Source organism: Spinacia oleracea, chromosome 2, assembly GCF_020520425.1.
Source record: "Spinacia oleracea cultivar Varoflay chromosome 2, BTI_SOV_V1, whole genome shotgun sequence".
Lineage (NCBI taxonomy): Eukaryota > Viridiplantae > Streptophyta > Magnoliopsida > Caryophyllales > Amaranthaceae > Spinacia > Spinacia oleracea.
The window spans coordinates 7,271,600-7,343,688 of NC_079488.1; the positions used below are offsets into that span (position 1 = coordinate 7,271,600).

At 37.1% G+C, this 72,089-nt stretch overlaps 2 protein-coding genes and 1 non-coding gene across 3 annotated transcripts; 1 reads left to right on the forward strand and 2 right to left on the reverse strand.

Annotated features, from left to right (window-relative positions):
• The first annotated feature begins 18,967 nt into the window (after positions 1 to 18,967).
• Positions 18,968 to 19,807, forward strand: LOC130467201 (uncharacterized). The gene has a single exon (XM_056835632.1). The coding sequence runs from the start codon at positions 18,968 to 18,970 to the stop codon at positions 19,805 to 19,807; it is 840 nt and encodes a 279-aa protein (XP_056691610.1).
• Positions 19,808 to 27,838: 8,031 nt separating this feature from the next.
• On the reverse strand, positions 27,839 to 33,434 carry LOC110797730 (IQ domain-containing protein IQM1). The gene is made up of 9 exons (XM_022002845.2): positions 33,209 to 33,434; positions 31,535 to 32,190; positions 31,150 to 31,264; positions 30,747 to 30,812; positions 30,035 to 30,123; positions 29,766 to 29,853; positions 29,057 to 29,287; positions 28,774 to 28,875; positions 27,839 to 28,483 (listed from the first exon to the last, which is right to left on the reverse strand). Exons 2-9 carry the CDS (start codon positions 32,140 to 32,142, stop codon positions 28,106 to 28,108), a joined length of 1,677 nt encoding a protein of 558 aa, XP_021858537.1. The 5' UTR covers positions 32,143 to 32,190; positions 33,209 to 33,434; the 3' UTR covers positions 27,839 to 28,105.
• A 2,491-nt stretch (positions 33,435 to 35,925) lies between these two features.
• Positions 35,926 to 36,032, reverse strand: LOC130468206 (small nucleolar RNA R71). Its single transcript, XR_008928626.1, has one exon. It is a non-coding gene; the product is annotated as a small nucleolar RNA R71 (small nucleolar RNA).
• Between the last annotated feature and the right edge of the window lie 36,057 nt (positions 36,033 to 72,089).

Genomic DNA, 72,089 nt, shown 5'->3' on the forward strand with positions numbered 1-72,089 from the left:
AACAAGTAAGACTAGCTTGTCTTAAGTTGATCTAGAAATCAACCAACTTTCAAAAGTCCATCAAAATAGAGCTTTTTAATGTTAACTTGTTGATATGGTCTAAGCAACAATGCCAAAGATTAGTGGAACTCAAATCAAGAAGTTGATTTGAACCTAGTAAACTTCTTTAAAGTGTTGTTTGTTTTAATCAAGCATATTGACTCAATCTGTAATTGACCATTTCATTCAAATAAACAAACAAACATTGTTTTTGTTTTTCTTGAATGTGAGTTTTTCTGTGTTTTGAAAAACAGAAATTTAGGTATGCTGATTATGGAACAAAATAGCCATTAAGTTCCAGCCTTTGAAAGGACTTAAAACAAACTAGATGACCCTACAACTAATGTAGCATTGCCATGCTTCATTTCCCACTTGTAGGTCATTAGTGTATCCTAGCTTCCATTGTTTGAGTTATTACCGAAGTAAGAACCTCAAGCGGTATATGATACCAAGGAAGTTTGATTGCTAGGTCACTTCTCTTTAAACATAAACTTATAGGTAGAAACGGAATCGTAAATTCCTTTCATTTGTTCCTCGTTTTCCTATTTCTTGTACCCTTTCTTATAGTCTTAAGAATTGAATTCTTTAGTGTTGACTTTTATACTTTGTTAGACATGTCCAATGTCACCAACAAGGTTCTTTTCCATTTTAATTTATGTTGAATATTTTGGTTCAACCAGATGATCTTACCAGAAGCTTCTAAAGTTCTCTAAGTATCGATCTATTCGAATGTCTAGTGACTAGACTCATTCGAGAATTAAATGGACAAAGATATTAGGTTGTTAACCATTGGTAAGGCTGAGCGGTTAAACTCAATGCTTTATGATCTCAAAACTACATTGTATTTTGAATTCACAAGCACCAATTGGTTTGCCATTCGATTTTGATATTCGAAAACAACCATAAAAGTCGCTATAAGAAACGTACATTTTAAATTGCTCATTTTCTCTCATTTCCGTGAATCGTTTTGGATTCACTACCAATCGAGGAAATTTACTGTTACCTTTCTAAAAGGATTTATTGCAGTGCAAGATATTTAATTATAAACAATAATTAAAACATACATTGAAGCATGCAAAGTCTAAACATTTATCATGAATAATAACTTGAAATTAAAGCAACCATGCAATTCAAACAAGTTATTAGCATTTTATTCGAATTATGTGTTCCGGCAGGTGTGAATAAAATGATTCCAAGACCCTAAAATCATTGAAGAACTAAGCACAGTTTGTCGACTTAATCCTAAAACATTTTAGGTAAGCAAAAGCCTTTTGCTAATAGTCTAGAAACTACTCTTGGTTGATAGGTACGTCTAAGAACTTATTAGGTAAACCTATCGATTTTGCCACGACATAAAAGGACTCCTTACTTATATCGTTGAGTTTCACCAAAACTAACGTGTACTCACAATTATTTGTGTACCTTGCCCCTTTAGGACCAATAAGTAACACCTCGCTGAGCGAAAACTATTACTAGATTGATGTAAAGGATATCCAAGCAAGTGTATATTTTGGCATGGCACCTTTTAACTCAATTTTTAAGTTTGGAACTTAAGGCTCTTACTATGTTGGTTAGATTTTAAGTGAACTAAAATCCTTAATCATGCAACATAATCAAGCTTTTGATCTCATGCATTTTAAGACATATTTAAAACAATATATAACTTAAAACATGCATAAGATATTTGTGATCTAGTATGGCCCGACTTCATCTTGAAGCTTTGACTTCAAAGTCCGTCTTGAAAATCTCCGTGGGAGGCACCATTTTCTTCAAATAGGATAAGCTATAACTAATTACAACTATTTGATGGTTCGCAGACCATATTTGAATTGAAAAATAACTTTGGTACTTTAGACCAATTACATTCAAATTAATGGTACGCAGACCATATTTTCTATCCTATTTGGGCCATACTAGTCACTTCATAACCTGCAAAACAGTACATATACAATATATACCATTCACCCATTCATTATCATGAATGGCCCACATAGCTGGTTAGTAAAACACATTATGCATCACGTAAACATTTGCAGCAATTAATCAAGGGCACCAATAATCTACCAATTATTCAGTCCTTATTAATTCTAATCAAGTTGTTTTAACCTTAAGGATTTGTAGACCTAATCAAGAGTTTATGACTAAAAAGCGCTCCCACTTAAACCAATAAATTCATATGCTTTACCAATTTTAAACATAAAAATGTATTTCTAGTCTAACCAGAAACATACAAATTTAATTAAAATTTAAAGCTCATATCAATTTATAATTGAATCCAAAAATTTAATTCAATTTCAGTCGTATTTAAATTAATTCATGATTTTAATTTTAGTAAAATAATTAGAATAAATAACATTTATTATAATTATAATATTCAAAATTAAAATCCAAGAAAATAATTCAAATTATTAATTTTAAAATTAATTAAAATTACGTGAAAATTTCAAATTAAACATTCAAAACGATCTAATCGTAACGCAAACACCCTACGCGTTGCACGCCCATGGGCCGTACGCACACAGCCATTGCTGGCCATGTGCGCGCAGCCCATGCGCTCGTCGCATAGCTGCTGCTTCCCTATCGCAAGCCTCCGCACGCACTGATGCTCGCAGCGCGCGCCAGCGCTCATCGCACGCGAGCTATCGCTCGCAGTGCGTGCGCGCGACATCGCTCGCTGGGCGCGCGACATCGCTCGCTGGGCGCGCGAGCCATCGCTCGCTGCGCGCGCGACATCGCTCGCTGCGCGCGCGAGCCATCGCTCGCTGGGCGCGCGACATCGCTCGCTGGGCGCGCGAGCCATCGCTCGCTGCGCGCGCGACATCGCTCGCTGGGCGCGCGACATCGCTCGCTGCGCGCGCGAGCCATCGCTCGCTGGGGCGCGACATCGCTCGCTGGGCGGGCGACATCGCGCGCTGTGCGCGTGAGTAATGCTGGGCGCAGCGCTCGTGGCACGCGAGCTTGCGCTCGCTGCGCGCGAGGCTGCGCGCCCTTGTGCGAGGCAGCGCGCGCTGTGGCGCAGCTCGCTTGCTGCCCACACGCGACTGCCTTGGCTCGCCCTTCGCCCATGCCCATTCGTTCATTGCTCGTGGCACACGACACAAGGCAGGGCTGCTGCCTTGTGCTCGTGCACTACGCCCTTGCTCATTGCATTCGTGCCGCACGGGCGACGAGCTCCCTTGCTCGTCGTCGCATGCCCGCATTATACAACACCCCTTAAGGGTAACACGAAGCGTCCATTGCTTCGTGCGTGCAAGTTTTATGAACGAATCGCATAAAAATTTAAAATATATATTTAAAATTAATGACAAATTAATAAATAATATTAATTTCATAATTTTAGGGCGAAAAATCAAAAATTTATTATCCAATTGATTTCCGATTGTTATGGATTCAAGTCTAGGTCATAAAAATTTAAAATTTATCGTAAATTTACAATTTTTATGGTGGTTTTTAATCATAGGTTTCTAATTAAATTACAATTAATTATGAAAATCAAATTAATTCTAAATTATTCTAATTTTCAACAAATTAATCATAATTACAAATTAGATTGCATAATTAACAAGACTAGGCATTCAAACTTGTTAAACATATGCAGTAGGTCAATCAAAAATTCAAGATTTATCAACAAGAATCGCAAATATTTAATTTAACATCTTAAATTTACGAAATTTTGCATTCGAAAAACTAAAACCTTCGAAAAGTCATAGTTAGGCTTCGAATTTGAGAATTCTGGGTTTGGCAGAAAAATAGTAGTATTTTTGTCAAAATTTTAGAATGCCTTTTACATGCGGAATTGACACAAAAATCACTCAATTCGGATGAGTAACGAAGAAACTGCCGAAAAACTGCGTACGTATAATTAAATAAACGCAATTTGCAATTAATTAACAATTACGAAAATTAATCACCCCTTTTAATTCTTGCAAATTTGTAATATTTAACCATGTTCATGCAATTTAGATTATGAAAATAATAAGGGGCTCGTGATACCACTGTTAGGTTATGATTCATATGACAGTTCATAAATCATGCGGAAAAACCATAAAGCCAGGAAACATATTATTTACACATAATCATTTAGCATAGTTTAGATGCATACTCTTTGTTGCGTGCCTTCCCTAGCTGCGCCCGAACCGAACAAGAACAAGTCTTTAGGACTCCAAGTGTCGTCCCTCCGTAGATAGTCCACAGCACGTCCGGATCCGCCTTAAGATTGACCAACTAGAATCGCCCTTAAGGTTCTAATATTTTCGGTTAGGTAGGCAAGAATATTGGCTGATTTTTCTGCTTAAAAATCTTAGTTTTGAATACTTAAAACTTGTTGTATAAATAATGACCCCTAGGCCTTTATTTATAGAGTTATGGAAAAGGAATCGTAATCCTAGTAGGATACGAATTAATTGAAATTAGAATCCTACATGAATTCTATTTAATTTAATTTATCCAATTAGGAATAGAAATTTAATCATACACTGACTCTTGTAGATTTAGGAATCACGCATGAGCACAAACTCACACACACACGGCAGCCACAAGGGCTGCCCATGCGCGTGCGAGCAGCAGCCCACGCAGCGCGGCCCACGCATCCGTGGCCTTGGCGCGCGCTGGGCCTGCCTTGCGGTAGGCCTGGGCGCTGCCTTGGCTGCGCGCGTGCTTGCTGGGCGATGGCCCGGCTTCGTGCTGGGCCTTCGTCCGGCAGGCCTCGTCCGATGCTAATTCGTACGATACGCTTCCGATTAAATTTCCAGTTCCGGAATTTATTTCCGATACGAACAATATTTAATATTTCCGATTCCGGAATTAATTTCCGTTTCGAACAAATATTTAATATTTCCGTTTCCGGAACTATTTTCCGATTCCGGTAATATTTCCGATTCTGACAATATTTCCGTTTCCGGCAATATTTCCGATTCTGGTAATATTTCCATTTCCAATAATATTTTCCGATACGTACCATGTTTCCGTTTCCGGCAACATCTACGACTTGGATAATATTCATATTTCCGATACGATCCATATTTCCGTTTCCGGCAATATCATCGTTTCCGGAGTATTCATTTCTTGCCTGTGACGATCTTAGCTCCCACTGAAACCAAGATCCGTCGGTTCCGAATATTCATAGATGGAGTATTTAATGCCATTAAATACTTGATCCGTTTACGTACTATTTGTGTGACCCTACGGGTTCAGTCAAGAGTAAGCTGTGGATTAATATCATTAATTCCACTTGAACTGAAGCGGCCTCTAGCTAGGCATTCAGCTCACTTGATCTTACTGAATTATTAACTTGTTAATTAATACTGAACCGCATTTATTAGACTCAACATAGAATGCATACTTGGACCAAGGGCATTATTTCCTTCAGTGTTTTATGACTCATATACATGCACATTGAGAAGGACGAAGGCATTTTTTCATTTAGGTAGCCTTCAGATGAAATTAGATACATTTGTTCCCTCTTTTTCTACCCATGTTGTGCTTGTGCCCTTTATTCGGTGACTAACCATATTACAAGCCCGTGAAAGCCCCATTGGTTACTAGTCCTAAGCCTAGCTTGGGAGAGCTAATAGTAGCGAGGTGAGGGAGTTGTAGTGTGGTACATTTTGAGCAATTGAGTATTGAAAAAAAAGGAGTTCTTCTTATCATGATTGTTGTTGAAAAAGAAAAAAAAAATGAGTTGAAAAATGAAAAAGATGAGAAGAATAAAAAAATGTGGAGGTTTCTAAAGAGATTGAAAAAAAAAATCTATTACTCTCAGAAAAACTTCAAAGTATTGTTCACTCAAGATTTGTAGGTTCATATCCTTATGAGTGGTTGGTTATAATTGTGGAAAAAGGCAAGAAAGTATGGTGTGGTTTATTTGTTGTTTTATCATGTATTGAGTGGGAGAGTTGTGGTCATTATTTTGGTTGATCATGGTTTATTTAGGATTTATGCTCCCCAAAGCCAAGGCTTTAAGCTCACATTTTGCCCAAATTTACCGCATCTTTACCTAAGCCTATCATTACAAGCTTTGAAGACCTTCCGACCTTTCTGCATAGAGTCGTATTAATATGAAAATAGTTGTTTATCAATGCAAGTTATGACATGACGCATTTCGATTCGACTACTAGGTTGAGCGTATGCTTTTCTAGACACACGTGTTGTGAGTTTTGGGAGGGCATTGTTTACTTATATGTTGGGAGGAGAGCGAACGAGTACATCTTTTACCCGCCACATAAATGAGTGACGAGTGAGTGAGCACTAGTCTTGAATTCCATTGTGCACTTGTGATTCGCTTTGCGTGACGATTGTTAGGGAGGATTTGTGGTTGGGTGGATTTGATTGGTTGACATTGATGCATGCTCGTTGAATTTTGCCTTGAATTATGTCTTTCGTTTTGAATTATGTTAGGGGTGAAGTTGATCTTGTATTCATCGATGATTTCCTTGCTTAGGGACAAGCAAGGATCTAGCTTGGGGGAGTTTGATATGTGTGTTTGATATAGAGTTTTACCCACGTCCCTTAGTACTTCTATGCATCAAATGAGCTCTTAGGAGCCGTTTTTAGTACTAATCTGTGTTATTGAGTGTGCCTTGAGTTTCAGGATTAATTGGTGAGAAATTGGTCTTTTTAGACCCGTTTCATGGTTATTTAGGCCACTACACGAGCCCGAGGAAGTTCGGGACAACTAGCGTCGACTTTCGGGAGCCTTAGATGCTTACTGTTGAGCCACAGGAGTTAGACTCGGTGATATGGGCGAAGGATGATGACTTTTGCAAATCGCCCTTTGAGCTGAGGGCAAAGTGAGAAAACCGGGCAAAATAAAAGAGTTTTGAAGTCATCAACGCGCGCCCGATCGGGTGGGCTTCGCCCGGTTCGGATCGGGCAGCCATACTTGGCGTTATATGAGCTTTTCGCAAACCGCCCGATCGGGCCGACTATCGAGCAGTTCGCCCGATCGGGCGACGCCAACCTCCAGCGTATTTCGCGAGTTTTGTTTCCGGTTTTTGGCTCGTATTTTGGGCAAACTATAAATACTAGCCCTTTTATTTTTAGTAGACATCTTTTATTCTAGTATTAGCACTTAGTTTTATTTTAGTTTTCTCTCTAAATTGTTCCAATCACTTACTTTTAATTTCAATCAAAGCTTCAACTTTTAGTTCATCCTTTTGTTCTTCATTTAGGTATTGATTTCTATTTTACGTTATTAATTACTTTTGATCATGTTTTCTATTATATTGATTGCTTTGTTATTTGTTATCATGAGTGAGTAGTTCAATTGCTAGGGTTTAGGGGATCCATGAATGCATGATTGGGATTAATTGTGGACTTGATTAGTTGATTAATTAATTGTAATTTCTATAGCTTATTATTATTGCTCGTCAATTCTGTTCGGCCGGACTATTTTGATTTGAGTTTGATTAACCTTAGATTATGCGCCGAGAGGTATAAATCTGATGTTTTTGGTCTGTGGCTATTAGATAGGAATTATTTCTAGTACATAGCGAGAGCCTGCTAGGTTTATTATCCTAAGGAATTCATAAGATTCGAGAGATGCATGTTTTCCTAGTTATGATTATTAATTGATTGTTATTGTCCGTTGTCCAATCCCGGTCTGCATTTGTGGTGAACCGCTGCCCTAGATTCCCTTAGCATTGATATTTTCCATTTTAATTATCGCTTTAGTTTAATCTACAAACCAACCTAAACCTTTTGTTACCAATAGTCTAGATTAGTTAATTAATAGTAGAAAGAACGCCTGTTTCTATGTGGATACGATCCCTACTTCCCTTACTATTTTGTTAGAGGACTTAGGTTTATTTTTGATAAGGTGATACGACTTAAGCCTGTCACAGTCCAGACGGGACAAGAAAAATGTTGTTGGGGAGAAAAGAAAAGAATTTAATACCCGGGAAAACCAAGGGAATTTCAAGAGGAATATGAATGAGAATAGGAATATAATGGGAATGGAAATGGAAATTTTCAAGGAAGAAACAATCAGGGGCACAACAATAGAAGCCAATCCGAAAGAGTGTATCACTGTAAGATGTGCAGTAACAACCATCCTGGTAGAAGCTGTAAGGGAGTATTAGTGACCTGCAACTATTGTTAGAAAAGGGGGCATAGGGAGTATGAGTGCTTCACTAAGCAGAAAAAGGAACAAAATAACAATGGGAGTGGTAACCAAGGGAAGTCAGGGTATAACCAATCCGGAAATCAGAGTTCGAAGCCCGTAGGGTCGCAGAATAACCAGGGAAGTCTGCCAATGAGAACAACAACAAGAATAACGCTCCGGGCAAACTGTTCGTGATGAGTAGAAATGAAACTGAACACTCTGCAGACGTAGTTCATGGTACTTTTTATATTAACTTTGTGCTAGTTAAAACATTATTTAATTTGGGAGCAACTTATTCTTTCGTTTTGTCATCTATTACTAAGAGTCTGAAGTTAGTAGATTTTGAATGATTGATTTACCTGTTATTATGCCTACTGGTGTAACCATAAGGTGTATAAGACTATTTAATAACTTGCCTTTGAAGATAAAATATTGTGTTTTCCTTCGGATTTGATAGAGTTTAATCTGGGAAACCTAAATGTAATTCTGGGAATGGATTGGCTAAGTTTGTACAAGTCTAAGGTAGATTGTGAAATTTAGAAAGTAAGTTTAAGGAACCCTATTGGAAAGTTGACCTCATGTAGAAGTTTTGAGAAATCCAAGAACCTTTAGTTATTTCTGTAATGCAAATGAGGAAATTGATGAATAGAGAGTGTAAACTATTTTGCTGTAGTGTGTTAGAGGTGAGTAAAGAAGTTGGAGTGAAAATCGAGGATGTTCCCGTTGTGATTGGATTCATTGATGTGTCTCGAGTGGAATTGCGAGTATGTCACCTGCTAGAGCCCTTGAGTTCATTATAGAGTTAAATCCGGGAACGACACCTATATCCAAGGCACCTTATAGCATGGAATCTCCTGAAATGAGCGAATTAAGACACAATTGCAAGAGTTGTTTCGTTAAGGGGTATATTAGGCCTAATGCATCACCGTGGGGAGCTCCTGTGTTGTTTGTTAAGGAGAAAGATAAGAGTATGGAATTATGCATCGATTTTAGGGAACTAAACACCATTAAGAACAAGTACCCTTTGCCTAGGATAGATGACATATTGGACCAATTGAATCGGGCGAGTGTGTTCTCGAAGACTGATTTGTGTTTGAAGTACCACCAATTGAGAATAGTTGATAAGGGCCTAAGACCTCATTAGGACTCGTTATTGTCATTATGGGTTTAGAATAATGTCTTTTGGGTTATCCAATGCACCTGCCATAATTATGGATTTGATGAATAAGATTTTCCACGAATTCCGAAATAAGTTCTTTATTATGTCATTGATGATATCCTGATTTATTCAAGGAATGAGAAAGAGCATGACAAACACTGGAGGATTATTTGTAGACGCTTAGAAAGAATCTAGTTTTATTAGATGAAGTATACAAATCATGAAGTCATGAGTGTATAAGTGACACCGATGAAAAAGTGAAGGACTAAATTGATTGAAAACTACGTTAGGTAAAGGAATAAATTTAAGAGAAGATTCGAGTGGTCCAAGATCGTTAGAAATCATTTGGTGTCTTGAAAAGATGGGAGGAGTCATATGAATTGGTGAAAGAGCTAAGCCCAAAAGTTATGCACCCATGAAAGGCGTGATGAGGTTCGGTAAAAAGTTAAAGTGAGCAGAAAGTAAGATTCAAGCTGTGAGTGAGTGACCTACTCCAAAGAACGCGTCCGATATCTGAAGTCATCTAGGCCTAGATGACCATTATAGGAGTTTGTGAAAGACTTTTGGAAGAAAACAAAACCAATGACCAACTTGTTGAAAAGGGAATCGAAATTTAAGTGGAGTGAGAAATGTGAGGAAGCTTTCCAGATTTTAAAGGAGCATTTGACCTCTGCACTCGTTGTCGCGTCAGTTGAAACCTTACGAGGCTAATTAACCTACTCATGACCTAAAGATAGCTGCTATTGTGTTATGTGCGAATATTTGGAGACATTACCTTTATAGGGCAACATGTAAGATCCTTACCGAGAACAAAAGTCTGAAATTGTGGCAATAAGGTCCAGTTGAATCTTGGGGACAACATTGAAAAAGAGTACTGCTTTCCACCCTGCAATTGATGGTCAGCCTGAGAGGACTAACCAAACTATGGAATATATGTTGAGAGCCTGTGCTATCGACTTTAAGGGTAGTCGAGAACCACATAGATTTGATTGAATTTTCTTACAACAATAGTTACCATACGAGCATTAAGATGGCACCTTTTGAGGCATTGTATGGAAATAAGTCTAGAAATCCCACTTACTGGAATGACTTCCGTGAAAATGTTGTATTGGGAACAGGATTCGTTGAATTAGAAATATCTAGAATTATTCCCTTAGATGAGTTACAAGGGCGTAACTCGTTTTCTTTAAGGGGAGTAGAATGCGATAGAAATTCGCGCTTTTACCTATTTTTATGGCAATTTTATGCATTTTATGCTCATTTTTAGTAACTTATACATGTTGATGCAAGTAAATAGATTCTCCGCAAAAGAAAAATGTGTTCATGAGTAACACAAGCAACTTTGAGTTGGCAAAAGAGTGCACATGAGTGGCACAAGTACTTCTCCAGTAAGAATAAGTTGAAAACTTTTGAAAAATGGGTGAATTTTCGTGTCAAGTTTCGGGACGAAACTTCTTTTAAGAGGGGTAGATTGTAATCCCCGTAAATTTATAAATTTATTAATATATTTTAACGTATTTTTATTTATTTTTTTAAATAGAATTTACGAATTTTAATAATAAATATATAAATAACGTATATTTATTTTATTTTATTACATTCTAAATATTTTAGCGATTTATGAAATCAAAAATAGTTTTAGAATTTTATGTTGAAAAGAATTTGAATTACGAAAACACGTGAATTTAGAAAACAATCCTTTTGGATTCAAACACTAAAGTTCATTCCGAATTCTAGCCCAACTTGATATGCCCAAAATAAATTAAATAATCCCATTATTCCCCACCCTTGTTTTGTTTCACGTGAAACTCAACTCCTTCTCCTGGCTTCAATTTCACGTGAAACAAAACACCAAAACCCTCAAACCTTGCTTCCCCTTCACGTGAAATTTGAAACACTGTTCAGCCGCCACCACCTGTACCCTCGCCGGCGACCACCGTTGTCCTCACCGCAGCTTCCAACGCCGGTAACTCCTCCATCTCTTGCTTCATTGTTCTTGCTTCTCCTTCGTTTCTTACTCTTCTCCTCTTGGTTGTTTCTGTTTCCGATGCCGCGAGACCACCGTGCTCGCCACCAGCACAGCCGCCGCGAATTCTTCTCCGTCGCCTAACCGTCGGCCTGCTCGGTAACTTCTCCTCCCTCCTTTTCCCTTTTCTTTTCGTTCTCCTTTCTCGGTGGATATTTCTTGCTCCTCCTCAATTACTTTCCTGTTGTTGCACAGCTACCGCACGACCCAGCCACGTCGCAACAACCACCGGAACCACCGCTCGCTGCCGCGCCTCCCTTGCCGTCGGCCAACATCTCCTTAAACCTTTATTTGGTTAATTTCTTAAACCCTAAGTTATTTAAATGTTTTAAATTATGTTTAAATTATGTAATTTATGTTTTATTTAATTAAATGTTTCGTTTTTATTATTCAATTATGAATTTCATATTTATATATTTTACTTAATTGAATTATTAAATTTCAAATTACATAATTTGATTGAAACGAGAATTTGAATTATTTAAAGCATGAATTGTAATTTTAATAGTTTTAGAATCATAGTAGGTTGATTATAAATTATGAAAGTTGTTATTTTTATGATTTCAAACATGTTAATTATGTGTTGGAGTAGTTTGAAATTAGTTTATGTTGTTGGAAATTGCAAAGAGCATATTGTATTGGAGTTTAAGATAAATTGTGATTATTAGTGAAGAAATCACTATGCTAGGAGGTTTAGTAGTTGAGTTTCGATGTTGAGGAATGTTCTAAATACGTTTAGGATGTATTTAGAATGCTTTGTTATTATTGCGAATGATTAGAAATTGATTGGGAATCCTTGTTGATTATTTTAGGCGGAAAATTCTCTTTAGGCGATTTTTGAAAGTGTTAAAGTGGCCTATCAGTTTGTTTACACAAGGTACGTACATACCTGTGTGTTTGTGGATGTGTGTTATTGTTGAAATCATGTTGGAACGTATTTATGAACTTGTTTATGTTGGAATTTCATGTTCTATGTCGTTGGATGAATGCGTTGAGAATATATTTTTATTATAAGAATTATAACATGTTAGCATGGATGATTGGTGCAAACATGTCAGTTGGGAACTTTATATTATTTTATATATATTGGTTTAGATCGATTGATCGTTTTCGTTGTTCCCTTTTAGCTTTTCACTACTTTATGAGGGCCGAGGACCTTGTTTAGTAAGTTGAAACCTTATACCCATATAGAGGGGTTGATCATTACTAAAGGAAAGGTTCAATTAATTAGAATGAGTCTTGATTGATACCTTTGTGATCACTTACTTAATTCCAAGATAAAAACAGTTGTGATTAATTGTTGATTGTATGACTTATGTGATTGTTGAGTCATAACAGAGTATTAATATGTAAATCATGTAAAGTAAAGCTGAGTAGCAATAGCTTTAGACTGTTCATGTCTGAAGTGACGGACAATCACGAGTTGGGGTCATGGGTTGCCTATGACTTTTCCTGGGGTCGGATTTATCACCGGTTCTATTTTATTCAAAAGTTCCTCGATATCGTAGGTCATTGGGGTTACGGAGTCGCGCCCGTACCTCGTCTTCCTTAATGAAGACTTCTAGTAGCAACTCGGTCCATTGACTATTTCAATTAAGATAATGTTAATGATGCAAGGGTCTAGTTCAATCAAATATAGTCTTCAAGTCAATTTTTTTTATCCTTGCTTATGTTTTATTAGTATCATGTTAGGGTTGTTAGTTTAATAGAATCATGTGAGGATTATTATTGTTTTAGTATGTAGTACTCAGCTTTGCTGATTACGTGCTTTGTTTGTGTGTGTTCATCATGACTATGCCTTATTGATCCTGTGATGACCCATTTTGGTGAGCAGTCTCTAAGGATCAATAAGCGTTGTCCATCTACAGTTTTGAAGATGATGCATCATTGGGATCGAGATTAGAGAGCTTGTATTTATTTTGTTTTGCTAAGTGAATTGGGTTTGTTAATTTGGACTTTAAACTTGTCGTCCTATTTACATTTCCTATTTTCGTTGATTGGTTTTGGGGATTAAATCTGTAATTTTTCACACGGGCGATAATGCCTTGATAATTCTCTACGTTTTATATTTAAAGGTTATTGTAGAAAAGAGAGAATTGTCGGGGTGTTACAAGAAGTCTGAACGTATGAGTTTACATTCCAGGCATCCACAAAAGTAACGAAACAAGAACTGAGATTTGATATGTACTACGTGTTGTGGAACTCGTGTTTCTGGAACTCAGTCTAGAAACTTGGTTGCATCCTAGATATAAATTAGTACTCATTCATCCAGTTGTCATGGCTTAGAATATAAACGTTCATTTAGGTTAGTTTACTTAAGAACTTTAATTTGATTAAAACTCTTATTTAAGTCCCGACTAAATAGGTAATTGACTAAGTATAGGGTTCTTTATATTTATAAGATAAAATAATATTTATATTTTGGAATAAATTAATTAAATTAATTAGTTAATTAGAGTCATATTAAATCGGAAATCCTAAGTATTCATAGATTACTATACATAATGCTAAGTTAATCAATTAGTTAGCTAGGTTCCTAATAACTTGGAAATTCTATGTACCCATGGTCAATATCATGTTATATTAAATTGACATTTAGACTTTAGTGGGTTAGTTTTAGGGACATGGAGATCATGTCAAGATAATAGGATGCATAACAAGTCGTGGTTAAAATCATGAGTAATGACCAAGACATTCTTGAAGGCTATAAAAGCAAAGAGTTTCTTTCATTTAAAAATGTCGTCTGACATAGTGGAAATAAATATATACGCCAAATACTTTGACTTCCTCATTATTAAGTTAATTAGTATAGGACCCGTGCGATGCACGATTTACATATTTTAACTTTAAGTGTAAAGTAGATTAATTTACAAAAGAAACATAGAAAATACGTATATTTTGTTTATTCCTTTTTCACGTATTACCCATAATTTCATGTTAGGTATAAAAATTAGTTATCATCCTATACTATCAGAGATGTCAATTCTCAACATGAATTGTTGAACCCGTTGTGTTGGCCAGATCATTTGGAACCCGAAACGATAATAACCCGCGAGCTGGAACCCAAAACCCGATCCGAATATATCCAACCCGAATCGATCGAAAAATATTAGCCCGATTAAGATCCAAAATCCGATAACAAACCGTTCTGCAACAATCCGATCCGTTTCAACCCGAATCGAATGGATCCTAAACCCGTTAATGACCCAATCCGTTTCAATCCAAATTGTTTGAACCCGAGGAAATCCCGTTTACAACCCGAACTGTTTTAACCCATAATCCGCTTAATCCGAACCGTTTACAACCTGTAACCCGTTTAATTTGAACCGTTTACAACCCATAACCCGTTTAACCCCGCCGCAGATTTTAAATTCTTAACACTTTTAAGAGTTAGTTATTGCCTTTGTCCCCTAATTAAGGCATCGATATTAGAATTTATAAAAGTATTAAAATTTGTGATTTTATAATTTGGAAACCGAATTCACCTGACCCGAAGTATAACCCTCTACCCATTTCATCTCGTTACTGATTTATCCACATTGTACTCCCTCCGTCCCGGAATACTTGACCTGTTTTCCTTATCGGGTCGTCCCTTAATACTTGACCTGTTTCTAAAAATGGAAATATTCTAACAATATTATATTATTTCTCACTCCACCCCTATTAACCCACCTACCCCCTACTCCATACAAAAAATAATTAAAAATTCAACCCCTACTCTCCCCCAACCCCACCCATTTACACATTTCCCACTAACTACATTAAAATAATACCCCACTATCAACTACTACCTATTAAATTAAATAAGTCAATTCAAGTCCCTTAAACTCTGTGCCGGTCAAACCGGGTCGAGTATTCCGGGACGGAGGGAGTATGAAACTGAACCGATAAAAATCTGTACCGATATAAACTTGAACCCGATGTAACCCAACTATTTGTTCAACCCAATCCATTTCAGATCCGATGTTAAGTTCAATTACTATCTCATTTTTTGTTGTGTTACCCATACCCATTTTGTTACTCGCCCCATCTCAAGTTTATTCTCTTGACATTAGGTCTGATCAAATCAATAAATTTCAATTGGGCCTTATTAGATTTAATAATGTCAAAGTCCAGTAAGTTTAGATAAGTTCAGATAAATTCAAAAAAATTATTTCAAATAAGGTGAAGAGATATACTTTATTTCAAATAAGGTGAAGAGATAATCACCTCCATTTTTTTTCCACTAACTTATTATATATGTGGTCAAAATATTAAATATATGATTGATTGTACTTTGTGGAGTATATATGAAAGAAAGAAATTATGTTGGCTATAACTCAAAACCAAAACCAAACCCACCACATTCATTACCAGGGAGAATAAAATTTTATCTCTATAATTGTCCATCACCAATCGAATCACTACTTATATACTCCTGTCTAAATAGGTGAATACAGACGAATGTTCATTAAACCCGATTCACCGATTTTATTATTTTAATTGTGCTTTATAATATTTTATGGATATATTGAAGATAAGAATATCATGGAATTAAGAATACTCTATACTCGTAAAGTCATAAGATTTAGATATTAGTTAATTTATTTGGTGATAGTTTTTATATTTTATTGACATGTTTTCATTTAATTAATAAATAGCGGAACAACTACATATTTCTTAAAACATTAATAATTAAAATTAATTACTCATAAAAAATATGACTAACACCTAATTGTTGTAGTTTTCAAATCGTTTATATATTTTTCCATAAAATAAATTTAGCGTCGCACTTAAAGTAAAATTTTATAAACTATGCATCACACTTAAAGTTAAAGTTAACATTAAGCAATTGAGCTGCGACAAAACTTTGTGAATAGTTTTCACCGGCTTTCTGGACACTAATTAATATAAATATTGTATACTTTTCCACTAACTTATTATATATGTAGTCAAAATAATAAATATATAATTGATTGTACTTTGTGGAGTAAAAAATCAATCAAGAAATTATGTTGGCTATAACTCAAAACCAAAACCAAACCCACCATATCACCATGGAGAATACTATTTTATCTCTTTAAATGTCCATCACCAATCGAATCACTACTTATATACTCTTGTCTAAATAGCGTGAAGACAGACGAATGTTCATTAAACCCGATTCACCTATTTTATTATTTTAATTGTGATTTATAATATTTTATAGATATATTGAAGATAAGAATATCGTGGAATTGAGAATACTCTATTCTCGTAAACTCATAAGATTTTAGATATTAGTTAATTTATTTGGTGATAGTTTTCATATTTTATTGACGTGTTTCCATTTAATTAATAAATAGCGGAGCAACTACATATTTCTTAAAACGTTAATAATTAAAATTAAAATAACTCATAAAAAAATATGACTAACACCTAATTGTTTTAGTTTTCAAATCGTTTATATATTTTTCTATAAAATAAATTTAACGTCGCACTTAAAGTAAAATTTTGTAAACTGTGCGTCACACTTAAAGTTAAAGTTAACATTAAGCATTTGAACTGCAACAAAACATTGTGAATAGTTTCCACCAGTATTCTGGACACTAAATAATAGAAATATTGTATACTTTTCCTTGACTAAAAGGTTTGAAATGTTAAGAATAAAGATTATACATAAGCTTGTATTTGCCTCCCCTGATAACTACCGAGTAATAAACTAAAATATTAATTTAAAATACAAATTAAAAAAAATCATAAACTAATCTGAAAATATCATGGAAATTTTTTCACAGTGACCTAATATATTGGAAATGTTACATATGAAGTAGTGGATTTTTTTTATTTTGAGTTTCTATTTCATGGTATTACATACTTAATCAAGATGTTATTGACATATTATTGTCTTTAGTGTATGTTTTAAGTGATGTATGAGAGTGATAGTTTCTCCTATATATGCCAATTAAGTATAATAAGTTGAACAATAAATTATTTTTAGTAATGCATATTTGCAGAAACATTTAATGTTTAGTACGTAATGCATATTAGCAGAATATTTGACATACCATAACTAAGGTTTCTGTTTTAATTATTTATTATATTATGTGGGTACAAGATATTTATTTTTATTCATCTAGCTTCATTGTCTTAATATGGTTACTATAGCCAATACAATGTTTCAGCTCTATAAACCTACCAGACGTATGTCCAAATCAATTTTAATATCATCGTATATGTCATTTTTGTTACTCCTTCTGTATTTATTTACGGGATACACTTGCCTTTTCCTGACGTATTTATTTAAGAGATACACTTACCATTTTTAGTAACGTAGCAACCCCACCATCTAATTAAATAATCTATATAATATATCATATGTCCCACCACCCTATTAAACAAATAATTTCACACCCCCACCCCCTCTAATATGACATGGTGTTTTACTTATTAAAATATCTACCCCAACCCCACTTGTTTATTACTTTATTTTATTCAATTCTTCTTCTTAATACTCGTGTCCGGCCAAGTGTATCTCTTAAATAAATACGGAGGGAGTATTATCTAGTCTAATGAGTACGTGGTTTTCGAATATGTGTTTAATGCTACTCTATGGGAATATGTAGTGCGCTACAAACACTAAATAATTCAATATAATATAAGTAATTATTAAGGACTCATTTTCTATTGGCATACATATAGTACGACAATATCAAAAGTGAATAGGTAATCTCTTTTTCACGGCATTTTTTTATACTTAAATCAACAGTGATACCAAATTCATATACTATAAATTATTTTTCTGGAATTAAAAGACTTTTTTTTTACAGACTTCGAATTATCCGAAGACCAAATATTCATATACGGAGTACCATAAATTAGGCTATTATTTGGTAAAGATCCTAATGTAGATTTATAAAAATATTTTACTTTTGATTCCACTATCCAGCAAGATATTACTTTTGATGCTACTATAGATTATTACACGACAATATATTAATTTTGTTAAATGTTCCATAAATAATTGTAGAACTATCTTGCACCAGACTATTATACGACAAGATAATTAATTTTGCACCAGACTATTATTAATTTTAGTGTAGAATTTAGGTTTTGATAAAATAATAAAAATTATTTCATAGGGGCACTTGTCAGCCTCAGGCTGAGTGATATGTGTTTTAGTAGAGTATATAGATTAATATAGATATAGGGGTGATGTCACATATCATGATATATGCCATTTGCTTGAGTGTTTGAATATGTGTTTGATGCTACTCCATAACTAATAGACTGTCTTATATACTTATGGGAGTACGTAATACGCTGCAAACCCTAGTAAAGGTAAAATATTTTCCTATTCTTATTTTAGGAAACGTAATACGCTGCAAAGGTAATGCACGCAAAATGTTTAGGAATTGTAGATTATGTATATGGAATAGGAAACACAAAATCTTTTGCTAGTACACGGATTATACGAAAGAAAAGTATTAACAAAATATTTTCCTAGTACACGGTATATAATATATGGCATAGGAAAGACAAACATAATTATGCCCTGTATGGTCTCAGTAATTACCTTGGTTGTTTTTCCCCGCCCTTTTTTAAATCACCACCACTATAAATATGAACCTCAATTGCACTGTGACACTCTCACTATAATCACAACTACCTGTTAATTTCATTCATGTCTGATAATCTTTCAACCTCCAACTATGCCTCACTTTTCAAGACAAACAATCCTACAGTTTCCTCTCAACCTCAATCTGCCTGTCTTCTTGGTAGTTCAGTTAACACCATCCCCAACACCTTCTCCCACTCGGACTCAGAGTCTGTGGGAAGTCACAATTATATTGATGCTCCCAATTCCCCACCTTCGCACACTTCACACACTGTCCCTGCAGAGATTCACAGTGAATCTCTCGCTGTAATCTCCCTCAATGCTCCTCGTCTTGCTGATGATGAGGTCTCTCTTATGGAAAAGTCTTGTTTATTTGGGAAAGCTTGGGGGGAGTTCATTCCTCAAGCTGCTATTCTAGCTAGACTTAACAAAGACTGGAATAACACTAAGGGTGAGATTAAATTCAGGTATTTGGGCAATGGGTGGTTCTTAATTCAATTTGATAACCCTCTCACTAAGCTTGATGTTTGGAATGGTCGACCTTGGTTTGTCCAAGGTCTGAACTTTGTGTTGATGCCTTGGTATCCAGGGTTTAGAGCTCAGTTTTGTCGCATTACTAGTGTGGATCAATGGATTAAGATTCCATTTTTACCTACTGAATATTGGGCTTGGAGACATCTTAACCAAATTGTGTCTTGTATTGGTCACCCCATCAGACTTGACCGCTTTACCCAACAAAATGTTGAAAAGGGCAATTTGCTCGTGTTTGTGTTAATCTCAATATCACCAAACCTGTTCCACGATCAATCACTCTTAACTTTGGCTCTCATTGTCAAGAGTATTTCTTATCTTACGAGGGAGTGTGGGAAGTGTGTCCGCTTTGCGGAGATCCTAAACACACTATGAACTCATGCCCAAACAAGCCCCCTCCTTGCCTTGAATTAGTTGTTGCTAAGCTGGATTCTGCTTCTCTCTCTGCTCCAACCCACACTGATAAGGCAACCTCATCTGATTGGTGTAATGTCCTTCCTAAGAGGAGAGCCAAACCTCGTATTTTTGTTAAGGGCAACCGCTCTAGGTTTCACCCTTATGTCCCCCCAGTTACTGTCAAACCTACTGATACGAATTTGGTTGTTGCTGGTGAGCCCATTCCTGTTGCCAATCCCTTCACAAAGTTGGCTGATTTTCAAGTCTCCACAGGGGAGACTGTGACTCTCAAACCACCTACTATGTCTACTGAATTCTGTGGTGTCATCAATGACATTGATGCTACCAATGTTGCTTCTGCTTCTTTGCCTAATCCGGGCAATGATGACATCCTTCCTGATCTCACCTCTGAGGATATTATGCTTGCCCCCGAAAGGCATGATGTTCCTCTTAATATGGTTGATGATGATGAGATGGATAATTGGGAGGATCATGATGATTTTCTCAATCCTGGAACGCCCCCAAGGCTGCCTGATCTTCAAAAGAGGAGAAAGAGAGACTCATCTAGCCTCTCTCCACCCTCTTCTCCTATCAATTAAGTTATGATAGGCCTGCATTGGCTTTTTTGGTCTACTTTCGCTTCCTGGTTCTGCCCAGACTTTTGCAGCTGCTCGCTCCTCAATCCTATTGTTACTATGCAGCCTTTGAATTTCAAATGGTGTAGTTTGTGGGTTACTCTTTTTAATTGGCTATGTATCGTGTTTTCTCTAAATTCTAGACTTCGTTTCCCTTATTGTCTGTATGTTCTAGATTTAGGTTTCTTTATGGCACGTTCCTCAATCATGTACTGGTTTTCTGGGCTCCAATGCAGGCTTCTTAATGGAATTTTAGTTTGGGTTGTTTTTGTTCGAATTGCCCCTCTGTTTCTTCAATCTTCTGCAGTTTTGCTCCTGGATGATTGTTTTTCTGCTCACTTGACTTGTGTTGCTACCTTTATTCAGGTTGCCACTGGGTTTTTTATGTTTGTGGTTGCCTTTCCCTTCGTCCCCTTGGTTACCTGTATGAGGTGGACTCGTCTTGTAGGTTCAGTTCTCCAGACTTGGCTCCCTTCCATGTTGAGGTACCCATGCCTTGGGATGCTGCTTGGAAGGTTGATGCCTAATTCTGTGAGGCAAACCTCTTTTGAGTCCAAGTTCGATGATGCAACTAAGAATGCTCTTCATTCTTGGCCTGAGAACTATTTTAGTCACCCCCTAACCAGTTTTATTGCAAGCTCTTCCTTGTTATGCCTGGTCATTTGGGTTCTCTATACCTTGTATTACTCTAATTTGTGTTACGGTGTTCTGTTAGCTGCAGAAGGTTCAACTTTTCTCTGGTTCTTGATGATACTACAGGGTGGCTGCTTCTGGATTGCTCTTTTTCAGGAGCTCTTCCAAGACTGGACCTTTGCGAATTTCTTTTTTTGTCCGCGCTCAAAGTTTGATTTTTCATTCCGCTTGTATAAGGACTCTTTTTGCTTTGAACTTTTTTGGGTTTTTATTTTGTCAACTCAGACTTTAAACTCTGCTACGGACTTGCCTAAGGACTTCACTCCTTATCGGAACCGGATTTTAAAATCCGCCTTGTTTTTGTTTAATATTGTGAACCAGAGCCAAAGCTCTGCTATTGAATTGCCTAAGGATTCTACTCCTTATCGGAACCGGATTTCTAAATCTGCCTTGTATCTTTTCTTTCTTTATTCCTTTGTGCTTCAGGAACAACACTTCACACCTATTAGTACACATTATGTCAAAAACTGTATGTCAACGAACAATTTTTTCATTTCCAAATTATTATGAAAATTTGTGCATGGAATATTCGAGGTGGTAAACGTGATCACGCCATAGCAGAACTAATGAACCTAAAATATCAAGAAAAACCGGACTTATGTTTTGTGATTGAAACACTAACAAATAATATCAACAGCCAGACTATAACTAAAGCGACTCGATTCCAGAAACATCTCATTATTGATCCTGTCAATCATTGTGGGGGTATTTGGGCGCTGTGGAATGAAGATAACATCAAGGTTTTGAATACAACTTTAACACACAGATGTGCACATTTAACAATTCTATATAAACCAACTCACACCACTCTCCTTGTATCAGGTATCTATTGCCCAGCAAAAGAGGAGGAAAAATCGCTCTTCTGGGATGATCTTTCCTCCTTCTATGCAAACACCACTCTCCCATGGCTCCTAATTGGGGACTTTAATGAACTCCTCTCCCCAATTGATAAACTGGGAGGGAACCCCATTCACTCCCATCAATGTAAACGCCTCCCGGCCTTTCTGTCTAACCACCAAGCTGTCGATGTTCCTTGTTTACAAACGGCGTACTCCTGGAAATCTAATCAAGACTCCTCCCTCCTTGAACGTATTGATCGCGCCATTGTTGATTCACATTTTTACAACCTTTTTCCTAAGAGCATCGTTAAGTATGGTATTTTTTCGGTATCTGATCATGCTCCTGTCATATTTGACTCAAACTCTGAATACATCAATTCTAATCACCTTTTCCGCTTTAACAACATGTGGACGCTTGATCAAGACTCTCATGACATTGTTAAAAAAGAATGGAGATTCCGACAGGAAGGCTCTCGTTTTTACAGGATCCGATCTAAACTTTATAATATTAAGCTTCGCCTTCGGGAATGGGCAAAAACAAAATATGGGAATCATATTACTAAGTTACAAAAAAATAGCGACAAAATCACGGATTTGCAAACAAAATTAATAATACAACCTTTCAATAATATCCTTCAGGATCACCTCCTTCGAATGATTAAACAACGAGAAAAATTACTTGCTTTCGGTCAATCCACCTGGAAAAGTTTTAGTAAAAAACAATGGCTTACCCAAGGTGATCGAAACACCCGTTTCTTTCACCAAAAAATCAAATCCCAGTCGGCCAGGAACACGATCTAGCGTCTACAAAACGATTTAGGACAATGGAAATCCGATCCCACCACGGTCCAAGATTTTCTACTTAAATCCTTCAAACATCGGTTCGTATCCACTTCAGATCCTAATAGACAACTTGATCTCTCCTTTCTACCACATTGGATTTCTCAGGAACAACAAAACGATCTCATCCAACCCTACTCTGATGATGAAATTAAAGAAGCCTTCTTCTCAATGGATCCGCTCAAATCTCCGGGATCGGATGGGTTTGGTCCGCAGTTTTTTAAAGCTTACTGGCCAATAATTGCTCCAGAAGTTACTACTGCAATCAAGGGCTTTTTCTACCATGCCAAACTCCCCAAAGCCCTGAATCACACCATAATTGCTCTTATTCCCAAAAACGATAACCCATAAAATCCCAATCATTTTCGACCCATCAGCCTATGTAATACCATCTATAAAGCAATATCGAAATTATTAGTCAACCGACTAAGACCTATTCTCCAACATCACATAAGCCCCTATCAGAATGCCTTTACGGCCGAACGCTCTATCCACGATAATTTACTGATAGCACAAGAAATTTTAAATACCTTCCAAAAATCCACTTCAAAGGTTGGATGGTGTGCGCTTAAACTCGATATGGAAAAAGCTTATGATAGAATCGAATGGGAATTCCTTTGGGCCACCCTTTACTCCCTTGGATTCCCGGACAAGTGGATTACCTGGATTAAAGCTTGTGTTACAACAGTCTCTTACTCTCTTAAAATCAACGGCTCTACAACGCATCACTTCTTACCTTCGAGAGGTATCCGCCAAGGAGACCCTCTCTCCCCGTATCTCTTTCTTATCTGTATGGAAGTTTTCATTTTTATGCTTTCCCAAAGTAGCACACTTCCGAACTCAGGAATTGGAATCCGTATTGCCCCTCTCACTCCGAAAATTCCCTGCCTCCTGTTTGCTGACGACAGTCTTCTGTTTGTTAAAGCTACTTCAACAGCTACAAATCAATTAAAATCTGTGATAACTTCCTTCTGCAACTTATCAGGTCAACTAGTCAATTTTCATAAATCGGCGATCATCTTCTCAAAAAAAATAGAACATTCCCGTAGAGATTTACTTGCTGGGAATTTCTCTTTGACTAAATCTTCCTCACTCGGAAGATATCTAGGTGCCCACTTCTCTTCATTTAAACCTTCCAAATCAGACTATAATGCGATAATCCAGAAAAATATCTCTCGGATCAACCATTGGCATGCTAATTTCCTTTCTAAAGCAGGTAGGTCTATCCTCATTCAAAGTAATCTCGAAGCACTACCGGCTTACGTCTGCTCCTCCTTATTACCTCAAAAAACATGCTCGAATCTAGACTCTATCCATCGTAACTTCTTCTGGAAACAATCCGCTTCCTCTAACCATACCCCGCTTATCTCATGGAACAAAATTTGTCAACCTAAAAGTCTAGGGGGTCTAGGTCTCAGGAAAACAAGACCTCTTAACCAAGCCTTCCTTGCGAAGCTTGGCTGGAAAATCTTAATGAACGAAGAAAACCTCTGGGTCTCATTAATTAGGAAAAAATATCTCTCCAACTCAACCTTTTTTGAATATATTCCTAAACCAAAAGACTCCTCTATCTGGCGTCATATCCTTTGCCAAGAGAGATTCTGCGCAAAGGTATTCGTTGGAAACTCGGGAACGGCAAATCTATTAATTTCTGGCTTGACAACTGGGTTATCCAGGATAATCTCCTTAGTCACTTAAAATTGAATATCAATACAGTTAATTCGAATCTACGTGTTGCTGATTTCATCCTCCCTAACCACGAATGGGATAGTGATAAATTAAAATCTATAGTTCCTCCCGCCTTAGCTATGAAAATTAAAGGATTACCTATTCCAACTAGAGACCTTGAGGATTCTCCAATTTGGGGAGCTACTTCGACGGGAGAGTTTTCCGTCAAATTCGCGACTTGGATAGCTCATGGGTTACCTTTTTCTCCTCATACTTGGAACTATAACTGGATCTGGAGCTTAGACATCCCACCTAAAATTGCTATTTTTCTATGGCAAATTTGCCATAATAGCATTCCTGTACGAAGTACACTCCAGAAACGTAATATCCTGCCTTTTGATGTTTGTCCACTTTGTGACACTTATGTTGAAACTATGAATCATCTTTTCATTCAATGCCCTTCCTCTAAACTCTTGTGGGATCTCCAATTAACTAAACACTGGCTGAATTATTTTATCACCTCCCACGACCTTCTTGAAAATCTAACCCTTCTCAGGAAGTACCCCTCTGCTTTATGTAAGTTCACCTTCCTAATTTGGTCCCTTTGGAAGGAAAGAAACGATTGTACCTTCAACAATGCGTCCTTCAACCCATTCCGGGTTTTCTACAAGGCAAACTCTGCTTACCATGAATGGCAATCTCGTCTCCAACTTGACTATCACCAGCTTACGGGCACCCCTATCACTACCCTCAATTCCACCCCTCCACCTCTCCCTTCCCCTCCAATCATGGTTCGCTGGTACCCCCCTCCACTCGGCACCTTCAAACTCAACTTCGACGGCTCCAGTAAATCTTCTTCAGGAGCAGCAGGAATCATCATCCGTAATAATGAAGGAATTTCAATTTCAGCATGTACTTTTAATCTTGGTCAAACTCAAGCTTTCATGGCTGAAGCCATCGCTCTCCACAAAGGTCTACAAGAAGCTAGGCGTCTTCAGATTGATAATCTCCTTATCGAAGGTGATAATCTTCTTATCATTAATGCAGTTAAAGGGGTGTGGTCTACTCCTTGGAAGATCAGTAACATTATTTCTGATATCAAACATCTCCTCACCCTCTTTACCACGTGGGATATCAAGCACATTTTCAGAGAAGCAAATTCGGCTGCAGATTGGATAGCGAATGTCGGTCACCTAATTGTTGGAAATATGTATATAGATCCTACTAATAGCCAGAGATTAGCTACTATCTTGTGTAATGATTACTCAGGAGTGACTCTCGTGCGGAGAGGCTCCTAAGTATTTTCTCCTTACCTTTCAAAAAAAAAAAAAAAAAAAATTATGCCCTGTATTTTTCTATCTATATAAACTAAAAGAAAGAAAAGTATATATTAGGAATTGTATATCTTCTAAGAATACTTGTGCTTGCTAAACTCAAAGAATAATCTACTAATATATATTAATAGGTTTATTTTGAACGAAGTGAATATTAGGGGAAGTTATTCTTATTCTATATTTTGAACCACCAGACTGATCTAATAATGTAAATAATAATATAATTTAGTTTCTTAAAAAATTATTAATTTTTTTACACAGGACACGTGTCAGCTCCAGACTGAACGCCCTATGTTTTAGTAGAGTATATATAGATAGATTCCACATACTTGTTCCTTTAGAGTTCCAGGTTCATGTTTCTTAGTGTTTATTTATTCAAGTGTCTGATTTATTTGAGAGAGAGAGAGAGACTTTGAGTGAAATCTTGTTTGGGGTAAGGGTTTGAGTGAACTCTTATGTATATGCTTTGAGTTAAGCCTCGTTATAGAGAGAGAAAACTTCCGGGTAGAAGTAGTAAACCTAGTTGTTTGAGACTTTGAGTGAACAACTATTGGGAACTTGAGTTCGTAGAGGAACTCAAATAAGGCCCGACCGCCCGAGTTTCTAAGGTTTGTAACTGAGTTATTATTGCCCTATTATAGAAAAGAGTTTTAGAGCAAATCCCGAGTGGGTGAAGGTTTTGCTTCTAGTTGGTCCCTGAGAAGTTTAAATCTCTCTTGTACATTATGTTCCTAAAACTTTTAGTTTTTTTAATTCCGCAATTATTTTGGTTATAAGTTTCTAATGAAATTCACCCCCTCTTATAGTATTCCATCCGAATAACACATTGCACCCACAAAACTCTAACCTTAAGCTCTAAGTGTCCATTTTGTTGGTCATCTTGCATTTATTTTCATTAATTTCTCGCTTAAAACGTGAAGATCTCATAATAACAAATTGTCAAGCAATGGTCAAATATTCAATATAGGTTGCAAGACTTGCAACCCGCAAGTCTTTTGTTCAACGTCTTCGTCCATTGCATTGACAACCAAAGGAAATTGTCAAGGGAAATTTCCAAGAACGTACTTCTCGAAGATAAATATGTTCATTTCATTTATCTTTTGGTTTTGTACATCTTACTCTGTTCGACTTATTTTGACTTATTTCAGATAAAATAAATTCAAATAAAGTCAGTTAAAGTTTAGGTAAGTTTAATAGTTTAGAAAAAAAATAAGTTTCTTTTTCATACATTTTCAGACACAAATAAATTTGTTTTAGACAAAATATATAAGTTTTTTTTTCAGACAAAATATTTAAGTAAGTCCAAATAAATTCAAATAAGTTCAGATAATATAGTGTACCTTTTTAGAAGTATGATACGGACTTGTAAGATCTCTCTCTCTCCTTTTTTCCCCCTTCTGTCTCATCTTCTCAGGTTTCAGTTTTCTTGGCCATTTAGGCCAGAAATAGTCTAATTTCTTCGAAAATTAGATTATTTCCGACCCTTATTCTTGTTTCTTTTTTTATTGTTTTCTCTTCATGTTTTGCATTTTTTTTTGTTTCTTTTCCGTTGGTTTTGTTCCCAATTTATTCTTGGGTTGTTTCCAATTTATTTGGGTTTTCCCTAGATTTTTCTAGGTTCTTGATTCCCATCCATGGATGAGAATTTTATTTTTATGGTTTCAATAAATGGGAAGGAGATTTGGAGCCATACAGGTTTGGGGCTTATCATCAACTCGTCGATCGGAACAATTCGTGCGCAGATTGCGAAGGGTTTACTTGGAACGATGCGAAAATATCGAAAATCACTGCTCGCGTCAAGTTAGAAGCAGTGGAGCTAGTACGAGCTGTGCTTTAGGATGCAGAATAGTAATTGTTTTGATTGTAATAATCATGTATTTTCTTTGAATCTGTGATATGCAGATCTATTTTATCATTGTAGATGCAGTACGACTGATTATTAATGATATTATTCTTCCCCTGTCAAAAAAAAAGGTTTAGACAAAATAAATCTGAGTAAAATAAGTCGAATAAAAAGCAGCCTTAATAATCGAGAGAAATATCACAATTACATTTTCACCTTATCATTACATTGGATCAAAAAATCTAACAGAAAAAAAAATTACTAAATGAAGGAATGAAGAAATAAGTTAGTTCTAGAAGAAAACACATTAACTAGGCACGAGAAGTGCCATTTTGGGAGTTATCTTTAGATAATCAAAACTCTCTTAATCGGCTAGCTTGTCCCATAATTATTGTGATGCACAAGGATTTACATTGTCCCATAAGTTAGGCTGCAGCCATCTGTGTTCTTGGACTTGGTAAGCCCATATACGCGAGCCTTGGAGAGACACGAACCTTTGGGCTAGGCCGTGGAGAAGGAATTGGGCCGAACGATCCAGGTGTAACACGTGGTGAGAGGTTAACTTGTTCAAGGGCCCGAGACTGTAAGTCCATTGGGTAGTCCCTAACACACCCGATCCTAGGCCCGTTACCAGTGACCCATTTGCAGGACAGACGTCTGGCAAAGGAGAATGGCTCTGATTCTTCTGTTTTAGTCTTGACTTCTTCAGCTGGAATTGATTCGTCTGTGATATCTGTTGTCTTCTCAGGAGAGCTTTCATCTTCAGGAACTTTAAACGAACCTTCCTCGTTATATGCACATTTCTGCAGGAATTACAGTTGATACAACAAATTGTTAACAATAAATGAATTTTTTACATTTCAATTTGATGCTTTTGTTGTTGCATAAAGTTATTGATTCAAACCGGGCATATTCTGATATTCGTCAATCCTAGTCATGTTATTTTATGTTGTCGTTAGCTACATGAACTTATCAAAACTTATTTTAGTTATTAATTGTACTTGGTTAACTCTTTTTTCTGAACTAATCTTATTTGAACTTACTTTTATTAAAATAAGTGAAAATAAGCTAGGTGAACCGAACATATCAGTACCTTGACGTTGGTGAGATCAACATGGTTATCCTCGAGAAAGCTTATGAACTCCTTGAAGTTCTCTTCTGTTGGAAGATAGTGACCGCTGTATGGCCATATAGCCTGAAAACATAAATAAAAATCTTAGTCATTCTCTTCCCTTTATTACCGTTACTTATTAAATCAGACTAGACTAGAAAAGACAAAAAACACCCTCACATAAAACATCTAGACTAGACTACACCAGACCAGATCAGAAACTAGAAAAATAAGACCAAATCAGGTGAAGAGAACAAGAATGTACCTCCAGTACTCCTTTATCTGCAATTAATCGTCCAGCAGCAGTTGTAGCAGCACCAGCCAGAAAACTAGAGTGTTGAAATTGACCTTTCTTTTTTTGCCCTATATACAAGGATCTTGATGTGCTGAGGACAAATATCCATTTGCACTCCCCAACAGTATTAACTAACTCTCCATTTTGTTTGTAGGTTAGCTTCCCATCTTCCACAATTACTTCATATGTTTCTCTTTCAATCTGAAATTCACGAAACACCATTGTTAAACATCCATACATGCCTAAACCAATACGAATGAGATAGTCAAATAGACTAGTGCACGAAAAATAAGGGGTGCAAATGAGTTCGGACTCTCAATAAATTACTCGAGTTTGGGTAAATCTCGTTTATGTTCGTTCGTTTTATAAAGAGTCAAGCTTGAATAACTTTTGAAGCTCGTTTAACAAAAGAGCTTGAACATGAACATATATATGCTCGTTCAGTTCATGAACGACTCGTTCATTTACGTTTGTGAACAAGCTCGTTTATTTATGTTATTGAACAAACTCGTCTATTTATGTTCATAATTTATGTATAATTATATATTATTGAACAAAATCGTCTATTGAAGCTCGTTTAAGAAAAAAAATCGTTTATAAACTCGGCTCAGCTCGACTCGTTTGCATCCCTAACGAAAAGAGAAGGAAAAAGAATGAACATATGTATGAGATTAATTACCGGTCCAAGATATTTGATGCATTGCTGTTGCAATTTAGTCCTCGGGCATTTCTCAAGATTTATCTCTTTTCCGTCTCCAATATCCAACCTTCATTATCAAAATTGAGGGAAAAGATTAACAAACAAAACGATTTGAAGATCATCAAAAATCTTGTTAAAAAAAGGACAAATTATACGATGTTAAAAGAGTAAAGTCATGTTCTTTTGAGCTGAATTGAGTTGAATTGAACTGAATCGAACTAAATTGTACTGAACTGAGCCGAACATACCAGTAAAAGAATGGTTGGCTGCTTTCGGATTGAAACCAAATATCGTAATAAATATGCAAGTTGTGTCCGTATCTATGGCGTGGGTCAATCTGTACAAAAGAAAGGACAACAATAATTGGTGAGATCATAATTAACTTTTCAACACTCTAAAAGCCAATAATTCATCACATTAACTACTTTATATATTGTAGCAAGTTGAGCCATCTTGATCAAACAATTATGAGGTACTATAGTATAGTGTTCGGTTGCAAAGGGATGCGTTTTATTGAACTGATTTTCACTTTTTTTTCATAAACTTAACTTATCTGAACTTATCGTAACTTATTTTAGTTATAAATTATATCTGATAATCCTTATTTTTCCTGAATTGTATTTTATCTGAACTTACTAGCTAAGTGATGGAATTATTGGATCGTGATTGAGCCATCTTGATCAAACAATTGTGAGGCACTAAGTATAGTGTTTGGTGGTTAATGGAGGTGTTCTATTCATCTGAATTTCACTTATTTTTCTTTAATTTCACTTATTTTAGTGATAAATTATAACTTGTAACCCTTATTTTTCCTAAACTTTATCTTATCTGAACTTACTAAGTCATAGAAATTATTGGATCATGATTGAGATACCTTTACTGTAGTTGACCATTACAAATTATGGCATAATAATTAACATAATCATGGAGCATTAATGTAAGAAGAGTTTGAGGACTTACTGCTTCGAGCCAATGTCGTAAGGCTAATTTCTGAGCTTTTTCATTTTGTGACAAGCCCTTTCCTACCTATAAATGCAATACGAAAGAAGAAAATCAGTATTACATAAAAACTGATCGATCAAAATGAGAAACAAATTTGTTACATTTAAATCGCGGGAATTGTGAAATTTCTAAACAATCTCCTTTACTCCTTAATTAAATGGCGAAAATATGTCAATCAAGTGGCATTATCGTAAATATAATAAAGATACAATTAAAAAATTACATATACAGACTAATCGATATTTTTAAAAAGTTAAAATAAAAAATAAAAATTTATTATAAAAGACACTGTATATTTAATATTCAAACCGTATATTTTTGTCAACTTATTTACGAAAATACCCCTTAATATAGAAATTACCTTAGCAACTCTTGTTTTCGCCCTCGCCCACTTTGCAACAGCGGTTTCTTGTTTATCATTATTGAAGAAAGAAACAGAGCTTCTCTTAAGTGAAGCAAAGTCTAATGCTTTCCACCTACACAAAATCATTCAAAATACACAACAAATTAATCAAAATACATCCACATAATATGAACATGTTATAAAGTTTATCATATATATAAAAATAGTTGTGGGAAAATTTTGCCAAAAAGAAAAGGATTCACAATGGGGAGAACAAAAAAAAAGGTCGATTCGTAAAATAGGAAAATTTTCAGGAACGGAAGGAGTATGATAATATATACGGGAAGAATTTTCAGGAAAAAGTAAGTATAATAATATAAACTTGAATGTGTTGGACACTAACCATAGTTCTTCAACAACAACAGCACAATCAGCAAGGTTTCGTCGAGTCCTGTAACTCTTGTACACTTTCTGAACCTTAACAGCAGCAGCATCAAGCTCGGAAACCGGCCGTGGCGAAAACAACACCGCAGGCTCAGGCAGTGTGATTGCCGGCAACGGCTTGTGAACAAGTCCATTTGAACCCGTTACAACAACAACACTACTAGTACGAGTAGGATCATACTCTTGAACTAGTGTGTTAAACGAAGGTGATTTCTCAAGCACAATTTTTTCAGGCTTGTTCGGATGTTCTTTCTTAGCACCCATTTCTGTACTCTGGCAATGGTTTGTTTCAGAAATTCGATTTGTTTTAGAAGTACTGTTTTCAGGCTTCTTGTGATGATGATCTTTCTTAGCACCTGTCTCCCCACTCTGACAATGGTTTGTTTCGGAAATTCGATTTGGTGACGACTGATCAGTAGTACTCTTCTGAAAGGATTCAGTTCGCCTGAAACTCACCGGAAAACGCTTTACCGGTGAGGAAAGGAGGCCGTCGGAGACGAGAGTGAACAACTTTTGACTCAAGATTTCATGCCAAGCTGAAATCAATATGGAAACTGATAATCCCATTGATTTATACGATGTCTATATATAGGAATTTCTATGAGAACAAATTATCTGACCAAGAAAAAAATAAAATAAAATGAGATTAGTTAGATGATTTGCAAAATAGAATTAAGATAACATAGAAAATTAGAGAGAATATTTGATTGGTCTCAGCTGGTTTGCCATTAAATAAGTCACGCATTTTAGCTTTTTTGACTAAATTTAAAGATCTTCATTTTTTTTTGGTACAAAACGCTAATTATTCCCTTGTTCTTACAAAACAGTTTCCCTAACGTGAACCATGAGGCTAAACCAAAAAAAACCAAACACACCTTTAGAATTCGTCAGCGGTTAGATACATTGTACATTTCACATATGTACCGATGAACGTGCTCTGTCCCTAGATAGTCTTTAGGTTCTAATCAGACCAGACCATACTAGAATTTTTTTTTATAAAAAGCAGTTAGACTAATCTTATGTCTGCACTATTTAGGGTCTAATCAGATCAGATCAAATCAGAAAAAACATTATAGAAAACAATTAGATCAGATCAAATCAGGGAACAAGGTCTTAATAGTTCCACTTTTATTTTATTTGTTTGTATATATTTATCATCATACAACCACTTTTCTAAAAGAAAATCCGTACGAAAGCAAATAGGAAGAATATTCAACGAACAAGGGAATACTCAATTTCTCATACCTAATTATCTATCACTAACTATATATGAAATGAAGTGATCTAAATGTTCTCCAAAAGGACAATATTAGCAATTTTGACAACAAACAACCAACCAACCACCCATATGAATCTTATCAAAATGAGCAACTTTTGAACATGTCAAGACACATAAACCCTTTTCCTTGACCAAATTTAAAAGTATTAATAAAAAAAGGGAGAAAATCCGTAATTTTCTATGTACAATCAAACACTTAGCAAGTTATTCCTTGTTTAAGGTATAACTAGGTTATTCCAGTATTTCTTTAAAGAAATTGCAGCAAGGTTGTATCACGCATGCTGCAGCAGGGTATAACCGATTGTACAGTGAAACTGCAAACTCAAAGAAATAACTTAAATAGTTAAGTAGTACCTTTGAATCTTTTGAAGTGCTTTCTCTAACTCCCTTTCTCTCTCTTGTTGTTTCTCTTGTTGAACTCAAACTTGGTTTAGAACTATAACTAACTTATGATGACTTATATATACCCACTTAATTTAGAAAATAATAGTGAAGTCCAAAAGATATGGTTGGAAAAAAATGGTAAATAATTGAAATAAGGTCCACTAATTAGACCTTACAACTACGTGGAACAAGGCAGCAAGCAAACTAGCCAACAAAATACTAACTTTAAGGAAATCGCGTGGTAAGTAAGTTTGAAGAGAACGAAGACTAGACTTGAAATTTTGACAAAAAGTTGGAAAAACAAAAAATTATTAAAAAATTAAAAATGGGAAGTTTTGACTATTACTTATATGAAGTGAAATGATAAAATTACAAAAAGGTTTTTCAAACCCACGAGCTTGAAAGAAGGATGGAAGAAGAGTGATTGATTTTGTTTATGGAGTTGAATTTATATAACTTAAAGAATGGGATTTTATTTTATACGTAAGGAAACGGTAGACCTGATCAACTATAGCTCGATTTACTGGTCTGGTAATATGCATGTTTTATATAGTATTTTTACCCCCGTCCCTTAGTACTTTTATGTGTCAAACGTGCTCTTAGGAGCCGTTTCTAGTACTAATGTGTGTTATTGAGTGTGCCTTGAGTTTCAGGTTTGATTATGAGAAATTGGTCTTTTTAGACCCGTTTTATGTTGATCTAGGCCACTATATGAGCCCGAGGAAGTTCGGGACCTTCATCGTCGACTTTCGGGAGCCTTGGATGCTTATGGTTGAGCCCCGGGAGTTAGACTCAGTGATATGGGCGAGCTATACTGAAGATTGCAAATCGCCCTGGAAGCTGAGGGCGAAATGCAACCGTCGGGCGGAATTGAAGCAGTTTGGATTCATCAACGCGCGCCCGATCGGGCGCAGCTCGCCCGATCCGGATCGGGCGGTCATCCAGAATTCGCAAATCGCCCGATCGGGCGGTCATCCAGAATTCGAAGCCTATATGGAGAGTTCGCAAATCGCCCGATCGGGCGGATTTTGGCCCGATTGGGCCGACTATTGAGTGGATCGCCCGATCGGGCGAAGCGTCGCCCGATCGGGCGACGCCAACCTCCAGCAGTTTTTCGCGCATTTACTTTCCGTTTTTTAGGCTTTATTTTGGTAAACTATATAAACAAGCTTTAATTATTTTTAGAGGACACCTTATATTTTAGTTTTGAACCTGAGTTTATTTCCTTAGCTTATTATTCTCTCAAATTTGTTCCAATACTTAGTTTTATTTTCAATCAAAAATTCAAGCTTTCATTATTCATTGTTCTTCAATTAGGTATTTCTTCTTGTTCTAATTTAGTTTATTGCTTTAATCAAGTTTTCTATTATATTAATTGCTTTTTTATTTATTATCATGAGTGAGTAGTTTAATTTCTAGGGTTTAGGGGATCCATGAATGCATGATTGGGATTATATGTGGACATGATATTTGATTGATTGATTGATTAATTTCTATAGCTTATTATTATTGCTCGTCAATTCTGTTCGGCCCGACTATTTTGATTTGAGTTTGATTAACTTTAGATTATGCGCCGAGAGGTATAAATCTGATGTTTCTGGTCTGTGGCTATTAGATAGGAATTATTTCTAGTACGTAGCGAGAGCCCGCTAGTTGTTCTATCCTAAGGAATTCATAAGATTCGAGAGATGCATGTTTTCCTAGTTATGATTGTTAGTTGATTGTTATTGTCCGTTGTCCAATCCCGGTCTGCATTTATAGTGAACCGCTGCCCTAGATTCCTTTAATATTGTTATTTTCCGATTTGATTACTTGTTTTAGTTTAATACACAAACCATTCCAACTCTCGTTACCAGTAGTCTAGATTAGTAATTTAATAGTAGAAAGAACGCCTGTTTCCCTGTGGATACGATCCCTGCTTCCCTTGCTATATTTTTAGTTGGTGAACATTAGGTTTATCTTTGATAGGAGTGCGATTTAGCCTGTCAAATTTTGGCGCCGTTCACGGGGAGACGGTTTTATTTTCTGTTATTAATTGTTGTTCTAGATTATTGTTTGTTACTTCTCAAGGGACTCCCGTTCCTTGAGACCGGATCTCACGACTGTTTTCTAGTTTTTGCTTGTTTATGCCCAGGACTGTCCATACCAGCGATCTGACTTCGTTCGATCCTGAACCTGAACGGACCTTTCGTAGACGGCGTAGATTCGTTGAACAGTTGAGAGACTATTCTGACTCTGAATCCGACTATCTGATTAGCAATCTATTCCATACAGATTCAGAGATGGGTGACCAAGCACCACCACCACCACCCCCACTTGTGCCAAGGCTTACAGACTATTCTAAACCAAGTCTGTCTATGCTTCCCAAGGCAATCATGCCTTCCATTGCGGTCGAGAATTTCAAGATCGAACCCCAGCTGATAAACATGATCGAGAGACACCAATTCGGTGGGGAAAAGGGTGAAGATCCTAATCTCCATATTCAGTATTTCATTCAGTATTGTGCCACCATTAAGCAGAAGAATTTGACACCGGAGCAGACTATGGAGATACTCTTTCCATTTTCATTGAGTGGGAAGGCAAAGCTATGGATTAACAGTCTCAACCGCACAGCTATGAAAATCACCGATTGGAATTCCTTGGCCCTTGCGTTCTATGTTAAATATTTCCCACCTGAGAAGACAGCTCGTCTGAGGGGTCAGATATTAGGTATCTCTCAACAAGCAGATGAGAGTTTGTTTGAAGTTTGGGAGAGATTCAAGGATTTGCAGAGATAGTGCCCGCATCATGGTTTGGATGACTGGTTCCTGGTTCAGCAGTTCTATAATGGTCTGGGTAATGAGTCTAGGTGTCTTTTGGATTCAGCTGCCAGTGGGAGATTTATGCAACTGGAGGTGCCTAGAGCTTTAGAGGTGATTGAGGAGATGGCCATCCATAGTGCCCAATATGGGAATCCTAGAGGTTTTGCCGACCGGGGTGTTAAGCATGAGATGAATTCTATTGAACAGCTTACTGCTCAGCTAACTTCCCTACATCACAAGCTAGATAATATACAGATCGCATCCTCCCAATCCACCAAACATGCTAGTGTCGCTGCAATGAGTGCTCAATCTGCCAATGTCTGTAATAGTTGTGGGATGCAAGGCCATTATGCACAGGAATGCCGGAGCTCTATCGAACAATGCAATGCATTCCAGTCCTACAAGCAGAACAATCCGTACTCTAACTCTTACAATGAGGGGTATAAAAACAACCCCCTACTATCATATAGGAGTACTAATGTCCATAACCCCCATCAGATTCAACACTCTCCACCACCACAACAACAGTACCAACCACCACCACAACAGTCATACCAACCGCGGAGTAACTACAACCCGCAGCCTAGTGGACCACCTGGTTTTCCTCCACAACCTCAACCCACACAGCCTGATCCCATGCTTGTAGAGATGAGGAATATGATGTTGGAATTGCAGAGGTCTCTGAGCGAAAAGGATGCCAAAATCGATGCCCTCACTGCTCATAACAAGATCATGGATAAACAGTTGGCACAAATGGCTACTACTCTTGCAGAGAGACCCAAAGGTCAACTCCCTTCACAGCCTGTGACCAGAGAGTCTGTAAATGCTGTCACCTTGCGGAGTGGATATGAGTATGATGGGCCGCCTATGACTATAGAGGAAGAGGTTGAAGTATCTGTCAGTGGTGCTGTGCCAAGAGAAAGTGAGAAGGTGGTCAAGGAGAAGGAAGCTGACACAAGGGTTGAGAAGAAAGTTGAGATACAAGTTCCACCTATCAAACTTCCCTTCCCTCATCGTCATCTAAAGAACAAGCTAGACAAGCAGTTTGGTAAGTTCTTAGAAGTGGTAAAGAATCTGCAGATAACGGTCCCTTTCACTGAATTAATTACTCAAGTACCTGCATATGCTAAATACATGAAAGATATCTTGACTAGGAAGAGAGCATTTAGTGAGGTGGAGACTGTTGCATTTACTGAAGAATGCAGTGCCTTACTACAAAATAAGTATCCACCCAAGTTGAAGGACCCCGGGAGTTTCTCTATCCCATGTAATATTGGCAACCTTTTTATTGACAAAGCCTTATGTGATTTAGGTGCCAGTGTTAGTGTCATGTCCCTGTCTGTATGTACTAAGTTGAACATGGGTGATTTAAAAGTTACCAACATAACTCTGCAAATGGCTGATAGATCTGTAAAATACCCCCTAGGTGTTCTAGAAGATGTGCCTGTTAGAGTAGGTAAATTTTTTATCCCTGTTGATTTTGTTGTGTTGGACATGGAAGAGGACAGGCAAATTCCTATTATTTTAGGTCGACCTTTCCTACACACTGCGGGGGCAATCATAGATGTCAAGAATGGCAAGCTGACCTTAAATGTGGGGGATGACAAGGTTACTTTCAATTTAACCCATGTTGCTAAGAGCCCTATGGTAGAGGAGTCATGTTTTGGAGTCAATGTTTCTAATGATTGTTTTCACACTAAATTGACTCATACTAACTCCAACAATCCTTCGGAAAAAGAGCATGTTTCAAATTGTTTTGCAGGTGGAGGTAATCGGAGTATGAACTCTTCGGCATGGGTTCGAAGGGAAGCACGAATTGATGATGCTGAGACCCGAAAGGCCGAAAGTTCGGTGAACGGTGGGCATCGCATTCATGATCGGGGTCGTGGTCTGTCACCCCCCGCGCCACATAGCTCATCCAAGGCAATTGATTTGACACCAGATGGCACCATCTTTGGTGCCCCCATTCGATGAGTTGTCGTGGCTCTCATCCCCTTCTTTTCGTTGTCTGTGCATAAACTGAGATTGTGTAATGGGGACATTACACCAATCTAATAGGGGATGAGTACTTAACTATCCATTTATTGCTTTACGTAGTGTACTTTATGCTTTCGTTTTGTGTGTTTTAGTATAATTTTTGATCAAGTGTGTGATTCAGTGTAGTCCTTAGTATTGGAGAGGCGAAATGAGTGTATTTTATGGTTTTGGTGTTTAATGTTATGCAGGTCTAAGGCCCCAAGCTCGAAAAAGTTGAATCAAAGCCAAATGGAGCAGCTTGCATTTCGCCCGACCCGGATCGGGCGAAGAGCGCCCGATCGGGCGCGTGTCGATACAAAGAAAAATTTAGGAAATCGCCCGACCGGGCGAAAGTGGCCCGATCGACAGAAAAGGCGAGTGGTTTGCCCGATCGGGCGAAATTATTTTGCCCGATCGGGCGGTTGAGGAAAAGTTCGTGAAAAAGTCAAGGAAGAATTCTGGGCAGAAAAAGTCAAGAAAATAGGCATTCGCAAATCGCCCGATCCGGATCGGGCGAGGTGCGCCCGATCGGGCGCGCACGTATGAGAAGAAAAGGATCGCAGATCGCCCGATCGGGCGGAAAGTTGCCCGATCGGGCGAAACGCGATTTCAGCGTCAAAACACGAGATTCCTCTTTCTTTCTTCACTTCCTCTTCATCTTCAACCTAACTTTCTCTCACTTCCTCCATTAAACCCCAACCTCCAAAAACTTCCAACCACCATATCTCCCTCAAATCTCCACCAAATTCAACAATTTTTTCATCAAAATCATCCTCTCATCATCCTCTACAACCTATACCAAACCAATTTCAGTTTCCTCCAATCCCCACAAAATCCCCAAATTCACCCAAAAAGTTCAAAAACCTCAAAAAAAATCAGATTTTCATCAATGGCAAACCGACCACAAAGGAAATGCACAAGGGTACCAAGAAATCAGCATGAAGCTTCGACGAGCCGAGCTCGAGAACCGACACCACCACCTCCGCCGCCGCAATTCGAGCCCGACACGGATTTTCCGGATGTCATTTTTGTTACGGAGGAGCAACGAGCACGATTCATCCACCTCAAATTGAGGGAGGTAATCCCTACTCGCTTTATATGCCAAAAATCTTTACATGAAATGGGTATTGAAAGTGATGTCAAGCGTGTCTTTGTTGGTGTTGGTATGAGAAACATGTATAGCATGCTCCGTCTCACATTTAGACGGTTAACTCTGGAATTTTTGAGTAGTTTCAATGTGCGTAGAGATGGTTATCGAACCGTGTCGTCGATTCAATTTCGTGTGATGAACCGAACTTACACCATGAGTTTAGCTGATTTTGGTAGGGTTTTTGGATTGTCTACCACCTATAGTAGGAAACCTAAGGAAACCCATAATAACTGCACCATGTGGAGAAAGCTTACGGGTAATGCCAATCCCGGGAGTATGCAACATTTGCATGCTTCCAAGATACAACACTCGGTCCCTATTGTCTTCTATAGGTTTCTGGGATTTACGATCTTTGGTAGGGATGAGACCCAAAATATTCGGAGTACGGAGCTTGAGATTCTAGGTGGCTACGTTTTAGAAGGGGAGGATGGCTACAAAATGAACCTTGCACATCATATGGCCTCCCAATTCTATTCCATAACCACTTCCACCCATACTACTCGCATTACCATTGGTGGGTTGATCACCCACATAGCCATGGCCACGGCCAACTTTACAGAGGCTAACCAGACTCCAGTTCTGGGTAGCAACCTGCTTGACTTGACTTACTTTGCTGGACTCCGTCGGCTACAGGGGGAGCATGGGTTGTTTAGGCCGGGAGCCATGTATTGGATGTTTGAGGGAAACAGGCTTTTCACCTTCCCTGACCCTCAGGGCCGCACTAGTTTCAGACCCGGTCAGGCTCATTACTTATATCTTGGATTTGGGCAAGAGCCTCAGCCTGACCCCCAGCCTCAGCCTGACCCACAGCCAGAGCCCCATCAGTACCAGCCAGAGACTCGCACCTACTTTAGGAGGGGGCGTCGAGACGCGGGGAGGCCCCAGGGTGGCCCGATAGTAGATGAGGAGCAGGGGTCCATTCATGAGCGGTTGAGCAGACTTGAGCTCGGTTTCCAGAGGACCATGTTCCCATTCTATGATCAGTATGCCAGGCAGGGCTACATTGCCCCAGATTATGAGCACCCTACCTGGTATACCTATCCCGCGGAGGGATATGGAGCTCCGGGTTCTATGGGCACCTTTACACCTACCCAGTACGGAGGGTGGGGAGCGGGTCCTAGCGGGCATGGTGGCAGAGATGATGGTGATGTTGATGATGATGATGGCGGCCATGGCCGTCACTGATGATGATGAGGATCGAGTTGGTTCGATACCCCTTGAGCCAATGAGGACATTGTCTGATTTGGTTAGGGGGTTTCACATTACTTGTACATTGTAGGTATGTTTTTCTTTTCTTTTCGCATTTCTTTATTTTGGTGTGTTTCTTTGGTGTGCTTATTGCTTTGTAGAGTAGTTTATTGCTTTGAAAAAAATAAAAAAATACAAAAATATGTTCCGATGAATACAATATCATGCTTCCCTGTGCCCCTTGAGCGGAAATTGTTTTGATTCTTGGTATTTGATGATGGGCAATGTAGATGTGTTAGCCATGATTTGATATTCGATTGCTTTGATGCCTAAACATGAGTCAACTCCGACTAACTACTTGTGGACTTGGTGCTTGACTAGTTGACTTGGTTAGGATGTGTGATAGCTTCCTGGTGTGTCATTGATTTTGAGTATTGGTTTGCAACTATTAGTAGTGTTTTATGACTCATATACATGCACATTGTGGAGGACGAAGGCATTTTTCTATTTAGGTAGCCTTCAGATGAATTTAGATATATTTGTTCCCTCTTTTTCTACCCATGTTGTGCTTGTGCCCTTTATTCGGTGACTAACCATATTACAAGCCCATGAAAACCCCATTGGTTACTAGTCCCAAGCCTAGCTTGGGGGAGCTAATAGTAGTGAGGTGAGGGAGTTGTAGTGTGGTACATTTTGAGCATATTGAGTATTGAAAAGGGAAGTTCTTCTTATCATGATTGTTGTTGAAAACAAAAAAAATGAGCTGAAAAATGAATGAGATGAGGAGAATAAAAAAAAATGTGAAGGTTCCAAAAGAAGAAAAAAAAAGGAAAAAAAAGAAAAGAGATTGAGCAAAAAAGAAAAAAAAAAATCGTTATTCTCAAAATAATCCAAGCTTTTGTCACTCCGGTATTACAATTTCTTTTCTTCATGAGTGATTGCTTATAATTGTGAAATCAAGGCAAGAAAGTATAGTGTGGTTTGTTTGTTGTTTTATTCATGTGTTGAGTGGGAGAGTTGTGGTCATCATTTGTGATTGATCATGGATTTGCTAGGATTTATGCTCCCCAAAGCCAAGGCTTTAAGCTCACATTTTACCCAAATTTACCACACCCTTACCTAAGCCTATCATTACAAGCTTGAAAGACCTTCCGACCTTTGTGCATAGAGTTGTATTAATGTGAAAGTAGTTGTTTATCAATGCAAGTTATGACATGACACATTCCGAGTCGACTACTAGGTTGAGTGTATGTTTTTCTAGACACATGAGTGTTGTGAGTTTGGGAGGGCATTGTACACTTATATGTTGGGAGGGGAGCGAACGGGTACATTTTTTATCCGCCACATAAATGAGTGACGAGTGTGTGAGCACTAGTCTTGAATTCCATTGTACACTTGTGGTTCGCTTTGCGTGACGATTGTTAAGGTGGATTGGCGATTGAATGAATTTGATTGGTTGACATTGATGCATGCTTGTTGGATTTTGCCTCGAATTATTTTTTTCATTTTGAATTATGTTGGGGGTGAAGTTGGTTTTGTGTTCATCGATGATTTCCTTGCTTAGGGACAAGCAAGGATCTAGCTTGGGGAGGTTTGATATGCATGTTTTATATAGTATTTTTACCCCCGTCCCTTAGTACTTTTATGTGTCAAACGTGCTCTTAGGAGCCGTTTCTAGTACTAATGTGTGTTATTGAGTGTGCCTTGAGTTTCAGGTTTGATTATGAGAAATTGGTCTTTTAAGACCCGTTTTATGTTGATCTAGGCCACTATATGAGCCTGAGGAAGTTCGGGACCTTCATCGTCGACTTTCGGGAGCCTTGGATGCTTATGGTTGAGCCCCGGGAGTTAGACTCAGTGATATGGGCGAGCTATACTGAAGATTGCAAATCGCCCTGGAAGCTGAGGGCGAAATGCAACCGTCGGGCGGAATTGAAGCAGTTTGGATTCATCAACGCGATCGGGCGGTCATCCAGAAGCCTATGTGGAGAGTTCGCAAACCGCCCGATCGGGCGGATTTTGGCCTGATCGGGTCGACTATCGAGTGGATCGCCCGATCGGGCGAAGCGTCGCCCGATCGGGCGATGCCAACCTCCAGCAGTTTTTCGCGCATTTACTTTCCGTTTTTTAGGCTTTATTTTGGTAAACTATATAAACAAGCTTTAATTATTTTTAGAGGACACCTTATATTTTAGTTTTGAACCTGAGTTTATTTCCTTAGCTTATTATTCTCTCAAATTTGTTCCAATACTTTATTGTGTTATGTTATGATACATATGACAATTCATAAATCATGCGGAAAAACCATAAAGCCAGGAAAGCATATTATTTACACATAATCATTTAGCATAGAATAGATGCATACATGTTGTAGCATGCCTTCCCTAGCTGCGCTTGAACAAGAACAAGTATTTAGGACTCCAAATGTCGTCCCTCCGTAGATAGTCCACAGTACGTCCGGATCCGCCTCAAGTTAGACCAACTAGAATCGCCCTTAAGGTGCTTAGGAAATTCGGCTAGTGTTTGCAAGTGTATGGCTGATTTTTATTTCAAAAACTTACCCTTTGAATACTTCAATCGTACCCATAAATTGTGACCCTAGGCACTGATTTATAGGAGTATGGAAAAAGAATTGTAATCCTACTAGGATGTGGATTTGCTAGTTAGAACTTTATTAGGACTCTAAATAACAAAACAAATCTAATAGGATTAGGATTTTAATCTTTGCACAAATCCAAATAGGATTAGGATTTCCCGCACAAGCATTGCACAAGCCGTGCACCCGCGCAAGCCTTGCGGCCCACGACAGGCGCACAGCCCACGCTGCTGTGCTGCGCGCGCACGCCCTTGGCTGGGCCTGGCCTTGCGCTGGGCCTGGTCGAGGCGTGCGTTGGTGCGTGCGGCTCGCTGGGAGATAGCCTGGCTTCGTGCTGGGCCTTCGTCTAGCGGGCCTCGTCCGATGCTAATTCGTACGATACGCTTCCGATTAAATTCCCGATTCCGGAATTCATTTCCGATACGAACAATATTTAATATTTCCGATTCCGGAATTATTTTCCGATTCCGATAATATTTCCGATTCTGACAATATTTCCGTTTCCGGCAATATTTCCGATTTCGGCAATATTTCCATTTCCGATAATATTTTCCGATACATACCATGTTTCCGTTTCCGGCAACATCTACGACTTGGATAATATTTATATTTCCGATACGATCCATATTTCCGTTTCCGGCAATATCATCGTTTCCGGAGTATTCATTTCTTGCTTGTGACGATCTCAGCTCCCACTGAAAACAAGATCCGTCGATTCCGAATATCCATAGATAGAGTATTTAATGCCATTAAATACTTGATCCGTTTACGTACTATTTGTGTGACCCTACGGGTTCAGTCAAGAGTAAGTTGTGGATTAATATCATTAATTCCACTTGAACTGAAACGGCCTCTAGCTAGGCATTCAGCTCACTTGATCTCACTGAATTATTAACTTGTTAATTAATACTGAACCGCATTTATTAGACTTAACATAGAATGCATACTTGGACCAAGGGCATTATTTCCTTCAGTCTCCCACTTGTCCTTAGGGACAAGTGTGCATTTCCTAATTCCTTTGTCGCTCGATGGTGGCTCTTGAACATAAGGTAAGAGTTGTCATCCTTATTATGTCCAGAGGTGTTTCTCGGTTTCCGAGTTCAACTGATCAAATTAACAGATAATCATAGCCTATGATTCATCCGAGCACGGCCATGCATTTCACAGTTTCTAGCTCTCCGAGTGGCCTTGTACAACTTTTAAGCACCTCATCCCGATTTATGGGAGGACAATCCCAATTTTGCGATCTTGAGATTAGACTTCATTTGATAGGTGATTACCTGTGCGTTGCCTTTATAGCCTCCTTTTACGGTGCGACGGTTGGTCAACGTCAAAGCAACCAGTTCTCAAACAAGTAATCTCAAATCACTCAGGTATTGAGGATTTAGTGTCTAATAATTTTAATGAAATTTACTTATGACAGATTTTCATCTCTTACAGTAAAGTTTCATAGGTCTGTCCGATACTAGTCTTCCCAAAGTAAGAATCTATGCAAATGATTATGACTTTGCCATGTCCACATAGTTCAAGAAACAGAACTATTAGTCATCTTGCATTCTAGTCGTCTAACGTTTTCTATGCGTCCAATTTTATAGAAAACTCCGACCAGGGACCATTTTCATTTTTTGACATTCAAGTTCACTTGATAGACATTTCTTAGTCACAGGACTGGTCCTGACAGTCTATCTTGAATATATCGTCAAATTGAAGGGACTCATCATTTAATACTAAACCAAGATTAAATGGAATATGAAAATACATTTCATATATGATAAATGTTCAACCCCTAATGATTTACAACCATGGGCCTCGAACCCATCTTTAAAACAGTTCATGGAATTCAAAGCTATGCTTGATTTCCAGTGCTACAACGTGAGTGCTGCTTCTCACTTGTTGCATAGGTTTAGTTATCATGCTTTGTCAATCTTAATCTCCTTTTCTTGAATGTTCTCGAGATATGATGATAAGATCTTCTGAGTATGTGTATTTTGTAATCTAGTCTGTCCAGCTACAAGAGTGGTTCTACGCATTTTTCAATGAAGAATCATCAAGTCAGCAGACATGTGATCTACCTAAGTTCAATGAAGAACTCATTAATACAAACAACTCTGTTTTATTGCTTCTTAGGCAATAAGTACTTCTACTTCAACTGTTTAGGTTGCTAGTGATGCTTTGGTTGGATTTACTTATCCAAGCAGTTCACACATATGTGAAAGACTTTCCAGTTGTATCTTAGAACATAGAAATTATTATTTTAATTTCCCACGCAACAACTCATGGTCTCCAATCCATGTTGCCATTTCAAAACACGATGCTCTATAGCTCGTCCTTATCAATGGTTAACTCCAAGGGAATCTTGCTTGATCCTTTTCCAGTGTTTATGCGTGTAGCATCAATATTTAGCATATCTTTATTTCCTTGAATCAAGAACTATTCCTATGTGCCTTTTCAAGTACCATAAGTATTCTTGATCTCAATCTAGTTGATCTTCACTTAGATCAATAGAGATTGGTATATGTTCGTCATGCCTAAAGCCATACGATACGTTTTTGGCGATCCTCATATTATATCATACATGATAAATTCTTTTGCAGAATAATTCCCAATTGAATTCTATTCATGTAATTTTAGCTCATCTAGTTTCAGTAGATACTAAATCCAGCTAAATTCTTTGACATATAATATAGGTTAAGAATCTTATTTAGATCCTTTGATGTTTAACTTAGTAAATGCTTATACATAGTTCAAACATCCTTTACTTAGATTTATTCATATGGGTCGAATGTCTCCAATGGAGTATTTCGTGTTTGATTTAGTAAATGCCATTACTTAATCTAAAACAATATTATAAGATCTTTATAAATAGATCTTAATACCCAGTATGCACTAAGTTTCGCCATGATCCATCATTGATGAATAATTTCAAATCTAAGTCATTAGCATTTGGATGTTATTTCACAATAGAGAGATATGTGTATGATACACATAGGACCAATTAAGTTTTACGTACTCCCACTAAACTTCTTATATATCTATAAGAGTCATGTACATTTTATGAAACTAAAATACTTATTAGCTTCACTAAAATACATTTCTATTCCCAATTGCTTGCTTAAATCTGTACTTAGATTTCATAAGCTAGCATTCCTTTTCAAGCATTTGTTTGGATCCACAAATTCTATGACATGCCATGTACATAGTTTCTTCCAACATTTGACTGAGGAAGATGTTTTGTCATCCAATTGCCATATGTACCAATATGCAATCATTGCTTGAATTATAGACTTAAGAATTACGATTTTGCATGAGGCTTCAACACAATCCACGCCGTGAATTTGCTTGTAACCTTTAGCAACTAATCTAGCTTTGTGTGTGAACACAATTCCATGTTTGATTGTTTTTATCTTGCAACCAATAGGTGTGAAACTATTCTTGCAAATCAACAAAATTTCAATTTTGTCATCAAAACATTGAGTATATTTTATGGCCTCTAACCATTTAAAACATTTGAGTCTATATATGGCCTCTAACCATTTTATGGAATCTGGGTTTCGTCATAGCTTTCTTACAGGTCACAAACTCATTAATCTACATGATAATAGTTTGACTGCAAGTTGTAGGTTTCTTCACTATCTAATAGAAGAATCTCATAGTTTCATTGACTTGAACTCTATGCCTACTTGGTATAGAACATCAAACAATAGAATATCAATAGCCACTTGAAAGTCCTTTTGAATATTCTGTTCTCCTTGAAGCACTTGTAAAGTCTTCTAAGAGATGTCTATTCTTTAAAGCCACTTCTAAAGTCCTTAAAGAATAAGTTCGGATTTTCTGAAACACTTCGAAAAGCCTCCGGAATGTCCGTTTATGTTGTTGTTCGCCTCGAAGACTTTTGAGGTCTATTTTCTCCCACTTGTCATTTTGGAAACGAATCTCCAAAAAGACATTATTTCGAGCAAACAAACATTATGTTCTCAAAAATTCGTGGTAGAAACAATACCCTTGTGTTTTATTTGAATAAATCACAATGAAACATATATCTATACTTGGGCCTTAGTTTGTCGAATGACAAACACTAAGCTCCCACTGAGTTTAGCAACTCTCTAGATATATATTATGAAAAGATATTCTGAAATTACTTTTCAATAGCTTTGACGAATTTGGTTTAGTTTGGTGGTAGTTGAGCATTTTGTTTATAGGAAAGTTCTTTATGATTCATCATTGATCGAATCAAGTACTAATTGACTTCGGTAATTCCAACTTAGATATGTCATATCTTATGGAGCTAGATTGTGAATTTTACTACACACAATCATTGATGATCATTTTGGTCTCAAGTAATCATTAACATGATATATCCTATATCTTTATGATTTCTTGCCAAGTGGATTTTATACTTCTGAATCTTTGAACTAGCCAAACAGATTCAACTTATATCACATTTTAGTAAATAAACCTATATTCACTCAAATCCATGTGAAATAATAAAGTCATAAAATCTTTCTTTAGCTTTGAACTCTATTGTCTAGGCGTTCTAACAATAGTTCATATCGTTTGTTACTTTCAACAAGTAAGACTAGCTTGTCTTAAATTGATCTAGAAATCAATCAACTTTCAAAAGTCCATCGAAATAGAGCTTATGAATGTTAACTTGTTGATATGGTCTAAGCAACAATGCCAAAGATTAGTGGAACTCAAATCAAGGGGTTGATTTGAACCTAGTAAAGTTCTTATTGTTAAAGAGTTGTTTGTTTTAATCAAGCATATTGACTCAACCCGTAAATGACCATTTCATTCAAATAAACAAACAAACATTGTTTTTGTTTTTCTTGAATGTGAGTCTTTCTGTGTTTGAAAACAGAAATTTAGGTATGCTGATTATGGAACAAAATAGCCATTAAGTTCCAGCCTTTGAAAGGACTTAAAACAAACTAGATGAGCATTGTCATGCTTCATTTCCCACTTGTAGGCCATTAGTGTAGCCTAGATTCCATTGTTTGAGTTATTACCGAAGTAAGAACCTCAAGCGGTATATGATACCAAGGAAGTTTGATTTCTAGGACACTTCTCTTTAAACATAAACTTATAGGTAGAAACGGAATCGTAAATTCCTTCCATTTGTTCCTTGTTTTCCTATTTCTTGTACCCTTTCTTATAGTCTTAAGAATTGAATTCTTTAGTGTTGACTTTTATACTTTGTTAGACATGTCCAATGTCACTCCAACAAGGTTCTTACCATTTAATTTATGTTGAATATTTTGTTTCAACTAGATGATCTTTCCAGAAGCTTCTAAAGTTCTCTAAGCATTGATCTATTCGAATGTCTAGGGACTAGACTCATTCGAGAATTAAATGGACAAAGATTTTAGGTTGTTAACCATTGGTAAAGCTGAGCGTTTAAACTCAATGCTTTATGATCTCAAAACTACATTGTATTTTGAATCCACAAGCACCAATCGGTTAGCCATTCGATTTTGATACTCGAAAACAACCATAAAAGTCACTAAAAGAAACGTACATTTAAATTTCTCATTTTCTCTCATTTCCGTGAATCGTTCTTGGATTCATTACCAATCGAGGAAATTTACTGTTACCTTTCTAAAAGGATTTATTGCAGTGCAAGATATTTAATTATAAACAATAATTAAAACATACATTGAAGCATGCAAAGTCTAAACATTTATCATGAATAATAACTTGAAAATTAAAGCAATCATGCAATTTAAACAAGTTATTGCCATTTTATTCGAATTTATTGTTCCGGCAGGTGTGAATAAAATGATTCCAAGATCCTAAAACCATTGAAGAATTAAGCACAGTTTGTCGACTCAATCCTAAAATATTTTAGGTAAGCAAAAACCTTTTGCTAATAGTCTAGAAACTATTCTTGGTTGATAGGCACGTCTAAGAACTTATTAGGTAAACCTATCGATTTTGCCACGACATAAAAGGACTCCTTACTTATATCGTTGAGTTTCACCAAAACTAACATGTACTCACAATTATTTGTGTACCTTGTCCCTTTAGGACCAATAAGTAACACCTCGCTGAGCGAAAACTATTACTAGATTGATGTAAAGGATATCCAAGCAAGTGTATATTTTGGCATGGCACCTTTTAACTCAATTTTTAAGTTTGGAACTTAAGGCTCCTACTATGTTGGTTAGATTTTAAGTGAACTAAAATCCTTAATCATGCAACATAATCAAGCTTGGATCTCATGCATATTTAAGACATATTTAAAAGCAATAAATAACTTAAAACATGCATAAGATAAATGTGATCTAGTATGGCCCGACTTCATCTTGAAGCTTCAACTTCAAAGTCCGTCTTGAAAATCTCCGTGGGAGGCACCATTTTCTTCAAATAGGATAAGCTATAATTAAATCTAATTACAACTATTTGATGGTACGCAGACCATATTTGAATTGAAAAATAATTTTGGTACTTTAGACCAATTACATTCAAATTAATGGTACGCAGACCATATTTTCTATCCTATTTGGGCCATACTAGTCACTTCATAACCTGCAAAACAGTACATATACAATATATACCATTCACCCATTCATTATCATGAATGGCCCACATAGCTGGTTAGTAAAACACATTATGCATCACAAAAACATTTGCAGCAATTAATCAAGGGCACCAATAATCTACAAATTATTCAGTCCTTATTAATTCTAATCAAGTTGTTTTAACCTTAAGGATTTGTAGACCTAATCAAGAGTTTATGACTAAAAGGGCTCCCACTTAAACCAATAAATTCATATGCTTTACTAATTTTAAACATAAAAATGTATTTCTAGTCTAACCGGAAACATACAAATTTAATTAAAATTTAAAGCTCATATAAATTTATAATTGAATCCACAAATTTAATTTATTTTCAGTCGTATTTAAATTAATTCATGATTTAAATTTTAGTAAAATAACTAGAATAAATAAAATTTATTATAATTACAATATTCAAAATTAAAATCCAAGAAAATAATTTAAATTATTAATTTTAAAATTAATCAAAATTACGAAAACTGAAAATTTTAAATTAAAATTTTTAAAGCGATCTAATCGTAACGCAACAACCCCACGCAACGCACAGCCATGGGCCACACGCACACAGCCATCGCTGGCCATGTGCGCGCAGCCCATGCGATGCGTCGCATCGCTGCTACTCACCATCGCAAGGCGCGCGCCAGCGCTCGTCGCAACAAGCACGCTGCTCACCATCGCTGGGCGCAGCGCTCGTCGCACGCTTGCGCGAGGCAGTGTGCGCTGTGGCGCAGCTCGCTTGCTGCCCACACGCGACTGCTCGTGCCTTGCTCTCGCCCTTGCCCATGCGCCCATCGCACACAGCCCACGACACAAGGCAGGGCTGCTGCCTTGTGCTCGTGCACCATGCCCTTGCTCGCTGCATTCGTACCGCATGGGCGACGAGCTCCCTTGCTCGTCGTCGCATGCCCGCACTATACAACACCCCTTAAGGGTAACACGTAGCGTCCATTGCTTTGTGCGTGCAAGTTATATGAGCGAATCGCATAAAAATAAAAAATTTATTTTCAAAATTAATGACAAATTAATAAATCGTATTAATTTCATAATTTTAGGGCGAAAAATCGAAAATTTATTAATTTATTGATTTCCGATTAACATGGATTCAAGTCTAGGTCATAAAAATTTAAAATTTAACATAAATTTACAATTTTTATGGTGGTTTTTAATCATAGGTATCTAATTAAATTATAACTAATTATGAAAATCAAATTAATTCTAAATTATTCCAATTTTCAACAAATTAATCATAATTACAAATTAGATTGCATAATTAACAAGGCTAGGCATTCAAACTTGTTAAACATATACAGTAGGTCAATAAAAAATTCAAGATTTAACAACAAGAATCGCAAATATTTAATTTAACATCTTAAATTTACGAAATTTTGCGTTCGAAAAACTAAAACCTCCGAAAAGTCATAGTTAGGCTTCGAATTTGAGAATTATGGGTTCGGCCGAAAATTTCTATTTTTGTCAAAATTTTAGAATGTCTTTTACATGCGGAATTGACACAAAAATCACTCGATTTGGATGAGTAACGAAGAAACTGCCGAAAAACTGCGTACGTATAATTAAATAAACGCAATTTGCAATTAATTAACAATTACGAAAATTAATCACCCCTTTTAATTCTTGCAAATTTGTAATATTTAACCATGTTTATGCAATTTAGATTATGAAAATAATAAGAGGCTCGTGATACCACTGTTATGTTATGATACATATGACAACTGAATATATCCTTAAATTTAAATCTAAAGATAAAAAAACACGTTCCCTCTAGGTTTTCCTTGGGAGGGTTTTGTTTTCTCTAGCAGCCCGCTAGAGTATCCATCTTCAAACTCGAAGAATTGATCTCGATATTCCGAGCGTGTAAACACCTCTGTAGAATGGCATCCACGAGTGTGAAACAAAAATCATCTGAATTAGAGGAGAAGAATGGCGAGGAGGAGGAGGAGATAGAATGGGAACTAGAGGGGGAGGAGGAAGAGGAGGCCAGGGAGGAGTTAGGGGTCATTGGAAAATTGTGGACGGATAGAAACATCAATGCAAACGCCCTCATTGCAATGATGAAACGAATCTGGAATCCCAAGTTTGGCCTGGAAGCAAACTGCATTGAAAAAAATATATTCTTCTTCCAGTTCCACCATTGGAAGGACAAAGAGTTTGTCATGGAAGCACAACCATGGACGTTTGAAAAGCATGTCCTAGCATTATGCGACGTACAGGGAGACCTAAAACCGTCTGAATACCCCCTTCATAGGGTCCCTTTCTGGATTAGGGTTTATGACCTACCTATCAGAGGAAGGCACCACGATGCCAATGCGAAGAAACTAGGAGACAAGATTGGTACCTTCGTCAGAACCGATAAGTCAGACGTAGTTGGGGTGAACAAGTCCCTTCGAATTAGGGTACTGTTGGATGTGCGTAACCCTCTGAAGAAGGTGGTGGAACTAAAGATGAGAGGAGGAAATATTGACAAAATTAGGGTTAAGTATGAGAAATTGCCAGTGTTCTGCTACTACTGCGGCAAGCTTGGCCACGGTGAGAAGGATTGCGATAGCATTGGTAGCGCTGCGGCAATGGTGAGACAATTTAGCGACAAACTCAGAGCCTCCCCATGGCACGCCAATAGGGGAGATATCAGCGATGAGGAGGAAACAAATGGAGCTTCCTGTGCAAGAAAGCTGTTTGTCACAAAGAAGGAGAAGCTCTGCATTGAGAAGAAAGCAAGAGAGAGCGTGGAAGGGGTAACAAGGCAACTATAAGTAGTATCCCTTATTTTGGATGGGGGTGAGGACCAGGAAGAGGTATACGAGAAACAGACTCACAACAAGGAACAGGAGATGGACAAAGGTGGAAAGGAAGCAGTAGGGGTGCTGGAGGACTCTTCCCCCACACAATAGACTGGCATGTACATGTTTCATGCAGGGATTGTTCCAACGGAGGGTAGGAAGTTACGAAGGTTAACAAGATAGGCCATAGAGATAAGAACGTACGTGAGTTTGGCAAGCAGAACACAAGCCCTAGCTGCGAACTCGCACTCCACGCGAAGAGGAAGGATCCTATGGACGTTGATGAGGATAGATACTATAGTGGAGATGACGGAATGAAGAAGGTGAGAGCAGTGGAGAAGGAAAGTGATGTTTGCGTGAGCACCACCGAAGTAGCGGCGACTGTTGAGCAGTGCCGCGAAGAGCAATGATAGGCTTGTCTTGGAACTGCCGTGGGTTGGGGAGTCCGCGGGCAGAAAACGCGCTAAAAGGCGTCACACGAATGGAGAATCCCCATTTTGTTTTCCTCATGGAAACAAAACTAAAAGGAAGAGAGTGGGAAAGCTTAAAACGGAAACTGAATATGAGTCACTTTTTATGTGTGGATTGCGATGGAGAAGGTAGACATAGGAGAGGTGGATTGGCAATGTTTTGGCGTGACACAATGAACATGGAGCTGCAATCATGCTCCCTGCACCACATGGACTTTGTTGTACAGAGGGAGGATGAGGCTACGTGGAGATTGACTGGGATATACGGGCACCCGGAGGAGGAGAATAAATCAAAAACATGGAGCTTATTCCGCAGCCTGGGAGCTGGAAATACGAAGCCATGGCTATGTTTTGGTGATTTTAATGGCATCTTAAGCCATTCTGAAAAACAAGGAGGAGCCCCCAAGCAACAAGCTGAAATTGAAGGATTCCGCGATGCAGTCAATTTTTGCCAACTCGAGGAGGTATATTATGAGGGACCAGGCTTTACGTGGAGTAACAATAGGGAGGAAGGGGCAAACATCATAGAAAGACTTGATCGTTTCTTGGCCTCTGATAACTGGATAGGCATGTACCCTCTCTCAATGGTGGAACATCTTTCGAAACGCAGGTCTGACCATATCCCCATCAAGATAAGTATCCACACGCAAGTAACAGTAGGTGAACGGAGGGGCAAGAGGAGGAGAGGATTTAAATTCGAGAGAGAGTGGCTTCGAGATGATGAGTGTGGTAATATAGTGGCAGAATCGTGGCAACTAGCTCTTGGAAACAATATATTGGGGAAGATTGCTTGCTGTTCCAGTAAGCTGAGATCTTGGAGCTCAAAAAGACCAAATGATTTCCGCAAGGAGATAGAACTAAGAAGGGAGAGAATGAAACTTTGCATGGCCCTGGACCCGACAGTAGAAAATATAGCAGAAATGAAGGCCATAGACACAGAAATGGATGAATTGGAGAGGAGAGAAGAGGTGTATTGGGCCCAACGAAGCCGACAAGACTGGCTCCGAGATGGAGATAAAAATACAGCATTCTTTCAAAAAAAAGGCCGAACAAAGACGTCAGAGAAACACGATCAAAGGAGTGTATGATAGTGGGGGTACCTGGAGAGAGGTCGAGGAGGAAGCTGAAATGGTATTCATTGACTACTTTAAAACACTATTTACATCAAATAATAATGTTGAATTCCAGCAAGTCCTAGACAAAGTGGAGAACCGAGTGACACCGGAAATGAATGAAGCCTTATCAGCCAGCTACACTAGGGATGAAATAGTAATGGCACTCAAGCAAATGCACCCGTCGAAGGCCCCCGGGCCAGATGGCATGCCAGCATTCTTTTATAAGAAGTATTGGGGTGTAGTTGGGGAAGACGTTGTCAAGCACACTCTTGACATACTGAACAATGGCGGCCCAATCAGCCCCATTAACCATACCCACATCGTTCTAATCCCGAAAAAGAAACACAACCAGCATACAAAAGATTACCGGCCTATTAGTCTATGCAACGTGCTATACAAACTTGTCTCGAAAGTGGTCTCCAATAGACTCAAGAATGCTCTTCCTTGTATAATCAGTGAAACACAAAGCGCGTTTGTACCCGGAAGGTTGATCACAGACAATGTTTTGGTGGCATCTGAGATGTTCCACTACTTGCGGAAGAAGAAAAAAGGGATCAAGGGGTACATGGCAATGAAGTTAGACATGAGTAAAGCATATGACCGTGTAGAGTGGGCCTTTATCGAGGGAATGATGTTGAAGTTGGGATTCGGAGAGGGGTTCGTGAGCCTAGTAATGCGATGTATATCATCAGTAACATATTATATCCTATACAATGACTTCCCGACGAAGCGTTTCGTCCCTACTAGAGGTCTTCGGCAAGGTGATCCAATCTCACCTTTTCTCTTCCTTATATGTGCAGAGGGACTGTCTTCCCTTCTCAGAGATGCTGAAATGAACAAAGCTATTCATGGGGTGAAGTTGGGAAGAAATGTGCCACCCATCTCTCAACTATTTTTCGCAGACGATAGTCTGCTGTTCACAAGAGCAAGTGAAGCGGACGCGGACGCAATACTCGACATTTTGGAATCCTATGAACTTGCCTCGGGACAAAAGATCAACCTGGAAAAATCGGAGGTTTCTTTTAGCCGTAATGTAAGCCCTAATATGCAGAACATGCTTCAATCGAAGTTAACATTCACGGCGGTGGAAGGACACGATAAATATCTTGGATTGCCCACATATTTGGATAGGCCGAAGAAAGTAGTTTTCCAAACGATCGAGGACCGAGTGTGGAAAAAGGTAAAAGGATGGAAGGAGAGAACCTTATCACAAGCTGGTAGAGAAGTCCTAATAAAGTCGATAGCGCAATCAATCCCCACATATGCAATGCAGTGCTTTAGAATACCTGAGTCCATACTACGAAACATAACATCCCTTTGCAGGAATTTCTGGTGGGGGCAGAAGGGTAATGAGAGAAAGATGGCACTAATCAGCTGGGATAACCTATGCCTTTCGAAAGAAATGGGTGGGCTTGGTCTGAGGGATATGAAAGCCTTTAACACCGCGCTACTGGCAAAGCAATGCTGGAGAATACTTCAAAACCCAGAATCACTGGCTGCTACTGTTCTTAAAGGAAAATATTTCCCCAGGTCTAACTTTTGGGAGGCGAAAGCACCCTCAAACGCTAGTTACACCTGGAAATCCATACTGTCGGCAAGGGAAACACTCGAGGAAGGAGTAAGGTGGGTGATAGGGGATGGAAGACGGGTAAAGTTTTGGGGGGACAAGTGGATACCAGACCTGCCAGGGGGAAAACTATATTCTCCACCTCAAAATGGAGAAACTGGAGCCACCATGGTTCGTGACTGGAGGCACAATGAAGGGAATGGTTGGAAGCTAGAAGAGATGCAACAAGTACTCACGGGTGAAGAAGTCATAGCAATAACGAAGGTGAGAGTAAGCGAGTATGACCAGGAAGACATAATGCAGTGGAAACACACCAAGAGTGGAGATTTCAGTGTGCGGAGTGCATACTATGCTGAACAACAACGAGCAAGAGGGGAAATAGGAACCTCAAACAACGTGCAGAACTGTAAACTATGGCGAAGAATTTGGGGCGCTGAAGTTCCACAAAAGGTTAAGCATGTTGTATGGAGAGTAGCTAGGGAAGGACTCCCCTTAATGGATGTCCTCATGCGGAGGGGAATGCAGGTGGACCGAATATGCCCGAGGTGTGGAGAGGTAAATGAATTAACTGCTCATATGATAGTATGGTGTAGGGAGAGCCAGCTTCTATGGCAGCTTTCTCCTGTGAGGAGTGTGGCTCAACAACACGAGGATAGTAACAACATGACCATTAAAGAATGGTGTGCAGCAATGATACAAAAGTGCACAATTGCGAAAAGTTGGGAGCTCGTGCTCATGATAATATGGGAAATCTGGTATCTTCGCAACCTATGGGTGCACGAAAAGAAGAGAATTGACCCTGGAATTGCATGCCAGAAAGCAATACAGTTGCTGGGGGAATACGAAGCAGCAAACAGGCGAGACAAAAACACTATCCAGGAAATAACGGGAACCGCACCAAGGTGGAAAGCCCCCCCTGAAGGGAAGTATAAACTGAACACAGATGCAGCAGTACCTAAGGAAGGAAGAATAGGCATGAGTATGGTAGTAAGAGATAATGTAGGGGATATCATGATGTGTGCAGGACAATCAAGAGAGCACGATGGCGGTGTAAGTGAAGCTGAAGCAGAGGCCATTCTGTTTGGCATGAAGTACGCTTACGAAGCAGGATTTCGAAGGTTAGAGGTTGAAACTGATTGCCTTGGCCTTGTGGAGCTGATTCTGGGATCAAGAAAGGAACGCTCCATACTACAATCCATGGTGACAGATATTTGTGCTTTAGCTTGCAATTTTCAGTGCTGTAATTTCAATTATGCAAGTAGACAATGTAACATGGTGGCACACTCCATGGCCAAGCTCTCACTTTCCTTTCAAGAGGTGAAGGTTTGGATGGAGGATTACCCCCAAGAGATAGCTCCCTCTGTCCTCTTGGACAAGGATGAGCCTGTTGATCATTAATCGAAGCTAGATCTTCCCGTCAAAAAAAAAAAAAAAAAAAAAGACAATTCATAAATCATGCGGAAAAACCATAAAGCCAGGAAAGCATATTATTTACACATAATCATTTAGCATAGAATAGATGCATACATGTTGTAGCGTGCCTTCCCTAGATGCGCCCGAACCGAACAAGAACAAGTCTTTAGGACTCCAAATGTTGTCCCTCCCTAGATAGTCCACAGTACGTCCGGATCCGCCTCAAGTTAGACCAACTAGAATCGCCCTTAAGGTGCTTAGGAATTTCGGCTAGTGTTTGCAAGTGTATGGCTGATTTTTATTTCAAAAACTTACCCTTTGAATACTTCAATCGTACCCATAAATTGTGACCCTAGGCACTTATTTATAGGAGTATGGAAAAGGAATTGTAATCCTACTCGGATGTGGATTTGCTAGTTAGAACTTTATTAGGACTCTAAATAACAAAACAAATCTAATAGGATTAGGATTTTAATCTTTGCACAAATCCTAATAGGATTAGGATTTCCCGCACAAGCATTGCACAAGCCGTGCACCCGCGCAAGCCTTGCGGCCCACGACAGGCGCACAGCCCACGCTGCTGTGCTGCGCGCGCGCGCCCTTGGCTGGGCCTGGCCTTGCGCTGGGCCTGGTCGAGGCGTGCGTTGGTGCGTGCGACTCGCTGGGCGATGGCCTGGCTTCGTGCTGGGCCTTCGTCTAGCGGGCCTCGTCCGATGCTAATTCGTACGATACGCTTCCGATTAAATTCTCGATTCCGGAATTCATTTCCGATACGAACAATATTTAATATTTCCGATTCCGGAATTATTTTCCGATTCCGATAATATTTCCGATTCTGACAATATTTCCGTTTCCGGCAATATTTCCGATTTCGGCAATATTTCCATTTCCGATAATATTTTTCGATACGTACCATGTTTCCGTTTCCGGCATACGACTTGGATAATATTTATGTTTCCGATACGATCCATATTTCCGTTTCCGGCAATATCATCGTTTCCGGAGTATTCATTTCTTGCTTGTGACGATCTCAGCTCCCACTGAAAACAAGATCCGCCGATTCCGAATATCCATAGATAGAGTATTTAATGCCATTAAATACTTGATCCGTTTACGTACTATTTGTGTGACCCTACGGGTTCAGTCAAGAGTAAGTTGTGGATTAATATCATTAATTCCACTTGAACTGAAGCGGCCTCTAGCTAGGCATTCAGCTCACTTGATCTCAGCGAATTATTAACTTGTTAATTAATACTGAACCGCATTTATTAGACTTAACATAGAATGCATACTTGGACCAAGGGCATTATTTCCTTCACATTGTTCTTCAATTAGGTATTGCTTCTTGTTCTAATTTAGTTTATTGCTTTAATCATGTTTTCTATTATATTAATTGCTTTTTTATTTATTATCATGAGTGGGTAGTTTAATTTCTAGGGTTTAGGGGATCCATGAATGCATGATTGAGATTATATGTGGACATGATATTTGATTGATTGATTAATTTCTATAGCTTATTATTATTGCTCGTCAATTCTGTTCGGCCCGACTATTTTGATTTGAGTTTGATTAACTTTAGATTATGCGCCGAGAGGTATAAATCTGATGTTTCTGGTCTGTGGCTATTAGATAGGAATTATTTCTAGTACGTAGCGAGAGCCCGCTAGTTGTTCTATCCTAAGGAATTCATAAGATTCGAGAGATGCATGTTTTCCTAGTTATGATTGTTAGTTGATTGTTATTGTCCGTTGTCCAATCCCGGTCTGCATTTATAGTGAACCGCTGCCCTAGATTCCTTTAATATTGTTATTTTCCGATTTGATTACTTGTTTTAGTTTAATACACAAACCATTCCAACTCTCATTACCAGTAGTCTAGATTAGTAATTTAATAGTAGAAAGAACGCCTGTTTCCCTGTGGATACGATCCCTGCTTCCCTTGCTATATTTTTAGTTGGTGAACGTTAGGTTTATCTTTGATAGGAGTGCGATTTAGCCTGTCATCTGGCTCGATCCGACCCATAAAAGTATGGGTTTGGAAATCCTAAAATATGTTTTTATAGACCAAAATTTGAGTGCGGTCCGAAAAATCTGAAAATCACTTTTCGGCTCGCAAAGCCCGCACCAAATTTATGGATTTGGGCAGGATTTTTTGTGTTAAAGCCCAATCCTACCTGGATATTGATCACTTCTAGGAAATGGTCTCATGTCAAGTCGGAATCTTGTATATGTCAATCCAACTCTAGTTAGCTAGTGGACAATACTTTTAGGAGTAGAAAAGAAGTAGACCTGATCAAAAGACGGGTCGGGCCGAGGACATAAAAGGGCTTCCCATTATGTCGGGCAGGGTCGGGCCAATTTTTTGTGCCAAAACCTGTTATTTCGGGGTGGGCCAAATTTATAACTAAAAACGTTACCCAAATCCCCAATTTTTTAAAAAAATCGGCGCGGGCCCGAAAAACGTGCCGAAATATGCTGCCTAAAACTCGGTAATTTTCAGAGCGGGGCCATGCTGATCAGCTCTAAAAAGAAGGTTAGAAATCGCCACCGCCACCGCCACCGCCATACACTCTTAATGGGATTTATCCTAGCTAGTCATCCTACTATATCATCATGTTTGTGAGTAGAGATGGTAGTGGATATAGGGTATGGGTAGAATATACTAATACGGGTTAACTAGATCTGAGTTTGTAGGAAACATTGTTAGGATTATAAGAGAATGGTAACGAAATCTCCATTGCCAAAATATTCTTAGGGTGTCCTGTATTCACTTATTTTTCATTAACTTATTTTATATAAATTTAATTGGACTTATCTAAACTTATAAAAATTTATTTTAGTTATATATTGTACTTGGTCAACCCTTATTTTTCCTAAATTTATCTTATCTGAACTTAACTAAACTTATCTGAACTTATTTTTTCTAAAGTAAGTGGATAAGGTGAACATAACAGATCGAGCCTTAGTGGTATGTATTAATCCTAGTCGCCCCACGACATGAGACTGTGAGGTACATTATTTTCCAGTAGATCAAGTACTCCACAAAAAAAGATTGAAGTATGGTAAATAGAAGTACTTTTTTAAGGAATAAATTGAGAAATTTTATTATCAATAAAATGATCTATATCTTGATAGGTTTGCTGAATGTAGTGACTAATGACTAAAAGGCGTGTTTGGCGGTAGCGTTTGAAGTAGCGGATAGCATTTTGACCTATCCAAAACGACACTTGTAAAATATGTAAGTGTTTAGTGTGGTAGCGGGTGAGGTAGCGGTTATCGGTAGAGGTAGAGGTAGCGGTTTGGTAGCTTTTTGTCAAACATTACAAATAGTAGCGTTTGAAGGTAGCGTGCAGCTTTTGACAAAATTATAATGAAGTTTTAAACAAAACATATAGTTTTTATTGTATTTTACAATCTCAACCGCTACTTTTACCAATACCTAAACTAATTACCCGCTACTTTAACAGCTAACCGTTACCCACTACTATTGACCGCTACCCGCTACTTCAACAACTACCTGCTACTCGCTACCGCTAATTTAGCCGAACAGGATCTAAGAAGTATGGCGAGATTAGCTTCTCAAACAGTCAAAATGTATAATAATATGGAGTAGTTATTTGACATCATTCATAAACAGCTGAGTTTATGGAAAATGGGAAAAAGTTGGAGAAAAGAATGGTCAACCAAAGTAAGCTCATTCAGCACAATTGTTCCACAAGGTGGTTCTTTGAAATTTACTAGGGTGCTAAAAGATAAGCTACAAGCAGCCAAAATAGCCAATTACTTCTAGTTATTTATTATAAAATTATACTTGTATTCTTTTTAATACTTGATGATGCATGACAGCATGAGAGCTACCAACTGCTTGTATAATTAATAGGAGTACTCCGTACTTAATAGTTGTGTTGACTACTCGCACGTATTGTGGATTTGTGGGGGTGGTGTCTAAAAGTCAATCATTCTTGTCTTCGTATTAAGAGGGTGACTCACTTCCTTTAAGCCGACAGACGTCGAGTTAGGTCTTGTTCTATTCATTTGATTTGGTCTACATTTTAGTTTCTGGTCTAGTCATATGACTCATATCTGATCTTGTCATCTAATCTGAATATTTTTCGTGAGTGTTTTTTTCCTGATCTATACTATAAAATATTGAATAGTAATACTCCATACATTTTTTCTAAAATAGTAATTATTCTAGCATTGGTATGATCAAAATTGTACTTTGAAGTGGGTTAAGATGAAACTTTTTTTGATGAGTATGAATTAATTAATTGAAAAAATAAATATTACATTGCACCATTTGACTTCCTCATCTTATTTTCACTAATTTCAAGTGATATAGAGTATAAGCTAGATAAGATCATGTTTAATTTAATCAACTTTTTTTTTTTTTATCTACTATATCCCAATTTGTTAGACCCTATTAGATTTAATAAAACTCCTTACTAATACTCTCTACACATCTATCTCCCTATAAAAGCTAAAGTATTGACAATTTGACACGAATGATCAATAGTTAGTACTCCCTCCATTTCTTTTTGATGTATTCATTTGGAATCTGGTGTGGTTTTTAAGAAAATTGGAATATTGGTTTGTATGGGGTATAAGTGTAATGATTGGGTGTAAGAGAAATAATTGGGTGTAAGAGATTATAATAAATAAAGGAGTGAGAAAATAATAAAGAAATAAGGTAAGAGAGAGGAGTGATAATGATGGGTGATAAAGGAGGTGAGAGAGTGGGTATATGGGGAAGGGAAAAGAATTAAATATTATGGGTGGGGAAAATTAGGTGGGAATATGGATAGAATCTTTAGGTATTTTGGTAATTAGATAGAAATGTAAGGGTATTTTAGGATAAAATGTATGTCCAAAAATAGAATAGATTCTAAATGGATACAACAATATAAAACGCTTAAAATGAAAACGGATACAACAAAAAGAAACGGAGGAAGTATTATTTTAAGATTTTGTTGTTACAGTAACTGAGTATAAATACAGAGTCAGTAGGACTACGAGCATATATATATATGTACTCAGAATGACCGTTGGTTCAGTGGTGATTGAGGCTGAATTTGGTAGGGAGGACCCGTGTTCGATCCCCCGCAACAACAATTGGGAAGAGAATGAAACCTATCCACTCAGAACTCGCCCCGAATCCGGATTAGCAATATATATATATATATATATATATATATATATATATATATATATATATATATATATATATATATATATATATATATATATATATATATATATATATATGCAGATGTGCTCACTTAATTATGTGGCTAAAAATAATACTTCGTTGCATGAGAATGACTTATAAATACATAAATAAACCTACAATATAATAATTGCGAAAAATGATATAGAAATCTTTAATAAATATGAGAATGATTGAGAATTATACTCCGTATATACTAATAAATGGAGAATATGATAGAATTGTCGTAGACTCGTAGTAAATTTATTAGTGTTGCTTTTAAATAAATGGTGGTCGTCATTTAAAAAAATGTTGCAATCAAACTACTCTTATAAAAAAAAGAAATTAATATCAAATTAGTAAATTACTACGTATCTTCTTGGCTACCACGTACATTAGTAACGTACGGGATAGTCCTGTTAGATACAAGTACTTAGATAGTTGGATCATATTTGGTTTAATTTTATTGACTTTATTTCAGATAAATATAAACTAAAGTTAAAAAAAATAATACCCGATCAAATCGATTGGTCGGGTTTGGTCAGGTCGGATCATATTCGATTTATTTTCAAACGGCTTATTGTGATAATTAAAGTAATTATTAATTGACACACTTTTTTCAGTTCATTAGGTCTGGTCAAAATCTAGCCAGTCCAATTGGAGTCTAGTGAATTCGGACAGAGTTCAGGTCTCGGGTCGGGTAATAGGATGCGAGTTAGTTTTGTCATCTCTGGGGCGAATGATATACGAAGAAAATAAAGTGATTAGTGAAATATGTAACTATGGTTGAAAAAATAGAGGTAAATTGATGGAAGGTGTTTGCAAAACTTGAAAATGCATCAACTTCACAACTAGCTTATCAATAATTTCGGGTGGTAAAAGGTTGAAATTCACTATTTACAAGAAAAGAAAAAAAAAAAAAATTGGAAGATCCATTTAGAAGCTCTATCTTGAGTTTTCAAATGTTTAGGGTTCAAATCCCATCTCAAGCATATTCTCCCTTCTTTTTTCTTCTTACTTTTATTTCTTTTTCCTTCATTTTATTCTGTCTAATCTGTTTTTTTTTTTTTCAAGTTTCAACCCTAACTCCGCTCATTCCTGCCCGTCCCTAATTCATTGTTCTCTATCCTCTTTGCTTAATATTCTTTTTCATCCTTTTCAGTCATCGGATTTCTCATTTTTCCAGTCATCAGATTTCTCATCTTTTTCAATCATTTTTCATATATTAAGCGTCATTATCATCATTATGAAATGATATATCTAAGTGTACATTTTTTTCCCATAAGCATTTTCTCTTGCAACTACAAACGTAGTTACTTTCACAAATTTTTCCAATCTTAATTACACAAATTAATCCAATCGCAATTTCACAAACGATTTTTTTTTTTGCAAACTTAGGGGACGACGTGTTAACACAACGACTAGTTAAAGTAAAAGGGAAGAACACTTTATAAAATACTCCAAAATGAAAGTGAGTAAAAACACGAAATGGAGTAAGTTTAGATAAGATAATTTAGAAAGCGAGTAAAACATTAAGAAATATTACATATTATACAAGGCAAGAAGTTTTGATAAAGTAATTTAGATATTTTTCAGACAAATTAAATTTAGATAAATTAAGACAGTATGTCGGTTATGATTGACAAAGGATTTCTGCAAAGGTCAAAACAAGTTTCAACAACTTCATCAATTGTTTCCTAACTCCTAAGACATTAATTACATCCGGCATACAATAAATATTGTAAGCCAGATGTAAAGTTATCCTAAAATATTTAAAAATTATTCGATATAAATAAAAGTTATCATCTCCAAATCACTAATAATGTATAAATGTAATCATAAAAAGTAAATTAAAGGACATTAAAAGTTACAAAAAGAATAGATTAAAATTATCTCGATGTACAATATATTTATTATACACTGAATGAAGGCAAGATTGATTCCTCCTAAGATCTAAAATATCAGCCCCGATGAGTTATTTTCGACAGCTAGCTCAACCTAAACAACTATGGCTATTAAATTCATCATCATCTACCTGCAACTGATTATATTCTCTTTTTTTTTTGCACTTTGATATGGCCTATTTTATTAGTCAATTCTTTGATCGAAAACCACGTACCAACTGAATATAACTCGTACATATAAGGTGTACTCGGATACATTGTGTATTTTTTTATATTTTCTCCTTATATGACACATGTGAAGAGAAGATATGAGAGAAATCACACATAGACATAAAAATACTTGGTGATGATAAAAGTCGCAATTTGCGATAACATTTAGTTGTCGCAATCTTACATGTCGGAGTTTAATTAGTACATACTAGTCTTATATGCACGCGATGCGTGCGTGAGTATAAACTAAAAGTTCTATTATAGCATATATCACCCGAATAATATATGGAATAAAAAAAATGTCTAAGAAATCACACGAATGATCATCTCGAATGTGATACTTTAAGAGAAAAAGACTGAAGTTGATGGTCTAAAGAAGATCTTTATTGAACTTAAAAACATTACAAATTGCAAAAATCATCGAATCCATTACAAAGCATAAGTAGTTAAGTACTAATAGAGGGTCCATGTATGATCCTCGATTGACCGATTCTAGCCTCTACGAAGCATGTTTTTCAACCAATAAGCAGACATCTTTGGATACCTCTTAAGGTCTTTGTAATCAAAATACACTATACCAAATAGTGAAGTATATCCCAATCTCCATTCGAAATTGTCGACCTATATATGACCACGCAAAGTAGCCAACATTTGCTCCCTCGTAGATGGTCTTTTTTGTTACATTACCTGGATCATCCATCCATACCTGCATTTCATACAAAAATGCAAGTCTATTATTGATTGCTTCTGAATTTAATCTTCTTATATATAAAAAGAATGTACTACAACTAACATAGGTTATAATTTAAACTGCAAGGTCTACAAAGTATCAAGGATCCATATCGGGGCATTCGATAAATATACCACTGTGTTGACGGTTGAGATCCCCCTCTGTCATCTATGATGCAAAAGAACATGATTCTACACAAAAATTGCCACGATATATTCCCATAATCCCACATGCATATCATGAAACATAAACAGTAACCAAGAACTGAGACATTAGAAGGCAGGATGCACTTACTGAGACAAAGTTAAAGCAACTCTCTGCAACTCAACTTCTTGATCCATTAACTGCTCAATCTGAAGAGACTTCATGACATCTGAGTTAAACCGAGGATGAGTATATGAATCCCTTATCTTCTAATGTAAAGAGCCCTAACAGAGCCCGCGAATTTTGGACTGATTTTCGGGGGCTTGTAAGAGACATTAAATTCAGGTTATTGCTTACTTATATAATGGAGATATATATCCTGGTAAAGCAATAAGAGAACTATATCAACATATTCCTTAAAACATAAACTAAAATAAACAAACCCATACTTCATCACTTGGTGGTTGAATAACCACATTGATCCCTTTAAGGAAAGTCAATTGGCGGAACCGTCGAACCGCAAAAGATTAGCATCAATGGCATGATCTAAGGTGACAATACCCTTAAAACCCCATCTTTCAAAATCCCTAATTGATCACGATGCTTGCTCCCAACAGTCCTTAACTCAAAATCATGGCTTAGATAAAGAATCTTATTCCCATTGCTAACATACTTTGACATTGGCCATATATTTACTTCCTAAATGTTCAGCATACACTAAAACAACTTCAACCAACAACAATAACAAACAAATAGGCACCAATTTCTTTCCTATTTCCATTCTAACAATATGAGGAAAACCCAAGAATAAAAATATAATCTTTATGCTTACAACAGCTACTAAAATCACAATAAAAATAGGGTTTAACTTATTTAATGCTCATATTATTGTAAATTTCAGAGCAAATGAATAAACACAGGTAAAAATTACCAAAAGGTCCGAAAACCTGGGTTGTTTTCTTTAGAATTTGGAGCTGAAAATAGGGCATGTGAGAACCATTGAAGGAAAAAAGAAAATGATTTTTTTGGAAGAAAGTGAAAATGGGTATTAAACGTTTTGGTTTTTAAGAGAGAGTATTAACGGGTTTAGCAATTTGGATGATTGTAGAATTGAGAATTTTTCTGGGCTTTTACTTTTTAGTGGGAAACAGATGTACTTTACAACAGAGTACGAAGTAACATTTATGAATCCATGATAAATGGAATTGGTGGGTTAGGTGTATCTCTTTTTTCGCCTGTCTTTCTATGGAATCATCTTTGGAGGATTAAATTCCGCCATATTTCAACCTAATTTCTCAAGTTTCTAATTGGTGCACCAATAAATCATATCCCAATTCAATGATAAAAATATCAACAAAGCAAAAAAATGGCAAATAAGAAATTAAAAACTAAAACATTCAAATCCAATTCAGATCTTAATAGTGCAGAAAATAATTTTAGATAACTTGTGAGATTAGACGTACCTTCCAAAGCAATTGGAGAAAAATTCATCAATCCAAAACCAACCCTGAGATTAATCAATCCAAAACTTCACAACATGACCGAAATAATACAACGCAAAATCAAATCAAAGCACGGATCCGAGGAGAATGAGACAAAAACCAACAGTAAGAACTTCTTTCATTGCTGCGCACTTGCCGCCGCTGCCATTGTGTCCAAATCGAAGCGTAATTAGAGCAATCAGATTCAAATACGATAACAATCCCTATTTAGAGAAACGGGTAAGAGAAAGAGAGATTTACCCATTGTGAGCAGGGGAATGGAGCTTGAGTGAGGTAAGGGAAGGAAGAGAACCCGCCATTAGTAGTTTATAAGGAGAGAGAATTGATTTCCTTTCCTGATTTAATCAATCAATCAAAATAAATTTCAATCAAATTGATTTCCTTTCCTAATTTAATCAATCAACCACAATTAATTTCAATCAAATTGATTTCCTTTCCTAATTTAATCAATCAATCACAATTAATTTCAATTACGTTGTAATTGTTGTTCTGTATAGTTGTGTGTATGGGCCCATGAGGAAGATTTTAGACGTTACAAATGTTTGTTTCGGCGTTAAAAATAAGTTATGTTATTGAATTAAATTGTTAAAGTGTGAAGGATAATTTAGTATTTTTGCTTGGGGACACGAAAAGTGGACTTCCTGAAATGACCCTCCCCTCTTCCCTTATGTAATAGAGAACATAGGCGCCACGTAGGCTATGCTTCATCACAATATTTTACTATCAATGCTATATTTTTACAACGTAAATAAGGTAGTTGATATAAAAAAAGAAACAAAATAGAATATTAAGATTTTCCTACTTTTTTTCTTAACAAGTATAATAGATTATATAAGTTAAATATCTTAGTTTCCAATTTAAATCATGACACGTAAGCATGTCATGTCATCATTGTGACACGGCTTAAAGGTCGCATGTTGCGACCCTTATCATTTTCGAAAATACTTTGAGGTGCACGGTGAACCCAGATTCACCTAATAATTTTTAGAAATATAATGCCCATGTTAGATAATTAGTTGATGGATACCACTAAATTACTTGATTTATTTGTTATAACCAACTTTATTATATATTTATTTTGGTTGTTTAAACTTACCTATTTGTAGAGATTGCTTTTAAAGATTAAGGAAGACTTACTAGTAGAAAAATCGTCATATGCTTCCCTTCAAGTGCGACTCATTTTGTAAATTGGCAGCACTTGAGAGCACAAAAAATAAGAAAAAAAATACTTTTTCACAAGTGCGGGCTCGTTTTAGAAAATTGGCAGCACTTGACTTCAAGTGCGGGCTCATTTGTAAAATGCAGCGCAAAATATTTCTAAAAATAATTCACAAAAGAATTTTATTTCCTGCTTTCTCCTCTCCGTCCTCTTCTCTTGTTTCCCTAAAACATATTTTCATTTCCCCCTCTCTGGTTTCTATGCTCTTCCCTCTCCGGTTCTCTGGGCGTGAAATCAACACTCACAACACTCACATAGCACACACCGCACTCCCCCAACGCCGCTTCGCCGCTACTTCTCCCCCACCGTCGTGTCTCCGCTGCTTCTCCCCCACCGCCGCGTCGTCGCTGCTTCTCCCCTACCGTCGCATCGCCGCTGCTGATCCTCCACCGCTGCGTCGCCGCTGTTATTCCCCTACCGCTGCATTGCGGCTGATGCTCCCCCACCGCCACGAATTTTGTAAAGGAATTTCAATTTGAGTTTCTCTAAACCCTAGAAAATGCCGGGTGGCTTTTTCCGGCTAATAAAAAATCTCTCTCTTGTTCCTTGAATATGTTAGTTTATAACTGCGTAGTAATGATTATTGATGTTTTGATTATTAATGGATCCTGTTTTAGATCGTGTTTAATTGTATTATGCACTTGTGTTATAATGTTGGAATTCTTTGACTTTGTGAACATTCAATTCCTTAGAGATATTAAGGTTGAACAAAGAAGCTTGGGGTCATTCTTTCTTTCTCTTGCTTCTGTTTACTGTAAATACATTTAGATTTAGTAATGTTATTTACGTATATGACTCTGAATTTTGTCTCACTTTTTTGGCACTAACAGGGATTATTCTAAAACTTATGCTTGATCGAAGTACTTTGATGAAGCAAAACCTTGGACTGAGAGGTGTGATGTTGCATTTCCTTGTGCTACACAAAACAAAATAGATCAATCTGATGTCAGTAGTTGAAGGTATGTCTTATATATGTGTCAAATCTCTAATGTAAGCTATATTAAGGTGTTGTTATTAATTTATGTGATCATACATCAGGTTCGATCATGCCTTGTACCCCTGAAATTGTTGATGTCCTAAGGAAATCTAGTGTTGTAGTTGCACCAGCCATGGCTGCTAGTGCTGGGGGGTAAGATTGCTTTTATATGTTTACTTGCTTCGATGTTGGTCATTATAATAGACTGAGTATTTTGTGTTAAATAGAACTCAAGATTGTAGTTTGATGAAGACATTGATGAATTTGTACTTATTATAACTGTCGTATCTTGTCCTCTCCTCTTATTAGAGATTTTACTTAAGGATGTAAATAAAGATAAAACAAGAGAATTATCATTATTTTTCAGATGTCTCCGTGATATTTGTGATTCTTGTATTGCTAAAGTACAATAATGGTGCATGCATGTTGCTGTTGGAGAACCAGAACAAAATCATGTGCTCAATCTGATGCAATGGACCCCTGAAGACTTTGAATCTAAATTACAGGTCAGCCAATGTACATTATGATATATACCTCTTGATAAACCTTTATAATATCTGTGTAGTCCAAACAGAACTCAGTAGATGACGTCACTTGATAAAGTTTTACCAAGTTTGTTGTTCTTTAGCTGGCAAATGGTTAAAGTCTTGTTGTGAGAGACTAGCTTGTTTATATATTTTCCTTTCCTTTTTTCGTTTATTGTCTTTTATGACTGCCCGATTTCTCTCATTTGGAGTACACCAACAAAGCCTAAATTTGAGCCTACTGATTAATAAGCCATGCAAAATTTGAAATAAAAACAGGCAGGCCGGCCATTTACAAGTGCTAGAGAAGTACATATAAAAGTCGAAAGAAAAACCTTAAGGGCTTCAAATGACTTGTGTGCATGCTTGGTTGTTTAAGAAAAAATGTCTTAATATTGTTGAAAGAAAATACCAATATAACTAGATTCCAAGCACCACCAAGTATAAAAACTAAGCATGCGATTACTTTGAACTGAAGATGAGCCGATGATGCAACTGAGTCAATGTTAACTTGTATATTTAATTTTTTAACAACTTCAATAATATCTTTCTTTGCTACTGTTTTTCCTACAGAAAAACAAATTTCTTCAGCATTCAGAGTCAGAAACAATCGTGTAATATGCAAAAAAAACACTATGAAGCAATGATATTTTCTGAATTTGTTGAATACGTGTAGCTAACCCTATCATTTTAGGATTAAGGTTATTATATAGTTGTTTTTATGGGAAAGAGAGAATAAGACATGTGAATGATATCTCTGCACACAACTTCGATCGAATACCCTGTATATCAGAAGCATATCTCGCAAACTATCCTCATTAATGGAACAAAATGAAAAGCCATTGTGTTTTTTATATCCTTTTTAACACAAGGCACTCTAAGCTTGATCCAAGTATCTCAACCAAACAATAACCAAAAGTACACATACAATTACTGTAAATTTATTTTTACACAAATTTACTAAGGGTTTCTTGCTAAATATCTTAAACACGTGTATTCAAACAAGAAAAAAAATTTGCAAAGCAGTTGCAGAAAAAAAAATTTGTATACAAAAAGGAAGTCAATAGTTTGTTGACCTTTGCTTACTATTTATGTGTCAAATAGGCACCGAGTTGCATTGGTGGCTTAAGGAATTATTACAGTGAATCATGTAAATTGAGGTTGTCGTTGTGCATTGCTTAGTTTGTGGCTCTTAAGTAACCATGTTATTAATCTAATTACTATTATTAATTTGGAATTGAGCATTATAGGGTAATGGAAATTCCATGTTCAGTGACAAATAAATGTGATTTTATGCCTGAATGGACTTTTGCTCATTCAATTTGATTGTTGGTGTTTGCTTTGCGATTCAGCCAGGTTGCTGATTGTCACCGATTGTCGGATTTGGCCTTAGTTGAAAGTTATCTTTGAGAATGAGTCTTTGAAACATTAAACAAAGTCTAATGAACATTTAAAGGGTTTAAAATTCTTATTTAAGTTCATCAGTTGAAAGTTAGGAGCGAAATAAGCCATTTTAGTCTAACTATAACGAATAAACGAGCCTTAAATGTACATAACATGACCAAAGTAGGTGATAATGAGTCTTTCAAACATAAAACTAAGTGTATTAAGAATGTAAAGCGTTTTAAATACTTATTTAAGTTCATTAGTTTAAAGTTGAGACCAAAATAAACCATTTTAGTCAAAATGTCGCCTATAATGATCAGAGCTTTAAATGTATATAACTTGACTAAAGTAAGTGAGAATCAGTATTGAACTTAAAACTAAGTACATTTGACATGTAAAAGGTTTAAAATACTTATTTAAGTTCATTAGTTGAAAATTTTTAGGACCGAAATAAACCATTTTAGTCAAAATGTGACCTATAATGATCAAACGAGCCTTAAATGTGTATAACTTGATCCAAGTAGGTGAGAATGAATCTTAGAAACACCAAAGTAAGTCTAATAAACATGTAAATGGTTTAAAATGCTTATTTATATTCATTAGTTCAAAATTGGGAGGGAAATAAGTCATTTTAGTCAAATACGGCCTATAATAAACAAACTAGCCTTAAATGTGCATAACTTGTCCAAAGTAGGTGAGATTGAGTATTTTAAAGTTAAAAATAAGTATATTTGAAATGTAAAAGGTTTAAAATACTTATTTAAGTCCATTAGTTAAAAGTTATGACCAAAATAAGCCATTTTAGTCAAAATGTGACCTATAATGATCAAACGAGCCGTAAATGTGTATAACTTGACCAAAGTATATGAGAATAAGTATTTAAAAAATTATAATAAGTATAATGAACATATAAATGGTTTCAAATACTTATTTAAGTTCATTAGTTGAAACTTAGGAGCGAAATAAGCCATTTTAGTCAAAATATGAACTATAATGAACAAACGAGCCTTAAATGTGATAACATGACCAAAGTAGTTGGTAATGAGTGTTTAAAACATAAAAATAAGTATATTAAACATCTAAAGGGTTTAAAATACTTATTTAGGTTCATTGGTTGAAAGTTGGAATCTAAATAAGCCATTTTAGTCAAAATGTAACCTATAATGATCAAACGGGCCTTAAATGTGTATAAGTTAACCAAAGTAGGTGAGGATAAGTCTATGAAATATTATACTAAGTCTAATGAGCATGTAAATGGTTTAAAATACTTATTTAAGTTCATTAGTTGAAACTTAGTAGCGAAATAAACCATTTTAGTCAAAATATGAACTATAATGTACAAATGAGCTTTAAATGTGCATAACATGACCAAAGTAGGTGAG

Bases quoted from the DNA above. Each gene is read 5' to 3' on its own strand.
- LOC110797730 (XM_022002845.2), bottom strand. From the start codon at position 32,142: ATGGGATTATCAGTTTCCATATTGATTTCAGCTTGGCATGAAATCTTG. The intron at 30,813-31,149 runs GTAATTTCTATA...TTGCATTTATAG, and splicing joins CGAAAACAAGAGTTGCTAAG to GTAGGAAAGGGCTTGTCACA. The intron at 29,288-29,765 runs GTAATTAATCTC...CGTGAATTTCAG, and splicing joins GCATCAAATATCTTGGACCG to ATTGAAAGAGAAACATATGA.
- LOC130467201 (XM_056835632.1), top strand. From the start codon at position 18,968: ATGTCTGATAATCTTTCAACCTCCAACTATGCCTCACTTTTCAAGACA.